This window comes from Trachypithecus francoisi, unplaced genomic scaffold, assembly GCF_009764315.1.
Source record: "Trachypithecus francoisi isolate TF-2019V2 unplaced genomic scaffold, Tfra_2.0 Lachesis_group9, whole genome shotgun sequence".
In the NCBI taxonomy this organism is placed as follows: domain Eukaryota; kingdom Metazoa; phylum Chordata; class Mammalia; order Primates; family Cercopithecidae; genus Trachypithecus; species Trachypithecus francoisi.
In genome coordinates, this window is record NW_022681474.1 from 59,949,830 (window position 1) to 60,021,918 (window position 72,089).

Below are 72,089 nucleotides of genomic sequence, written 5' to 3' on the forward strand. Positions count from 1 at the left end.
ACCTCAAAGGACTATCAAACGTTTCTTTGCAGATACTCTAAAAAGAGTGTTTCCAATCTGGTGAATCAAAAGAAAGATTTAACTCTGTGAAATTAATCCACACCTCACAAAGCAGTTTCACAGACAGTTTCATTCTAGTTTTTATCTGGGGATATTATTTTTTTTTCTCTTAGGCTTCAATCGGCTCTTAATTGTCCCTTTGCAGATTCTACAAAAAGAATGTTTAAAGTCTGCTGAATTAAAGAAAGGTTTAACTCTGTGATAGTAATCCACACATCACAAAGCAGTTTCACAGAAACCTTCTTTCTCATTTTTTATCTGAAGATATTCTGTTATTCCTTATAGGTCTCAATAGACTCCCAAATATTTCTTTGCAGATTCTCCAAAAATAGTTTTTCCAATCTGCTGAATCTAAAGAAAGTTTTACCAACCTGTGATGAATCCAGACATCACAAACAGTTTCACAGATAGCTTTTTTGTAGTTTTTATCTGGGGATACTCAGTTTTTCTTAATAGGCCTCAATTGGCTCCCAAATGTCCCTTTGCAAATTCTACAAAAAGAGTACTTCAAACCTGTTGAATCAAAAGGAAAGTCTAATTCTGTGAGATAAATCCAAACATTATAAAGGAGTTTCACAGATAATTTCTTTCTAGTTTTTATCTGGGGATATTCGATTTTCCCCCATACACCACTAAGGGCCTATGTCCTTTTGCAGATTCTCCAAAAAGAATGTTTCCGACCTGCTGAATCAAAGGAATGTAAGATGAATCCACACTTCACAAAGCGGTTTCACAGAAAGCTTTATTCTACTTTTTATCTGGGGATAATCAGTTATTTTCCTCAGGCTACAATTGGCACGCAAATGTCCCTTTGCGGATTCGACAAAAAGAGTGTTTCTAACCTGCTGAATCAAAAGAAGAGTTTAACTTTGTGAGATAAATCCACACATCTCAAAGCAGTTTTACAGATAGTTTCATCCCAGTTTTTATTTGGGGACATTTGGTTTTTCTTTTGGGCCACTATGGGCTCCCAAATGTCTCTTTGCAGATTCTACAAAACGAGTTTTTCCACCCTGCTAAATCATGGGAAAGTTTTAACTCTGTGAGATGAGCAGTTTCACAGCTAGCGTCTTTCCAGTTTTTTTCTAGGGTTATTCTGTTTTTCCCAAAGGCCTCCATGGGTGTCCAAGTGTTTCTTCACAGATTCTCCATAAAGATTTTTTGCAACCTGCTGAATCAAAAGGAAGGTTTAACTCTGTGAGACAAATAAAAAAATCACAAATCCATTTCACACATAGCTTCCCTGTAGTTTTTATCTGGATATATTAGTTTTTTTTTCCATTGGCTTCAAAGGGTGCCAAAATGTTTCCTCTCAGCTTCTCTAATTAGAGTGTTTCCAATCCGCTGAATTCAAAGAAAGGTGTAACTCTGTGAGATGAATCCACACATCACAAAGCAGTTTCATAGATAGTTTCATTCTAGTTTTCATCTGGGGATATTCAGTTTTTCCCCTTAGGCCAGAATTGGTTTCAGAATTTCTTTTCCCAGATTTTACAAAAAGAGTGTTTCCAAACTGCTGACAAAAGAAAAGTTTTTCTCTGTGAGAAGAATCCAGGCATCACAAAGGAGTTTTGTAGATAGCCTCTTTTTAATTTGGGGATATTCCATTTTTCCTGATAGGCCTCAATGGGCTCCCACATGTCCCTTGGCAGATTTTTTTTAAAGGCATTTTTCCAACCTGCCGAATCAAAAGAACAGTTTAACTCTGTGAGATGAATCCACACATTACAAAGCACTTTCACAGATAACTCCTTTGTACTTTTTATTTGGAGAATTTGATTTTTCCACATAGGCTTTAATGGACTTCAAAATGTCCCTTTATATATCCTACAGAAAGAGTGTTTCCAATCTGCTGAATCAAAAGAAAAATATAACACCGTGAGAAGAATCCATATATTACAAAGCAGTATCACAAATAGCTTTTTTCTAGTTTTTAGTTGAGGATATTCTGTTTTTCACCATATGCCACAGTGGGTGCCAGAATGTACCTTTGCAGATTTCCAAAAAGAGTGTTTCTAACCTGCTGGATCAAAATAAAGGTTTAACTCTGTGAGATAAGCCCAAACATCACAAAGAAATTTCACTGATAGCTTCTTTCTAGTTTTTGTCATGCAGTTTTCAGTTTTTTCCCACAGGCCTTAATGGGCTCCCAAATGTCCTGTTTGCAGATTGTCCAAAAAGATTGTTTCCAACCTAATAAATCACATGAAGTATTTGACTCTGTGAAATGAATCCACACATCACAAAGCAGTTTCACAGATAGATTCTTTCTGGTTTTTATCTTGAGATATTAGTTTTTTCCTATAGGCCTCAATGGGCTCTCAAATGTTCACTCACACATTCTGCAATAAGAGTGTTTCCAGCCTGCTGAATCAAAAGAAAGGTTTATCTCTGTCAGGTGAATCCACATATCACAAAGCAGTTTCACAGATATATTCTTTTTTTTTCTCCTTGGGATGTTCCATTTTTCCTTGCAGGTTACAATGGGCTCCCAAATGTTCTTTTGCAGATTCTCCAAAAAGAATGTTTCTAAACTGCTGAAACAAAAGAAAAGTTTAACTTTGTGAGATGAATCCATACATCACAAAGCAGATTCACAGATAGCTCCTTTGTAGTTTTTATCAGGGAGTATTCACTTTTTCCCTGTAGGCATCAATGGGCACCAAAACGTCCCTTTGAAGATTCTCCTAAAATAGTGTTCCCAACCTGTTGAAGCAAAAGAAAGGTTTAACTCTGTGAGATAAATGCACACATCACAACGTAGTTACACAGATAGTTTCTTTCTACTTTCTATCTAAGGATATTTGGTTTTTCCCCATGGACCACAGTGGTCTCCCAAGCGTCCCTTCACATATTCTACAAAAAGAGGATTTGCAACCTGCTGAATCAAAAGAAAGGTTTAAATCTCTGATATAATCACACATCACAAAGCAGTTTCCCAAATAACTTCTTTCTGTTTTTTTATCTGGGGATGCACGGTTTTTTTCCATAGGCCTCAATGGGCTTCCAAATGTCCCTTCACAGATTTCCTAAAAAAAGTGTTTCCCCGGTTGTTCTCACTCATAGGTGAGAACTGAACAATGAGATCACTTGGACTCGGGAAGGGGAACATCACACACTGGGGCCTATCACGGAGGGGGGGAGGGGAAGGGGGAGGGATTGCATTGGGAGTTACACCTGATGTAAATGACGAGTTGATAGGTGCTGACGAGTTGATGGGTGCAGCACACCAACATGGCACAAGTATACATATGTAACAAACCTGCACGTTATGCACATGTACCCTCGGGCTTAAAGTATAATAAAAACAAGAGTGTTTCCAACCTGCTGAATCAAAAGAAAAGTTGAACTCTGTGAGATGAATCGACACATCACAAAACAGTTCCACAGATACCATTTTTTTTTTTTTTTTTTTTTTAGTTTTTATCTGGGTATATTCCCCATTCCCCTTTTCCCAATTGGCCTCAATGTGATCCCAAAAGAAGTTTCACAGATACCTTCTCTGTAGTCTTCATCTAGAAATATTAGGTTTTACCCCATAGGCAACAAAGGCCACCAATCATTTCTTTGCAGATTCTCCAAAGAAAGTGTTTTCAACCTGCTGAATCAAAAAATGTGTTAACTTTTTGAGATGATCCACGAATCTCAAAGCAGTTCCACAGATAGCTTCTTTCTAATTTTTATCTTGCGATATTCAGTTTTTCCCCTCTGGCCCCAATGGGCTCCCAAATATCCCTACACAGATTCTCTAAAATGGGTGTTTCCAAACTGCTGAATACAAAAATAAAGTTTGACTCTGTGATATGAATCCACACATAAAAAAATAGTTTCACAGATAGCTTCTTTCCAGTTTTTTTTGGGGGGGGGAAGGGAATATTCACTTTTTCCCCTTAGGCCTCAATGGACTTAGAAACGTTACCTCATAGATTCTCCAAAAAGTGTTTCCAACCTGCTGAATCAAAAGAAAGTTTTAACTTTGTGAGATGAATAAACACATCACAAACCTATTTCACAGATAGCTTCGTCCTATTTCTTATTTGACTATATCTGTTTTTTCCCAATAGGCTTCAAGGGTCTTTCAAATGCTCATTCACGGATTCTCCAAAAAGATGTATTTCCAAACTGCTGAATCAAAAGAATGGTTTAACTCTGTGAGATGAATCCAAACATCACAAAGCAGTTACATAGAAAGTTTCCTTCTAGATTTTATCTGGGGATACTCGTGTTTCTCCCATAGGCCTCAAAGAGTTCCAAATTATACCTTCCCAGATTCTCCAAAAAGAATGTTTCCAAATTGCTGAATGAAAAAAACGTTTACCTCTATCAGATTAATCCACATATTACCAAGCAGTTTCAAGGATTGTTTCGTTCCAGTGTTTATTTCGACTATTCAGATTTTCCCCTTAGGCCTCAATGGGCTCCCAAATGTCCCTTCACAGAATTTGTAACAAAAATATTTACAACATGCTGAATCAATAGAAAGATTTAACTCTGTGAGATGAACCCACACATCACAAAGCAGTTTAATGGGTGGTTTATTTCTAGTTTGTATCTGAAGATATTCAGCTTTTCCTATAGGCCCCCATGGGCTCCCAAATGTCCCTTTGCATATTCTCCAAAAAGAGTGTATCCAACCTGTTGAATGAAAAGAAAGTTTAAACTCTGTGGGATGAATCCACACCTCACAAAGCCATTTCTCAGATAGCTTCTTTCTAGTTTTTATCTGGGGATATTCAGTTTTTTCTCATAGGCTTCAAAGGGCTCCCAAATATTCCTTCACAGATTCTCCAAGTAAGTGTTTCCAACTTGCTGAATCAACAGAATTATTTAACTCCATGAGATGAATCCACACATCACATCAGTTTCACACATAACTTCTTTTGAGTTGCTATCTTGGGATATTCAGTTTTCCCCATAGGCCTCAATGGGATCCCAAATGTTCCTTTGCAGATTCTCTAAAAAGAGTGTTTTCAGCCTGCTGAATACAAAGAGTGGTTTACCTCTGTTAGATGAATCCACACATCACAAAGCAGTTTCTGAGGTAGCCTCTTTCTAGTTTTTATCTGGGGTTATTTTTTTCCATAGGCCACAGTGGGCTTCCAAATATCCCTTCACAGAACCTCCAAAAAGGGTTTCCAACCTGCTGAATCAAAAGAATGTTTTAACTCTCTGAGATGTATCCACACATCACAGAATAGTTTCACAGATAGCTTTTTCCAAGTTTTTATCTCGAGATATTCATTTTTTTCCCTTAGACCGCAATGAGCTCCAAAATATCCCTTCACAGATTCTTCAAAAAAAGTTTTTCTAACCTGCTGAATGAAACGAAAGTTTGAACTCTGTGAGCAGAATCCACACATCACAAAGCAGTTTCGCAGATAGCTTCTTTCCAGTTTTTATCTAAGGATATTTGGCTTTTCTTTTTTTTTTTTTTAATACTTTATGTTCTAGGGTGCATGTGCATAAAGTGCAGGTTTGTTACATATGTATACTTGTGCCATGTTGGTGTGCTGCACCCATCAACTCGTCAGCATCCATCAATTCATCATTTATATCATGTATAACTCCCAATGCAATCTCTTCCCCCTCCCCCCCAATGATAGGCCCCAGTGTGTGATGTTCCCCTTCCCGAGTCCAAGTGATCTCATTGTTCAGTTCCCACCTATGAGTGAGAACATGCGGTGTTTGGTTTTCTCTTCTTGTGATAGTTTGCTAAGAATGATGGTTTCCAGCTGCATCCATGTCCCTACAAAGGACGCAAACTCATCCTTTTTATGGCTGCATAGTATTCCATGGTGCATATGTGCCACATTTTCTTAATCCAATCTGTCACAGATGGACATTTGGGTTGATTCCAAGTCTTTGCTATTGTGAATAGTGCCCCAATAAACATACATGTGCATGTGTCTCTATAGCAGCATGATTTATAATCCTTTGGGTATATACCCAGTAGTGGGATGGCTGGGTCATATGGTACATCTAGTTCTAGATCCTTGAGGAATCGCCAAACTGTTTTCCATAATGGTTGAACTAGTTTACAATCCCACCAACAGTGTAAAAGTGTTCCTATTTCTCCACATCCTCTCCAACACCTGTTGTTTCCTGACTTTTTAATGATTGCCATTCTAACTGGTGTGAGATGGTATCTCATTGTGGTTTTGATTTGCATTTCTCTGATGGTGAGTGATGATGAGCATTTTTTCATGTGTCTGTTGGCTGTATGAATGTCTTCTTTTGAGAAATGTCTGTTCATATCCTTTCCCCACTTTTTGATGGGGTTGTTTGTTTTTTTCTTGTATATTTGTTTGAGTTCTTTGTAGGTTCTGGATATTAGCCCTTTGTCAGATGAGTAGATTGCAAAAATTTTCTCCCATTCTGTAGGTTGCCTGTTCACTCGGGTGGTAGTTTCTTTTGCTGTGCAGAAGCTCTTCAGTTTAATTAGATCCCATTTGTCAATTTTGGCTTTTGCTGCCATTGCTTTTGGTGTTTTAGACATGAAGTCCTTGCCCATGCCTATGTCCTGAATGGTACTACCTAGATTTTCTTCTAGGGTTTTTATGGTATTAAGTCTAACATATAAGTCTCTAATCCACCTTGAATTAATCTTTGTATAAGGAGTAAGGAAAGGATCCAGTTTCAGCTTTCTACTTATGGCCAGCCAATTTTCCCAGCACCATGTATTAAATAGGGAATCCTTTCCCCATTTCTTGTTTCCCTCGGGTTTGTCAAAGATCAGATGGCTGTAGCGTCCCCTCCTCTGGTCGCCACCACAGCATCCATGCGTGGGTCCTGAGGGAGCTCTGTTGGGTGCGGGTCAAGGCCGTTGAGTTAGATGTGCCCCTCCCACGTGGGGAAGGGCGCCACCTGGTCCCATGTTCCCCTCTGGCTTTTCTTTATAGGCGTCAATGCACTCACAAATGTCCCTTCACAGATTTTCCAAAAAGAGTGTTTTCAATGTGCTAAATCAAAAGAAAGTTTTAACTCTGTTTGATGAATCCACCTATCCCAAAGCAGTTTCAGACACATTCTTTCTAGTTTTTATCTAGGGATATTCTTTTTTTTTTTCCCTAGGTCTCAATGGGTTAACAAATGTCCATTCACAGATCCTCTGAAAAGAATTTTTCCCAACTGCTGAATCGAAAGAAAGGGTTAACTCTGTGAAATAAATCTGCACTTCACAAAGCAGTTTCACAGATTACTTCTTCCTAGTTTGTAACTGATTATAATGGGTTTTTCCCTATAGACCTCAATGAACTCCCAAATGTTCCTTTGCAGAGTCTTCAAAAAGCCTTTTTCCAACCTGCTGAATAAAAAGAAAGGTTCAACTCTGTGACATGAATCCACACATCACAAACCTGTTTAACAGATAGCTTCTTTCTAGTTTTTATCCAGGTATATTCGGTTTTTCCCGTTAGGCCTCAGTGGACTCCTAAATGTCCCTTCACAGAATCCATAAAGAGAGTGTTTAAAACCTGTTGAATCAAAAGAAATGCTTACCTCTTTGAGATCAATCCACACATCACAAAGCAGTTTCACAGATAGCTTCTTTCTAGTTTTTATCTGGGGATGTTCAGTTTTTCTCCATAAGCTACAATGGGCTTCCAAATGTCTATTTGCAGATTCTCCAAAATCCGTGTTTCCAATCTGCTGAATCAAAAGAAAAATTTGACTCTGCAAGATGAATACACACATCACAATGCAGTTTCACAGACAGGTACAATTTCACAACGCAGTTTCACAGATAGGTAGTTTTGATCACGGGATATTCGGCTTTTTCCCAAGTCCTTTGGCAGACTCTTCTAAAAAAGTGTTTACAACCAGCTAAATTACAACAGAGGTTTAACTCTTTTAAACTGAACCCACACATCACAAAGTAGAAAGTTTTATTTCTGTGGACACTCTGTTTTATCTTATAGACCTCAATTGGCTCCCGAATGTCTCTTTGCAGATTCTCCAAAAATACTGTTTCCAACCTACTGAATCAAAACACAGGTTTAACTCTGAGCTGAATCCATACATCACAAACCAGTTTCACAGAAACTTCCTTCTAGTTTCTGTCTAGGGATATTTGGTATTTCCCTATAGGCCTCAACAGGCTCCCAAATGTCCCTTAGCAGATTCTACACAAAGAGTGTTTCCAATCTGCTGAATAAAAATGTAGGTTTAACTCTGTGACATGAATCCACACATCACAAAGCAGTTTCGCAGATAGCTTCTTTCTAATTTTTACCTAGGGATATTTGATTTATACCCTTAGGCATCAACGGGCTCCCAAATGTCCCTTCACAGATTCTCCAAACAGAGTGTTTCCAACTTGCTTAATCAAAAGAACGGTTTAACTCTTTGAGGTGAACCCACACATTACATCAGTTTCATACCTAGCTTCTTTTGATTTCCTGTTGTGGCATATTTGCTTTTTTTCCATAGGCCCCAATAGACTCCCAAATGTCACTTTGCAGATTCTCTAAAAATATTGTTTTAAACCTGCCAAATCAAAAGACATATTTAATTCTGTGAGATGAATCCACACATTACAAAGCAGTTTCACAGGTGGCTGTTTTTCCAGTTTTTTTTTTTCCTGTGGATATTTGGTTTTCCCTCTTAGTCCTCAATGGACTCCCAAATGTCCCTTCACAGATTCCCCAAAGTGTTTCCAACCTGCTGAATCAAAATAATGCTTTAACTCTCTGAGATGAATCCATATATTACAAAGTAGTTTCACAGATATCTTCTTTCGAGTTTTTATCTAGGGATATTCAGTGTTTTTCCTTAGGCCTCAATGGGCTCCAAAATATCTCTTTACAGATTCTCTGAAAAGAGTGTTTGCAACCTGTTGAATCAAAAGAAAGTTTTATATCTGTGAGATGAATCACAATTCATGAAGGTGTTTGACTGATACCTTCTTTCCAGTATTTATCTGGAGATATTCAACTGTTCCTTGTAGGCCTCAATGGCCCCCAAATGAACCCTGGGGCTTTCTGAATGAGAAGAATGGCTCAACTCTTTGAGGTGAATGCACACATTATATCAGCTTCAACATAATTCCTATCTCATTTCCATCTTGGAATATTCATTTTTCCTGGTAGATATCAATGGGTTTTCAAATGTTTGTTTGCATACTGTCCAAAAAGGGTAATTCCAACCTGCTGAATCAAGAGAAATGTTTAACTCTGTCAGATGAATGAGCACATCACAAAGCAGTTTCACAGATAGTTTCTTTTTAGTTTTTATCTGGGGATATTCTGTTGTTCCTGATAGGCCTCAAAAGGCTCCCAAATGTTCCTTTGCAGATTCTCCAAAAAGAGTGTTTCCATCTGCTGAATCAAGAGAATGGTTAAAATTTGTGAGATGAATTCACAAATCAAAAAGCAGTTTCACAGATAGCTTCTTTCTAGTTTTATCTGGGGATATTGGATTTTTCCCCCTAGGCATCATTGGGCTACCAAATATTTCTTAACAAATTCTCCAAAAAGAGTGGTTCCATCCTGTTGAATCAAAAGAATGTTTTAAATCTGTGAGGTGAAACCACACATCACAAAGCAGTTTCACAAAAAGCTTCTTTTGAGTTCTTATCTGAAGATACTCAGTTTTTCATCCTAGGCCTCAATGACCTACCAAATGCACATTCACAGATTCTCCACAAAGAGTGTTTCCAACCAGCTGAATCAAAAGAGTGTTTTAAATATGTGAGAAGGATCCACACACCACAAAGCAGTTTTACTGTTTTTATCTGGAGATATTTGGTTTTTCCCCAACAGCCTCAATCAGCTCCCATATGCCCTTCAAAGATTTTCCAAAATGAGTGTTTCCAAAGTGCTGAACCAATAGAAAGGTTTAACTCTGTGAGATGAATCCAACAGCACAAGGAAGTTTCACAGATAGCTTCTTTCTTCTTTTTATCTGGGGATATTTGTTTTTTCCCCATAAGCCTCAATAGGTTCCAAATTGTCCTTTGAAAATTCTTCTAAAAGAGTGTTTTCAACCTGCTGAATAAAAATGAAGGTTTAACTCTGTTAGATGAATGCACACATTACAAAGCAGTTTCAGAGGTAGTTTCTTTCTTGTTTTTATCAGGAGATATTCAATTTTTCCATAAAGGCCTCAATGGGCTCCCAAATAACACTTCACAGATTCTCCAAAAAATGTTTTTCCAAATGCTGAATTCAAAGAAAGGTTTACCAATTCGAGATGAATCCACTTATCAAGAATCAGTTTCACAGAGAGTCTCTTTCCTGTTTTTATTTGGGGATACTCGAGTTTTCCCCAAAGGCCTTAATGGACTCTCAATTGACCTTTCACAGATTCTCCAAAAAGAATGTTTCCAACCTGCTGAATCAAAATAAAGTTTTAACTCTATGGGATGACTTGACACATCACAAACCGTTTCACAGATAGCTTCCTTCTAGTTTTCATTTGTGGATATTTGGTTTTTTTCCCTACGCCTCTATGGGCTTCCAAATGTCCCTTTGCAGATTCTCCAGAAGGGTTTTTCCAACCTGCTGAATTAAAAGAAAGGTTTAAGTCTGTGAGATGAATCCACACATTATAACGCATTTTCACAGATAGTTTCTTACTAGTTTTTATCTGTGGGTATTCAACTTTTTGCTATAGGTCTCAATGTACTACCAAACGTCATTTTGCAGATTCTCCAATTAGAGTGTTGCCAACTGCTGAATCAAGAGAAAGGTTTAACTCTGTGAACTTAACCAAACATCACAGGCAGTTTCACAGATAACTTCTTTCTACTTTTTATCCGGGTTTATTTGGTGTTTCTCCATAGGCCTCAGTGGTCTCCCAAATTTCCCTTCACAGATTCTCCAAACTACTTAATCAAAATAAAGTTTTAACTCTGTGAGGTGAATCCACATGTCACAAAGCAGGCTCACAGATAACTTCCTTCTAGTTTTTATCTGAGAATATTCTGTTTTTCCATGGAGGCCTCAATGGGCTCCCAAATATCATTTTGCAGATTCTGCAATTAGAGCATTTCCAAAAAAGCTAAATCAAAAGAAAGGGTTAACTTTGTGAGCTGAATCCACACATCTCAAGGTAGTTTCCAAGTATAACTTCTTTCTAATTTTTCTCTAAAGATATTTGCTATTTCCCCATAGGGGTCGGTGGGCTCCCAATCATCCCTTCAAAGATTCTCCAAAATGAGTGTTTCCAAACTGCTGAATCAAAGGAAAGGTTTAACTCTGTGAGATGAATCCACACGTCACAAAGCAGTTTCACAGATAGCGGCTTTAGAGTTTTTATCTGGGGATATTCAAGTTTTCCACATATGCCTCAATGGAATTTCATATGTCCTTTTGAAGATTCTTCAAAGAGAGTGTTTCTAACCTGCTGAATCAAAACAAACTGAAAAAAACAAATGTCCCTTCTGAACAAAACAAATATCCCTTTGCAGATTCTCCAAACTACTGAATCAAAAGACAATTTTAACTCTATGAGATGAATTTACACATTACATAGCAGTGTCACAGATAGATTCTTTCTAGTTTTTATTGGGGGATAATTGGTTTTGTTCAATATGCCTCAATGGGCTCCCAAATGTCCCATCATAGATGCTTCAAAAACAGTGTTTCAAACCTGCTCAATCAAAAGAAAGATATAACTGTGTGAGATGAATCCACACATCAAAAACAATTTCACAGATACCTTCTTTCTCTTTTTTTAGCTGGAGATGTTAGGTTTTTCCCCAAAGGTTTCAATGGGTTCCAAAATGTTTTCCAGAAATTATCCAAAAAGAGTGTTTCCAACCTGCTCAATCAAAAGAAATGTTTAACCCTTTGAGATGAATCCACACATCACAAAGCAGTTTCACAAATAACTTATTTCTAGTTTTTATCTGGGGATATTTTGTTTCTCCCAATAGGCCTCAATGTGTTGTAAAATGTGCCTTAGCAGATTCTAGAAAAAGAGTGTTTCCAACCTGCTGAATCAAAAGAAAGTTTGAATTACGTAATGTGAATTCACACATCACAAAGCAGTTTCTCAGGTATATTCTTTCTTGTTTTTATTTGGGGATATTCTGTTTTTCCTATAAGGCTACATTGGATTCCCAAATATCCTTTCATAGATGCTCCTACAAGAGTGTTTTCTTCCTGATGAATCAAAAGAAAGGTTTAACTCTGTGAGATGAATACACACATCATAAAGCAGTTTCATATCATTGCTTCTTTCTACTTTATATCTGAAGATATTTAGTTTTACTGCATAGGAAGGTTTTACTCTGTGAGATGAATGCACACATCACAAACCAGTTTCACAGATAGCTTCTTTCTAGGGTTTATATGGGGATAAATTGTTCTTCCCCCTATGCATCAATGGGCTCCCAAGTGTCCCTTCGCAGACGCTACTAAAAATATTTTTCTAGCGTGTTGAATAAAAAAAAAGGTTTAACTCTGTTAAACCTGAATCCTCAAGTTACAAAGCAGTTTTACGGAAATTTTCTCTCTAGTTATTATCTGGCGATATTCAGTTTTTCCCCACAGACCTCAATGGGCTCACTATTGTTTCTTTGCAGATTCTACAAAGAGTGTTTTGAACCTGCTGGATCCAAAGAAAAGTTTACCTCTCTCAGGTAAATCTGCACATCAGAAACAGTTTCACAGAGAGTTTTTTTTATAGATTTTAATTGGGGATATTTTGTTTTTCCCCACAGGCCTCAAAAGGCTACAAAATGTCCCTTTGCAGATTCTCCAAAAAGAGAGTTTCCAACCTGCTGAATCAAAAGAAAAGTTTAACTCTGTGACATGAAGCCACACATCGCAAAGCCGTTTCACAGATAGCTTCTTCCCAGTTTTTATCTGGGTATATTCAGGTTTTCTGCCTTTGCCACATGGGATCCCAAATGTCCCTTTGAAGATTCTTTAAAAAGAGTCTTTCCAACCTGCTGAATCTAAACAAAGGCTTAACTCTGTGAGACAAATCCTAACATCACAGAGCAGTTTCACAGATACCTTCTTTTTTGTTTTAATGTGGGGATCTTCAATTTTTCTCCATACACCTCTATGGGCTCCAAAATGTCCCTTCACAGATTCTCCAAAATAGTATTTCCAACCTGCTATGTCAAAATAAAGTTTTAACTCTGTGAGATCAATCTACACATCAGAAATCAGTGTGACAGATAGTTTATTTCTTGTTTTTATTTGGGTATATATATATTTTTTTAATATGCCTCAATGGGCTGCAAAATGTACCATCATAGATGCTCCAAAAAGAGTGTCTCTAACCTGCTAAATCAAAAGAAAGGTATAACTGTGTGAGATGAATCCAGACATCCAAAATAGTTTCACAGATACATTCTTTATGGTTTTTACGTGGGGATATTCGGTTTTTCCGAAGGTTCCAGTGGGTTTCAAAATGTTTTGTTTTTGTTTTAGATTATCCAAAAAGAGTGTTTCCCACCTGCTGAATCAAATGAAAGATTTATCTCAGTGAGATGAATTCACATATCACAAAGCAGTTTCACAAATAACTTATTTCTAGTTTTTATCTGGGGATATTCTGTTTTTCCCTCATAGGCCTCAATGAGTTTTCAAATGTCCCTTCGCAGATTTAGAAAAAGAGTGTTTCCAATCTGTTGAACCCAAACAAAGGTTGAACTATGTATCATGAATTCACACATCACAAAGCAGTTTCTCAGCTACATTCTTTCTAGTTTTCATTTGGAGATATTGTGTTTTTCCCAAAAGGCTACATTGATCTCCCAAATGTCCCTTCATAGATGCTCCTAAAATAGTGTTTCCATATTGCTGAACCAAAAGAAAAATTTAACTCTGTGAGATGAATACTCACATCACAAAGCAGTTTCACACAGATAGCTTCTTTCAAGTTTATATCTGAAGATATTAGGTTTTATTGCATAGGCCTCAAAGGGCTCCTCTATGTCCACTTGTAGATTGTCCAAAAAGAGCGTTTCCATCTTGCTGATCAAAAGGAAGGTTTTACTCTGTGAGGCGAATGCACACATCACAAAGAAGGTTCACAGATACCTTCTTTCTAGTTTTAATCTGCGGGTATACAGTTTTCTCCTTAAGCTTCAATGGGCTCTCAAATGTCCCTTCACAGATTCTACTATAAAAGGGTTTCTAACCTCCTGAATCAAAAGAAAGTTTAACTCTGCTACCTGAATCCCCACATCACAAAGCAGTTTTATGGATATCTTCTATCTAGTTTTTATCTGGTGATATTCAGTTTTTCCCCACAGACCTCAAAGGGCTCCCAATTATTTCTTCGCAGATTCTACCAAAAGAGTATTTTGAACCTGCAGAAACAAAAGAAAGGTTTAAATCTATGAGATAAATCCACACATCAGAAACAGTTTCACAGATAGCTTATTTGCAGATTTTAACTGGGGGTTTTTGGTTTTTCTCCATAGGCCTCAATGTGCTACAAAGTGTCCCATCATAGATGCTCCAAAAAGAGTGATTCTAACCTGCTGAATCAAAATAAAGACATAACTGCATGAGATGAATCCACACATCAAAAACAGTTTTAGATTCCTTCTTTCTACTTTTTACCTGAGGTTGTTCAGTTTTTCCCCAAAGGTCTCAATGGGTTCCAAAAGATTTCTTTTTTTTGGAGATTATCAAAAAAGAATCTTTCCACCTGCTCAATCAAAAGAAATCTTTAGCCCTGTGAGATGAATCTGCACATCACTAAGCAGTTTCACAAATAACTTCTTTCTAGTTTTTATCTGGGTGTATTCTGTTTTCCACATAGCCTCAATGTGTTTTGAAATGTGCCTTAGTAAATTCTAGAAAAAGCTTGTTTCCAACCTGCTAAATCAAAAGAAAGGTTGAACTATGTAACATGAATTCACACATCATGAAACAGTTTCTCAGATAGATTCTTTCTAGTTTTTATTTAGGGATATTTTGTTTTTTTCCCAAAAGGCTATATTGGGTTGCCAAATATCCCTTCATAGATGCTACTAACAGAGAGAGTTTTCATCCTGTTGAATCAGAATAAAGTTTTAACTCTGTGAGATGAATACACACCTCACAAAGCAGATTCACACAGATAGTTTCTTTCTAGTTTATATCTCAAGATATTAGTGTTTTACTTCACAGGCCTCAAAGGGCTCCCCAATGTCCACTTGTAGATTGTCCAAAAAGAGTGTTTTCATCCTTTTGAATCAAAAGGAAGGTTTTACTCTGAGAGATGAATGCACACATCACAAAGCAGGTTCACAGATACCTTCTTTCTAGTTTTTATCTGGGGATACACTGGTTCCCTCCCCCAAGCTTAAATGGGCTCCCAAATGTCCCTTTGCAGATTCTACTAAAAGCATGTTCCCAACCTGTTGAATGAAAACAAATGTTTAACTCTGACCTGAATCCCCACATCACAAAGCAGTTTTATGGATATCTTCTCTCTAGTTTTTGTCTGGCAATATTCAGTTTTTCTCCACAGACTGCAACGTGCTCCTTATTGTTTCTTCGTAGATTCTACAAAAAGAGTGCTTCGAACCTGCAGAGATAAAAAAAAAAAGTTTAACCCTGTGAGATAAATACACACATCACAAACAGTTTTCCAAATAACATATTTATAGATATTATCTGGTGATATTTGTTTTTCCCCATAGGCCTCAAAGGGTTACTAAATATCCCTTCACAGATACTCCGATAATAGTGTTTCCAACCTGCTGAATCAAAATAAAAGTTTAACTCTGTGAGATGAGTTCACACATCACAAAGCATTTAAACAGATAGTTTCTTCCCAGTTTTTAATCTGGGGATATTCGGGCTTTCTGCATATGCCTCAATGGAATCTGAAATGTTCCTTTGAAGATTCTTCAAGAAGAATCTTTCCAACCTGCTGAATCTAAAAACAGGCTTAACTCTGAGATGAATCAGAGCATTACCAAGCAGTTTCACAGATACCTTCTTTTTAGTTTTAATGTGGGAATCTTCGATTTTTCCCCATACACCTCAATGGGCTGCAAAATGTCCCCTTGCAGATTCTCCAAAATAATGTTTCCAACCTGTTGTATCCAAAAGAAAGTTTTAACTCTGTGAAATGAATTTACACATTAGAAAGCAGTGTCACAGATAGTTTTTCTTGTTTTTATCTGGGGATATTCGGTTTTTCACAATATGCCTCAATGGGCTCAATCAAAAAGAAAGATATAATGTTGCAAGATGAATCCCCACATCACAAAATGGTTTCACAGGTAACCTCCTTCTAGTTTTTATCTGGGGATACGTGTTTTTTCTGCGTAGACTTCAATGTGCTACAAAATGTTCCTTCTCAGTTTCTCCAAAAAGAGTGTTTGAACCTGCTGAACAAAAAAAAAGTTTAACTCTGTGAGAGGAATCCACACAACACAATGTAGTTTCACTGACAGATTCTTTGTAGTTTTATCTGAGGATATTCAAGTTTTCTACACATGCCTCAATGTGATGCCAAATGTCCCTTTGCAGATTAAACAAGAAGAGTGTTTCCAGTCTGCTGAATCAAAATAAAGGTTTGACTCTGTGAGATATATCCACACCTCACAAAGCAGTTATACAGATAGCATTTTGCTAGTTTTTATATGGGGATATTCAGTTTTTTTCATAGGCCTCAATGAGCTCCCAAATGTCCCTTTGCAGATTCTTCAAGAGGAGTGTTTCTAAGCTGCTAAACAAATGAAAACTTTATCTCTGTGAGATGAATTCACACATCACAAAAGAGTTTCACAGATAGCATCTTTTTAGTTTTTACCTGGAGATAATCAGTTTGTTTTAACAGGAGTCACTGGACTTTCAAATATCCCTTTGCAGATTCTCCAAAACAGTGTTTCCAACCTGCTGAACTAAAAAAAGGTTTAACTCTCTGACATGAATCATCAAATCACAAAGCAGTTCAACAGATCGCTTCATTCCACTTTTTAAGTGGTGATATTCAGCTTTGCCCCTTAGGCTTCAAAGAGCTCCCAAATATCCTCTTGCAGAATCTAATAAAAAAGAGTGTTTCCAACCAGCTGAATAAGAAGAAAGTTTAAATCTGTGAGAAATCACATATCACAAAACAGTTTCACACATAGCTTCTTTCAGGTTTTTATCTAGAGATATTTGATTTTTCCCAAGGACTTCTTGGGCTCCCAAATATTCCTTTGCAGGTTCTCCAAAAAGAGTGTTTCCAACATGCAGAATCCCAAAAACCGTTTGCCTCTGTAAGATGAATCCACACATCACAAAATGGTGTCACAGATAGCTTCTTTCTAGTTTTTATCTGGGGATATTTCATTTTTCCACACAGGCCACAATGGGCTCCCAAATGTCACTTTGCAGATTTTCTAAAAAGAGTGTTTCCAACATGCTGAATCACAAAAGTGGTTTGTCTCTGTAAGATAAATCCACACATCACAAACAGTTTCATAAGTAGGATGTACTTTTTTTTTCCAAAATGCCTCAATGAGATCCCAAATAACCCTTTGCAGATTCTCCAAAAAAAAATTTCCCAATCTGGTAGATGAAAAGAAAGGTTTAACTCTATGAGATGAATCCACACATCACAAAGCAGTTTCACAGTTTCACAGATATTTTACAGATGTCTTCTTTTCAGTTTTTATCTGGGGATATTCTATTTTTACTTATAGGCCTCAATGGGCTTCTAAATGTTCCTTCACAGATTCTACAAAAAGATTGTTTTCAACCTGCTACATGAAAAGAAAGGTTTAACTCTGAGATGAATCCACACATCACAAAGCAATTTCACAGATAGCTTCATTCCAGTTTTTAATCTGGTAATATTTGGTCTTAAAACTTAGGCCTCAATGGGCTCCCAAATCTCCCTTCACACATTCTATAAAAAGAGTGTTTCCAACCTACTGAGTAAAAGGAATGGTTTAACGCTGTGAGATGAATCCATACATCACCATGCAGTTTCCCTGATAGCTTCTTTCTAGTTCATATCTGGGAATATTCAGTTTTTTACCATAGGCCACAAAGGGCTCCCAAGAGTCTCGTCACAGAGTTTCTAAAAAGAGTGTTTACAACCTGCTGAATAAAAAGAAAGATTAATTCTGTGAGTTGTATCCACACAATACAAAGCACTTCCACAGTTAGCTTCTTTCTAGTTTTTATCTGGGGATATTCTGTTTTTCCCCATTGGCCTCAGTGGGCTCCCAAATATCATTTTGCAGATTCTCTGAAAAGAGTGACTCCAATCTCTAGGATCAAAAGAAAGGTTTAACTCTGTGAGATGAATCATACATCACAAAGCAGTTTCACAGGTACCTTCTCTCTAGTTTTATCTAGAAATATTAGGTTTTACCAGATAGGCCTAAATGGGTGCCGAAACTTTTCTCTGCAAATTCTCCAAAAAGAGTGTTTTCAACCTGCAGAATTAAAAAAAAAAATTATTTAACTCTGTGAGATGACCCCCAAATCACAAAGCAGTTTCACAGATAGATTCTTTGTAGTTTACATGTTGCAATATTTGGTTTTTCCCCTTTGGCCTAAATGTGCTCCCAAATGTCACTTTGCAGTTTCCCCCAAAAGAGTGTTTTCAATCTGCTGAATCAAAATAGGGTTTAATTCTGTAAGATGAGTCCACATAACACAAAGCAGTTTCACAGGTAGCTTTTTTCTAGTTTTTATCTTGGGATATTCTGTTTTTCCCCATAGGCCTCAATGGGCTCACAAATGTTTCTTGGCAGATTCTCAAAAAAGGGTGTTTTCAAGTTGCCAAATGAAAAGGCGTCTTATCTGTGAGATAAATCCAACCATCACAGGGCAGTTTCACCAATAGAATTTTCTAGTTTTTATCTGGGGATATTCGGTTTTTCCTCATAAGCATCAATGGTTTCCCAAATGTCCTATAGCAGATTATCCAAAAAGACTGTTTACACCATGATGAATCAAAACAAAGGTTTAATTCTGTGAGAAGAATCCACAAATCACAAAGGAGTTTCACAAATAGCTTCTTTCTAGTTTTTAATTGGATTATTAGGATGTTCCTTACATGCCTTAATGGACCACCAAATGTTCTCTCACAGAATCTCCAAAAATAGAGATTCCAACCTGCTGAATCAAAAGAAAGCCTTATCTCTGTGAGATGAATCCACATATCACAAAGCAGTTTGACAGATAGCTTCTTTCTAGTTTTTATCTGAGGATATACATTGTTTTCCTATAGGCCCCAAATGTCCCCTCACAGATTCCAGAAAAACAGTGTTTCCAAACTGCTGAATCAGAAGAAAGGTTTAACTTTGTGAGATGAATTGACAATTCACAAAACAGTTTGACAGATATGTTTTTTGTAGTTTTTATCTGGGGATATTCGTTTTTTCCCCATAGGTCTCAATGGGCTCCCAAAAGTCTTTTCGCAAACTTTCCAAAAAGCTTGTTTGCAACTTGCTGAATAAAAAAAGGTTTAACTCTTGACATGAATCCACATATCACAAAGCATTTTCACAAATAGTTTCTTTCTCCTTTTTTTCTGGAGATATTCAGTTTTTCCCCATAGACCTCAGTGGGCTCCCAAATATCCCTTCGCATATTCTTAGGAAACAGAGTTTGCACCCTGTTGAATCAAAAGAAAGGTTTAACGCTCTGAGATTAATCCACACGACACAAAGAAGTTTCACAGTTACATTTTTCCTAGTTTTATTTGGGGATTTTTGGTTTTTCTTCATAGGCCTCAATGGGCTTCCAAGTGTCCACTCACAGATTTTCCAAAAATAGTGTTTCCAACCTGTTGAATCAAAAGAAAGTTTTAATCCGTGGTGAGGAATTTACAAATCAAAAAGTAGTTTCACAAATGCCTTCTTTCTAGTTTTTATCTTGGAATATACAATTTTTTTCCATAGGCCTCAATGGGCTCCCAAATGTTCCTTCACAGATACTCTAAAAGGAGTGTTTCCAACCTCCTGAATTAAAAGAAAGGTTTGACTCTGTGAGATGAATCCACACATCACAAAGAAGTGTCACAGATAGCTTTTTTCTACTTTTTATCCAGGGATATTCGTTTTTTTCTCCTAACGTCAAAGTGGGCTCCCAAATGTCCTTTTGCCAATTCTCCAAAGAGATTGTTCCCATGCTGGAAAACAAAAGAAAATTTTATATCTATGATATGAATGTACACATCACAAAGCAGTTTCAGAACTAATATCTTTTTAGTTTTTATCTCGGGATAATTGATATTTTTCAATAAGAGTCAATGGACTTTCAGATGTTCCTTCACAGATTCTCCAAAAAAAGTTTTTTCCAACCTGCTGAATTAAATGAAGGGTTTAATTCTGTGACATGAATCCACAAATCACAAAGCAGTTTCACAGATTCATAGATAGCTTCATTCTAGTTTATAAGTGGGGATATTCTGTTTTTCTCCTTAGACTTCAATGGGCTCCCAAATATCCCTTTGCAGAATCTAAGTAAAAGAATGTTTCCAACCTGCTGAATCAGAAGAAAGGTTTAACTCTGTGAGAAGAATCCACACATCACAAAACAGTTCCACAGATAGCGTCTTTTTAGTTTTTTTCTAGAGATATTCGATTTTTCCCCATAGACCTCTTGGGCTCCAAAATCCCTATGCAGATTCTCTAAAGAGTGTTTCCAACATGCTTAATAACAAAAAAGGTTTATCTCTGTGAGATGAATCCACACACTGCAGAACAGTTTCACAGATATGTTCTTTCTAGTTTTTATCTGGGGCATATTCAGTTATTTCACAAAGGGCTTAATGAGGTCCTAAATATCACTTCACAGATTCTCCAAAAAAGTGTTTCCAACCTGCTGTATCAAAAGAAACGTTTAAATCTGTGAGATGAATCCACTCATCACAAAGCAGTTTCACAGGTAGCCCCCTTCCAGTTTTCATCTGAGGATATTTGGTTTTTACTTATAGGTCTCAATGGGCTTCAAAACGTAGATTATACAGAAAGAATGTTTCCAACTTTCTGCATAACGAGAAAGATTTAATTCTGTGAGATGAATCCCCACTTTGCAAAGAAGTTTCACAAGTAGCTTCTTTCTACTTTTTATCTGGGGATATTTTGTTTTTCCACACTGGCCTAAAAAGGCTCCCAAAATTTCTCACAGATTCTCCAAAAAGAGTGTTTTTAAACTGACAGATTAAAAGGAAGGCTTAACTCTTTGTGTTGAATCCACACAACACAAAGCAGTTTCACAGATAGATTCTTTCTAGTATTCATCTGGGGATTTTCCCTTTTTCCCTATAGGCCTCAATGGCTTCCAAATGTCCCTTCACAGATTCTCGAAAATAAGTGTTTCCACCCTGCTGAATCAAAACAAAGGGTTGACTCCATGAGATTGATTCAGTCATCACAAAGTAGTTTCATAGATAACTTCTTTCTAGTTTTAATCTGGAGATATTCAAGTTTTCCCAATAGGCCTAAATAGGTTCTTGAATGTCTTTTCACAGGTCCTCCAAATAGAGTGTCTCCAACCTGCTACATCAAAAGAAATTTTTACCTTTGTGAGATGAATCCACACATCACCAAGCAGTTTCACAGAGAGTTTCAATCTACTTTTTATCTGGGGATATTCGGTTTTTCCTGTTAGGTTCAATGGGCTCCCCAATTTCCCTTTGCAGATTCTACAAAATGAGTATTTCCAACCTGCTGAATCAAAAGAAATCTTTAACTCTGTGAGAATAACCCACACATTGAAAGGCAGATTCACAGATAGCTTCTTTCTAGTTTATATCTGAAGATATTTGTTTTTTCCCCATAGGTTTCTTTGAGTACCCAAATGTTCCTTGCAGATTCACCAAAAGGAATGTTACTAACTTGCTGAATCAAAAAAATGCTTTGCCTCTGTAAGATGAATCCAAACATCACAAACCAGTTTCAAATATAGCTTCTTTCTAGTTTTTATCTGGGGATATTCTGTTTTTACTTATATACCTAAATGGGCTCCCAAATATCACTTCACAGATTCTATAAAAAAAAAAAAAAAAGTGTTTCCAACCTGCTGGATCAAACAACAACAACAAAAAAGGTTTAACCCTGTGAGGTGAATCTACACATCATGAAGAAGTTTCACAGATAGATTCATTCTACTTTTCATCTGGGGATATTCACTTTTTCCCCATAGGCCTAAATGTCTCCAAAATGTCCCTTAACAGATACTCCAAAAGAAGTGTTTCCAATCTGCTTAATTGAAAAAAGGGTTAAATCTATGAGTTGAATCCACTCATCACAAAGGAGTTTCACAGATAGCTTCTTTCTAGTTTTTATCTGAGAATATTTGTTTTTTCCCCATAGGCCTCAATGGACTCCCAAATGTTATTTTGCAGTCGGCAATTAAAGTGTTTCCAACCTGCTGAATCAAAAGAAAAGTTTAATTCTGTGGATGAAAACACACATTATGAAGCAGTTTCTCAGAAAGCTTCTTTCTAGTTTTTTATCAGGGGATATTTTGTTTTTTTCCCATAGGCCTCAATGGGCTGGCTCCCTAATGTCCCATGGCAGATTCTATAAAAAGAGTGGTTCCAAATCTCTGAATCAAAATAAAGGTTTAACTATGGGTGATAAATCCACACCTCACAAAGCCGTTTCACAGGTAACTTCTTTTTAGTTTTTATCTGAGACATTCTGTATTCCCCATAGGACTCAATGGGTTTTCAAATGTCTTTTCACAGATTCTCCAAAGAGAGTGTTTCCAACCTGCTGGATAAAAAGAAATGTTTAACTATGTAAGATAAATCCACACATCACAAAGCAGTTTCCCAGATAGCTTCTTTTTAGTTTTTATCTGGGCATATTCACTTTTTCCTCATAGGCCCCAATGGACTCTCAAATGTCCCTTTGCATATTCTTCAAAGAAAGTGTTTCTACCTCGTGATCAAAAAAAAGTTTTAACTTTGGGAGATGAATCCACACCTCACACAGCAGCTTCTCAGATACCTACCTTTCAGTTTTGGCTGGGGATATTCAGTTTCCTCCCATAGGCCCTAATGGGCTCCCAAATATCCATTCGCAGATTTAACAAAAAGAGTGTTTACAACATACTTAATCAAAGGAAAAGTTTAACCCTGTGAGCTGAATCCATACATCTCAAAGCAGTTCACAGATAGCTTCCTTACAGTTTTTATCTGGGGTTATTCAGTTTTTCCTCATAGGACTCAATGGGTTCCCAAATGTCCCTTGACAAATTCTACAAAGAGAGTGTTTCCAACCTGTTATATCAAAAGAAACAATTAACTCTGAGAGATAAATCCACAAATCACAAAGTCATTTCACAGATAACATTTTTGAGTTTTAATCTGGAAATATTAGATTTTTCCCAATAGGCCTCAGTGGGCTCCCAAATGTCCTTATGCAGGTCCTGCAAAAAATTGTTTCCAACATTCTGAACCAAAAGAAAGGCTACACTTTGTGAGGTGAATCCACACATCACAAGGCAGTTTCACGTATATATTCTTTCCAGATTTTGTCTGGGGATATTTGTTTCTTTTCATATGCCTCAATAGGCTCCCAAGTGTCTTTTCACAGAATCTCCAAAAAGAGTGTTTCCAACAAGCTGAATCAAAAGAAAGGTTCAACTCTGTGAGATGAATCCACACATCACAAATCAGTTTCATAGAGAGCTTCTTTGTAGTATTTATCGGGAGATATTTGATTTTTCCCCATAGGCATCAAAGGGCTCTCAAGTGTCCCTTCACAGATTCTGCAAAAAGAATGTTTCCAATTTGATAAATTAAAAGAAAGGCTTAACTTTCTGAGATAAATCCACACATCATAAAGCAGTTTGACACATGTCTTCTTTCTTGTTTTTATTTGGATATATTCGTTTTTTTCCAAGAGGCCTCAATGGACTCCCCAATGTCCCTTTGCAGATTGTCCAAAAAGAGTGTTTGCAATCTGCTGAATCAAAAGAAAGCCTTAACTCTGTGAGGAGAATACACACATCACAAAGCAGTTCACAGATCGCTTCTTATAGCTGTTGAGTATATACGATTTTTTCCCCATAGGCCTCATTGGGCCCCCTAATGTCCCTTCGCAGATTATCCAAAAAGAGTTTTTCCAACTTGCTTTATCAAAATAATGGTTTAACTCTGTGAGACAAATCCACCCATCAAAAAGCATTTCCACTGAATATTCCTTCTAGTTTTTATCTTGGAATATTCTGTTTTTCCCCATAGGCCTCAATGGGCTCCAAATATCCCTTTGGAGATTTTTCAAAAAGAGAATTTCCAACCTGCTGAATTAAAAGAAAAGTTTAACTCTGTGAGATGAATCCACACCTTACAAAGCTGTTTCACAGATAGCATCTTTCTAGATTTTTTCTATTGATATTGTTTTTACCAACAAGCATCAATGGCCTCCAAAATGTTTCTTCACAGATTCTCCAAAAAGAGTGTTTGCAACATGTTGAACCATAGAAGGATATTTTTCTGGGAGATGAATCTACACATCAGAAAGCAATTACACAGATAGCTTCTTTCTAATTTTTATCTGGAATATTCTTTTTTTTTTTTTCGTGGGCCTTAATGGGGTGGCTCCCAAATGTCTTTTCTCAGTTTCAACAACTAGAGTGTTTCCAACCTGTGAATCAGAAGACAGTTTTAACTCTTTGAGATAAATTAACACAACATGAAATAGTTTTAAGATGCCTTCTTTCTAGTTTTTATTTAGGGATATTCAGTTTTTTCCATAGGCCTCATTGACTCCCAATATCCCTTCACAGATTCTACAAAAAAAAGTTTCCAATCTGCTAAATCAAAAAAGTCTTTACCTCAATGAGACGAATCCATTCATCACAAAACCATTTCAAAGATAACTTCTTTCTAGTTTTTTTTTTTTTTTTTTTTTCCTGGGATATTCCATTATTTCTCATAGGCCTCAATGGGCTTCCATATGTACCTTGACAGATTCTCTAAAAAGAGTGTTTCTAAACTAATTAATCAAAAGAAATATTTAAATCTGTGAAATGAATCCAAACAACACAAAGCAGTTTCACAGATAGCTTCTTTCTAGTTTTTATATCAGATTATCTGTTTTTATTATAGACCTCAATTGGCTCCCAAATGTCACTATGCAGTTTCTACAAAAAAAAGCATTTCCAGTCTGCTGGATTGAAAGAAAGGTTTAACTCTGTGAGATAAATCCACACATCCCAAAGTTTCACAGATAGCTTCTTTCTAGTTTTCATCTGGAGATATTCGGTTTTTCCCAGGCAGGCCTCAATGACTCTCAAATGTCCCTTCACAGATTCTCCGTATAAGTGTTTCCAATCTGCTGATTAGAAGAAGGGGTTAATTCTGTGAGATGAGTCCACACATCACAAATTAGTTTCTTCTGGTTTTTATCTTGGGATATTCAGTTTTTCCCCTTAGTCCTCAATGGGCTCCCAAATGTCCTTTTGCAGAATCTCCAAAAAGAGGGTTTTCAACCTGCTGAATGAAAAAGAAAGGTTTAACTCACTGAGATGAATCCACACAACATAATGCAGTTTCACAGATATGTTTTTTGTATAATTTAACTGGGGATATCCGGGTTTTTTCTCACAAGCCTCAAAGCGCTCTCAAATGTCCCTTCACAGATTCTACAAATAGAGTGCTTCCAACCTGTTGAATCAATAGAAAGGTTTAACACAGTGCAAAGAATCCATACATGACAAGGCACTTTCAAAGATAGCTTCTTTCTAGTTTTTATTAGGGATATTCAGTTTTTTCCATAGGCCTCATTGACTCCCAATATCCCTTCACAGATTCTACAAAAAAAAGTTTCCAATCTGCTAAATCAAAAAAGTCTTTACCTCAATGAGACGAATCCATTCATCACAAAACCATTTCAAAGATAACTTCTTTCTAGTTTTTTTTTTTTTTTTTTTTCCTGGGATATTCCATTATTTCTCATAGGCCTCAATGGGCTTCCATATGTACCTTGACAGATTCTCTAAAAAGAGTGTTTCTAAACTAATTAATCAAAAGAAATATTTAAATCTGTGAAATGAATCCAAACAACACAAAGCAGTTTCACAGATAGCTTCTTTCTAGTTTTTATATCAGATTATCTGTTTTTATTATAGACCTCAATTGGCTCCCAAATGTCACTATGCAGTTTCTACAAAAAAAAGCATTTCCAGTCTGCTGGATTGAAAGAAAGGTTTAACTCTGTGAGATAAATCCACACATCCCAAAGTTTCACAGATAGCTTCTTTCTAGTTTTCATCTGGAGATATTCGGTTTTTCCCAGGCAGGCCTCATGACTCTCAAATGTCCCTTCACAGATTCTCCGTAATAAGTGTTTCCAATCTGCTGAATTAGAAGAAGGGGTTAATTCTGTGAGATGAGTCCACACATCACAAATTAGTTTCTTTCTGGTTTTTATCTTGGGATATTCAGTTTTTCCCCTTAGTCCTCAATGGGCTCCCAAATGTCCTTTTGCAGAATCTCCAAAAAGAGGGTTTTCAACCTGCTGAATGAAAAAGAAAGGTTTAACTCACTGAGATGAATCCACACAACATAATGCAGTTTCACAGATATGTTTTTTGTATAATTTAACTGGGGATATCCGGTTTTTTTTCTCACAAGCCTCAAAGCGCTCTCAAATGTCCCTTCACAGATTCTAAAATAGAGTGCTTCCAACCTGTTGAATCAATAGAAAGGTTTAACACAGTGCAAAGAATCCATACATGACAAGGCACTTTCAAAGATAGCTTCTTTCTAGTTTTTATTAGGGATATTCTGTTTTTCCTCATGGGCACCAATGGGCTCCCAAATGTTGCTTTCCAGATTGGTCAAAATAAGTGTTTCCAATCTGATGAATCAAAAGAAAGGTATAACTCTGTGAGGTGAATCCACACATCACCAAGCAGTTTCACAGATATCTTCTTTTTTTTAAATCTGGGGATATTTGATTTTATTTTCCCTTTGGCCTCAATAGGCTTCCAAACGTCCCTTCACAGATTCTCCAATAAGAGTGTTTCTAACCTACTGAATCAAAACAAAGATTTTACTCTGTGAGATGAATCCACACATTAGAAAGCAGTTTCATAGTAAACTTCTTTCAAGTTTTTATCTTGGGATATTCTGTTTTTACTTACAGGCCCCAGTGGATTCCCAAAAGTTAATTTGCAGATTTTACAAAATGAATGTTTTCAACCTGCTGGATCAAAAGTAAGGCTTAAATCTGTGAGATGAATCCACACATCCTGAAGCAATTTCAGAGAGAGTTATTTATACTTTTTACCTGTGGATGTTCAGTATTTTTCTATAGGCCTCAATGGGTTTCCAAATGTCCTTTCCCGGTTTCTCCAAAAAGAGTTTTTCCATCCTGTTGTATCAAAAGAAAGATTTAACTCCATGAGATAAATCCACACATCACAAAGCAGTTTCACAGATATCTTCATTCTAGTTTTTATCTGGGGATAACTGGTTTTTACTTACAGGCCTCAATTGGCTCCCAAATGTCACTTTGCAGATTCTCAAAAGAGTGTTTCCATCCCCTGAATCAAAAGAATGATTTAACTCTGTGAGCTGAATCCACACATCAGAAAGTAGTTTCAAGATAGCTTCTTTCTAGTTTTCTTTCTGAGTATATTCAGTTTTGCCCCATAGGCCTCAATTGGCTCCCAAATGTCCCTTCACAGATTCTATAAAAAGCATGTTTCCATCCTTGTAAATTAAAAGAAAAGTTAACTCTTGAGATGAATCCAAACATAACGAAGCAGTTACTCAGATTCTTTCTGTTTCTTTCTTTTCTGAGGGGAGGGGGATATTAAATATTTACATAGGCCTTAATGGGCTCTCAAATATCCCTTCACAGATTGTCCAAAAACAGTGTTTCGAACCTGATGAATTAGAAGAAAGGTTTAAGTCTCTAAGAAGAAGCCACACGTCACCAAGCAGTTTCACAGATAGCTTCTTTCTAGTTTTTACCTGGCAATATTGTGTTTTACTCCATTGGCCTCAATAGGCACCCAAACGTCTCTTCACAGATTCTCCAAAAAAGAGTCTCCAACCTACTGAATCAAAAAAGTGGTTTACCTCTGTGAGATGTTCCACACATCACAAAGCAGTTTCACAGATAGCTTCTTTGTATTTTTTTTTTTATCTTGGGACATTCTCTTTTTTCCCTTTGGCCTCAATTGGCTCCTAAATGTCTCTTCACAGATTCTCCAAAAAGAGTGTTCCAACCTGCTAAATCAAAAGAAAGGTCTAACCTGTGAGATGGATGCACACATCACAAAGCAGTCTCACAGACAGTCCCTTTCTAGTTTTACATGGAGATATTCTGTTTTTCACATAAGCCTCAATGGGCTCCCAATTGTCCCTTCACAGATTCTCCAAAAAGAATGCTTCCAACCTGCCAAATCAAAGAAAGGCTTAGCTCTGTGAGGTAAATCCACACATCACAAATTAGTTTCACAGATAGCTTCTTTCTAGTTTTTATTTGGAAATAACCAATTTTTCCCCATAGTCCTCAAACAGTTCCCAAATGTCTCTTTGCATGTTCTACAAAAAGGTTATTTTCAACCTGCTGAATCAAAAGAAGTGTTTAACTTTGTGAGATAAATCCACACATCACAAAGCAGTTTAACAGATAGTTTTTTTCTAGTTTTATCTGGGGATATTCAGTCTTTACCCATAGGCCCGAATGGGCTCTAAATTGTCCCTTCACAGATTCTTCAATTAGAGTGTTTCCAGCCTGCTAAATACAAAGAAAGGCTTAACTCTGTAAGATGGATCCACACATCACAAAGCAGTGTTGCAGATAGTTTCTTTCTACTTTTTATCTGGGGGTATATGGCTTTTTCCCATAGGTCTAAATAAGCACTAAATGTCCCTTCATATATTCTAGAAAAATAATGTTTCCAACTCGATGAATCAAAACAAAGGTTTAATTCTATGAGATGAAGTTACACATCACAAAGCAGTTTCACAAATAGCTCCTTGCTAGTTTTTATCTGTGGATATTCAGTATTTCCCTATAGGATTAAATGGGCTCCCAAATGTCCTTTCACAGATTCTCCAATTAGAGTGTTGACAACCTGTTGAATCAAAAGAAAGTTGTAACATCACGAGATGAATCAACACATCGCAAAAAAGTTTGACAGGTACCTTCTTTGTAGCTTTTTCTTCTGGGAATATTCCGTTTTTCCCCATAGGCCTCAATGGGCTCCAAAATGTCATTTTGCAGATTTTCCAAGAAGAGTGTTCTCAACCTGCTGAGTAAAAGAAAGGTTTATCTGAATGAAATGAATCCACACATTACAAAGCAGTTTCACAGATAGTTCCTTTCTACTTTTTATCTGGGAATATTCAGTTTTTACCCATAGGTCTAAATAGTCTCCCAAATGTCCGTTTGCATATTGTACAAAAAGAGGGTTTGCAATCTGCTGAATTAAAAGGAAGGTTTAACTCTCTGTGATGAATCCACACATCCCGAAGCAGTTTCACAGATTGCTTTTTTCTAGTTTTTATCATGTGATATTCTGTTTTTCCCCATAGGCCACAATGGGCTCCCAAGTTTCTCTGCAGATTCTCCAAAAAGAGTGTTTCTAATCTTTTGAATTGAAAGAAAGGTTTAACTTTGTGAGTTGAATGCACACATCAAATAGCATATTCACAAATACATTGTATCTACTTTTAATCTGGAGATATTCTTTTTTTTTTTTTTTTTTTTTTTTTTTTTTTTTACCTTAGACCTCAATGGGCTCCCAAACATTTTTTTGCAAATTCTCTAAAAAGAGTGTTTTCAACCTGGTAAGTCAAAAGAAAGTTTTGGCTCAGTGAGATATATCCACATATCACAAAGCAGTTCCACAGGTATCTTCTTTCTAGTTTTTATCTGGTGATATTTGGTTTTTCCTCATTGGCCTCAATCAGCGCAAAAAAAAAAAATGTAGCTTCACAGACTCTTCAAAAACAATGTTTCCAACCTGGTGAATGAAAAGAAAGGTTTAACTCTGTGAGATGAATCCACACATCGTGAGGCAGTTTCACAGATAGCTTCTTCTAGTTTTTATCTGGAGATATTCTCTTTTTCTCTATAGGCCTCAATTAGTTCACAAATGTCCCTTTGCTGATTCTACAGAAAAAGAGTTTTTTTAACCTGCTGAATAAAAGGAAAGTTTGAACTCTGCAAGATGAATCCACACAACACAAACCAATTTCACAGATAGCTTATTTGTGGTTTCAATGTGGGGATATTCAATTTTTCCCCATAGGCCTCAATGGACTCCAAAATATCCTTTTGCAGATTCTACAAGAAGAGTGTTTTCAACTGGTTGAATTGAAAGTAAGGTTTACCTCTGTGGGAAGAATCCACACACTACAAAGTAGTTTCACAGATAACTTTATTCTAGTTTTAATTGGGGATATTCTGTTTTCCCCTTAGGCCTCAATGGGCTTCCAAATGTCTGTTCAGAGATTCTCCAAAATAGTGTTTCCAACCTGCTAAATAAAAAGAAAAATTTACATTTGTGGGATGAATACACACATCACAAGGTAGATTCCTAGATAACTTCATTCTAGTTTTCATCTGGAGATATTCTGTTTTTCCACCTAGGCCTCAATGGGCCCCTGAATGTCCCTTCACAGATTCTCCAAAAAAAAAAAAAAAAAAGTGTTTCCAACCTGCTGAATCAAAAGATGGCTCCTTTGTAGTTTTTATCTGAAGATATTTGGTTTTTCCCCACAGGCCTCAATGGGTGTCAAAATGTCCCTTCACAGGTTCCTCAAAAAGAGTGTTTCCAACCTGTTGAATCATAAGAAAGTTTTTACTCTGTTAGATAAATCCACGCGTCATAAAGCCATTTCACAGATAGCTTCTTCTACTTTTTATCAGGGGATATTCGAATTTTCCCCACAAGTGTCAAAGGTCTCCCAAATGTCCCTTTGCACATTCTCCAAAAAGAGTCCTTCAACCTACTTAATAAAAAGAAAAGTTTAACTTTGTGGGTTGAATCCAACATCAAAAACAATTTCACAAATAGATTATTTCTAATTTTTGTCTGGGGATATTCAGTTTTTCCTCATAGGCTTCAGTGGTCTCCCAAATGACCCTTCACAGATTCTACAAAAAGAGTATTTCCAACTGACTCATTCAAAAGAAAGCTTTAACTCTGTGAGAAGAAACTATACATTAAAAAGCAGTTTCACAGATAGATTCTTTCTAATTGATATCTTAAGATATTGAATTTTTTTCCCATAACTTTCTTTGAGTGCCCAAAAGTCCCTCAGCAGATTCTTCAAAAAGAGTGTTTCTAACCTGCTGAATCAAAAGAAAGATTTCACTCTGTGAGATGAGTCCACACATCACAAACCAGTTTCACTGTAGCTTATTTCTGGTTGTTATCCAGGGATATTCTATTTTTTCCATAGTTCTCAACAGGCTCCCAAATGTCCCTTCACAGTTACTCAAAAAGAGTTTTTCCATCCTTCTTAATCAAAGAATGGTTTAACTCTGCCACATGAATCCACACATTACAAAGCAGTTTCACAGATAAATTCTTTCTAGTTTTTCTCTGAGGATATTCGGTTTTTCACCTAGGCTCCAAAGGGCTCCCAAATATCTCTTCACTGATTATCCAAAAAGAGTGTTTCCAACTTGCTGAATCAAAAGAAATAATTAAATTTTTGAGCTGAATGCAGAAATCACAAAATAGTTTCACAGATAGCTTCTTTTTAGTTCTTATCTGGGGATATTCAGTTTTTCCCCTTAGGCCACACTGGGCTCCAAAATGCCCCTTCACAAATTCTCCAAAAAGAGTGCTTCCAAGCTGCTGAACAAAAGAAACGTTTAACTCTATGAGACGAATCAAAACATCACAAAGCAGTTTCACAGGTAGATTCTTTTTAGTTTTTATCTGGAGATATTCCTTTTGTTTTGTTTTGTTTTTTCAATAAACCGCAATGGACTTTCAAATGTACCTTGGCAGCTTTTCCAAAAAGAGTGTTTTCAACTTTTGAATTAAAAGAAAGCTTCATCTTGGTGAGATGAATCCACAAATCACAAAGCAGTTTCACAGATAGCTTCATTCTAGTTTTATGTGGAGATATTCAGTTTTTCCTTTAGGCTTCAAGGGGCTCCCAATGTCTCCTCACGGATTCTATAAAAAGACTGTTCAGAGCTTGCTGCATCATATGAAAGGTTTAACTCTGTGAGAAGAATCCATACATCATGAAGCAGTTTCAAGGATAGGGTTCTTCTAGTTTTTATCTGGAGATACTCAATTTTTCCCAAGTGACCTCTATGGGCTCCCAAGTGTCCATTCACAGATTTTACAAAAAGAGTGTTTCCAACGTGCTGAATAAAAATAAAAGTTTACCTCTTTGACTTGAATCCACAAATCACAAAGTAGTTTCACAGATGGCTTCTTTGTAGTTTTGATCTGGGGATAACTTTTTTTTTTTACATAGGTCATAATAGGCTTTCAAATGTCCCTTGGTAGATTCTCGAAAAAGACTGTTTCCAACCTGCTCAATTAGAAAAAGTTTTAACTCTGTGAGATGAATCCGGGCATTACAAATTAGATTCACACACAGTTCTTTCTAGTTTTTATCTGGGGATATTCTGTTTTTCCCCATAGACCTCAATGGGCTCTTGAAAGTCCCTTCATAGATTCTCCAAAAAGAGTATTTCTGACTTGCTGAATCCAAAAATAATTTTACTTCTGTGAGATGAATACATACATCACAAAGCAGTTTCACAGACAGTTTCTTTCTAGTTTTTATCTGGAGATAATCAATTTATCCTCATAGATTTCTGTTGGCTTCCAAATGTCCCTTCACAGATTTTAATACAAAAGTGTTTCCAACCTATTGAAGGTAAAACTCTGTGAGGAGAATCCACACGTGAAAAAGTAGTTTCAAAGATAGCTTCTCTCTAGTTTATATGTGTGGATATTTGGTGTTTCATCACAGGTTTCATTGAATGCCCAAATGTCCCTGCACAGATTCTCCATAGAAAGGATTTCCAACCTGCTGAATCAAAAGAATCATTTCACCTTGTGAGATGAATCCACACATCACACAGTAGTTTCACAGATGGCTTCTTTTTAGTATTTTTTCTGGAGATATGCTGCTTTTCCCCGTAGACCCCCAAAGACTCCAAAATGTCCTTTTGTACATTTTCCAAAGAGAGTGTTTGAACATGTTGAATAAAAAGAAAAGTTTAACTTTATGAGTTGAATCCACACATCAAAAAGCATATTCAAAAATAGTTTCTTTCTAGTTTTTATCTGGGATATTTGGATTTTACCCATACACCTCAATGGAATCCCAAATTTTCCTTCACACATTCTCCAAAAAGAGTGTTTCCAACCTGCTGAATCAAAAGAAAAGTTTAGCTCTGTTAGATGAATCCACACATCACAAAGCAGTTTCAGAGATTGCTTCTATTTTGCTTTTTCTGGGGATATTCAAATTTTCCCCATGATTACATGTGGCTCCCATATGTCCCTTCACAGATTCTCCAAAAATAGTGTTTCAAAACTGCTGAATGAAAATAAAAGTTTACCTCTGTGGGAGTTTTCCTCACATCATGAAGCAGTTTCACTGAGAGATTCTATCTTTTTTTTTAATCTAGGTAGATTCTATTCTTCCCTATAGGCCTCAGTGGATGTCAAAATGTTTCTTCCCAGATTTTCCAGTTGGGGTATCCAATCTGCTGAATTCAAAGAAAGTTTTAATTCTGTGAGATGAATCCACACATCACAAAGGAGTTTCACAGATAGCTTCATTCTAGTTTTTATCTGTGGATATTCATTTTTCCTTTTATTCAAGAATTGACTGCCAAGTTTCTTTCCGTGGGTTCTAGAAAAAGAGTGTATCCAAACTGCTGAATCAAAAGAAGGCTTTTTCTCTGTGAAAAGAATTTACATATCACAAAGTTTCATAGGTTACTTCTTTCTAGTTTTATTTAGGGATATTCAGTTTTTCTCCATAGACCTCAATAAACTCCAAAGTCTCCCTTCACAGTTCATCCAAAAACAGTGTTTCCAATCTGCTGAATCAAAAGAAAGGTTAAACTCGGTGAGATGAATCCACACATCACAAAGCAGTTTCACAGCTTCTTTCTAGTTTTTATCCTGGTGTATTCACTTTTTTCTTATAGGCTTCAATTGGCTCCAAAATGTCCCTTTTCAGATCCTACAAAAAGGGTGTTTCCAACTTGCTGAATACAAAGAAAAATGTAACATTATGAGAGAAATCCACACATCACAAAGCAGTTTCACAGATTTTTTTTTTTTTGCTTTTTTTTTTTTCTGTTGTTGTTTTTAGCTGGGGATATTCTGTTCTTCCCCATAGGCTAAAATGGACACCCAAATGTCCCTTTGCAGATTTTCCAAAAAGTGTGTTTCCAAATTGATAATTCAAAAGAAAGCTTTAACACTGTGAGATGAGCACAAACATAACAAACCAGTTTCACAGATAGCTTATTTCTAGTTTTTATATGAGATAAATCAACACATCACAAAGCTGTTTCACAGATAGGTTATCTCTACATTTTGGGGGGGAATATTCATTTTTTTCCCCTTAGGCATCAATGTGCTCTGAAATGACCCTTTGAAGATTCTCCAAAAAGTGTGTTTCCAACCTGCTGAATCAGAAGAACAGTTTAAATCTGTGACATAAATCCACACATCAAAAATAAGTTTCACACAAAGCTTCTTTGTAGCTTTTATCTGGAAATAAACTGTTTTTCACCATTGGCTTCAATGGGCTCCAATATACCCCTTCACAAAGTCTCAAAAAAGAGTGTCTCCAACCTGCTGAAGCAAAAGAAATGTTTGACTCTATGACATGTGTCTACACTTCACAAAGTAGCTTCACAGGTGGCTCCTTTCTAGTTTTTATCTGAGGATATTCATTTTTTCCCAATAGACCGCTCCAGCCTGGATGACAGAGTGAGACTCCATCTCGAAAAAAAAAAAAAAAAGAAAGAAAGTTTATTCTCTGTGAGATGAATCCGCACATCAAAAAGCCACTTCACAGATAGGTTCTTTGTAGCTTTTATCTGGAGATTTTTTATTTTTCCCCTAGGCCTCTTTGAACATCAAAATGTTCCTTTGCATATTCTTCAAAAAAAAAGTGTTTCCAACCTGCTGAATGAAAGGAAAGGTTTAAACTGTGACATAAATCCACACATCACAAAGCTGTTTCACAGATACCTTCTTTGTAGTTTTTATCTGGGGATATTCTGTTTTTCCCCATAGGCCTCAATGAGCTCTGAAATGTTCGTTTGCAAATTTCACCAAAAAAGTGTTTTCAACCTGCTGAATTAAAGGACAAACGTAACTCTGTCACATTAATCCACACATCACAAATCAGTTTCCCAGATAGTTCTTTCTAGTTTTCATCTGGGGGTATTCGGTGTGTCCCCATAGCCCTCAAAGGTCTCCCAAATGTTTCTTAACAGATTCTCTAAAAAAAAAATGTTTCCAACCTACTGAATAAAAAGACAGGTTTAAATCTAAGTTGAATCCACACATAAGAATGCAGGCACACAGATAGATTTTTTTTTTCTGGGGATATTCGTTTTCTTCCCCCCCCAAAAAAACCTCAGTAGGCTCCCACATGTCCCTTTGCAGATTCTAGAGAAAGGGTCTTTCCAACGTGCTGAATCGAAAGAATAGTTTAAGTCTCTGAGATTAATCCATACATCACAGAGCAGTTTCACAGATAGTTTCTTTCTAGTTTTTATTTGGGTATACTTGGATTTTCCCCTTATGCCTCAATGGGCTTCTGAATGTCCCATTGCAGATTTTACCAAAAGAGTGATTCCAACATGCTGAATCAAAAGGAAGTTTTACCTCTGTGAGATGAATCCAGTCATCATGTACTAGTTTCCCAAATGACTTAATTCTAGTTTTTACCTGGGAATATTCAGTTTTTGTTGTTAGGTCTCAATGGACACTTTAATGAACCTTCACAGACTCTTCAAAAGGAAAGCTTCCAATCTGCCGAATCAAAAAAAAAATGTTTAACTCTGTGAGATGAATCCACATATCACAAAGCAGTTTCACAGATTGCTTCTTTCTAATTTTTTTGTTGGCATATTCAGTTTTTCTTCGTAGGCCTCAATGAGCTCTCAAAAGACCCTTCACAGATTCTCCAAAAACAGTTTTTTCATCTTTCTGAATCAAAAGAAAGGTTTATGTCTTTGAAATTAATGCACACACTACAAAGTGGTTTCACATATAGCTTCTTTCTAGTTTTTATCTGAGAATATTCAATATTTCCCCGTGTTCCTCAGTGGGCTCTCAAATGTCCCCCTGCAGATCCTCCAACAAAAGTGTTGCCAATCTGCTGAATCAAAAGAAAGGTTTAACACTTAGGGATGAATCCACAGTTTACAAATCAGTTTCACAGATATCTTCTTTAGATTTTTTTTATTTTTTTTTCAGGGGATATTCTGTTTTACCCAATAGGTTACAATAGGTTCCTAAATGTCCCTCGCAGAATCTGCAAAAAACTGTTTCCAGTCTGCTGAAACAAAAGAAAGTTTAACTCTGTAAGATGAATACAGACATTACAAAGTGGTTTCATAGGTAGCTTCTTTTTAATTTTTATCGTCGGATATTCGGTGTTCCCCCCATAGACCTCAGTGGGCTCCCAAATGTTTCTTTGCAGATTCCAACATGCTGAATTAAAAAAGAAAATTTTAACTCTCTGATATGAATCCACACATTAAAAAGCAGTTTCACAGAGGGCTTTTTTCTATTTTTTGTCTGGGGATATTCAGTTTATCCCAATTGGCCTCAATGGACTTTCAAATATTCCTTCACAGATTCTTCAAAAAGGGTGTTTCCAAACTGCTAAATATAAAGAAATGTTTATCACTGTGAGGTGAATCCACACATCACAAAGCAGTTTCACAGACAGATTTTTTCTAGTTTTTTATCTGGGAATATTCCATTTTTCCATGCTGGTGTCAATAGGCTACGAAATGCTCCATCATACATTGCCGAAAAATAGGGTTAATAACCTGCTGAATCAAAATAAATGTTTAAATCTTTTGGATGAATGCACTCATCACAAAGCCATTTCCAGATAGCTTCTTTCCAATTTTTATCTGGGGATACTCAGTTTTACTACATATGCCTATTTGGGCTCCCAAATGTCCGTTCACATATTCTCCAAAAGGAGTGTTTCCAACCTTCTCAATCAAATGACAGTTTTAACTCCATGGGATGAATCCACACATTACAAAGAAGTTTAACAGAAAGATTCTTTCAAGTTTTTATATGGAAATACTGTTTTTTTCCCCTTAGTGCTCAATAGACTTCAAATTGTCCCTTCGCATATTCTCCAAAGAGTGTTTCCAACCCACTGAATAAAAATAAAGGTTTGATTCCTTGAGATGAATCCACATATAAAAAAGCAGTTTCACAGATAACCTCTTTCTAGCTTTCATCTGAGGATATTCCATCTTTCCATATGTGCCTCAATGGACTCCCAAATGTCCCTTCACAGATTCTCCAAACAGTGTTTCCGACCTGCTAAATCAAAAGAAAGTTTTAACTCTTCAAGCTGAATCTACACATCACAAAACAGTTTCATGAATAGCTTCTTTCTAGTTTTTATATAAGGATATTCAGTTTTGCCCCATAGGCCTCAGTGGGCACCCAAATATCTCTTTGCAGATTCTCCAAATAGTGTTTCCAATTTTCTGAATCAAAAGAAAGGTTTAGCTCAGTCAGACAAATCCAAACATCAAAAAACAATTACACAGATAGCTTCTTTCTAGTTTTTATTTGGGGATATTTTGTCTTCCCACATAGGCCTCAATGGGTTCAAAAATGTCCTTTCGCAGATTGTTCAAAAAAAAGTTTCCAACCTGCTGGGATAAAAGAAAGACTTAACTTTGTGAGATGAATCCACATATCACAAAGCAGTTTCACAGACAGCTTCTTTGTAGCTTATTTGGGATTATTTTGTTTTCCTCCATATGCCTGAATGGGCTTCCAATGTACTTTAGCAGATTCTCCAGAAAGAGTGTTTCCAAGCTATGGAATCAAAAGAAAGGTTTACCTTCCTAAGATGTATCCACACATCAGAAAGCAGTTTCACAGATAGATACTTTCTAGATTTTTCTGAGGATAGATGGTTGCTCTCCATAGACCTCAATGGGCTCCAAATTTTTTTTTTGAAGATTCTCCAAAAAGAATGTTTCCAGCCTGCTGAGTAAATAGAAAGGTTTAACTGTGTGAGATGAATACACACATCACAAAGCAGTTTCACAGATAGCTTCTTTCTAGGTTTTTTTCTGAAGATATTCTGTTTTTCTTCCTAAACCTCAATGGGATATGAATTTTTTTTTTTTTTTGCAGATTCTCCAAAAAGAGTATTTCCAACCTGCTGAATGAAAAGAAAGATTTAACTCTGTGAAATGAATCCACATATCCAAAAGCAGTTTCACTGCTACCTTATTTCTAGTTTTGATATGGGGATACTCAGTTTTGCCCCATAGGCCTCATTGGGCTCCAAAATGTCCTTTTGCAGATTCTCCAAAAAGAGTGTTACCAGTCTGCTATATCAAAAGAAATGTTTCACTCTGTAAGATGAATCCACACATCACAAAGCAGTTTCACAGTTAGCTTCCTTTTAGTTTTTGACTGGGGATATCCCATTTTGCCCCATAGGTCTTAATGGACTCCCAAATGTCTGTTCTCACATTCTTTAAAAAGAGTGTCTCCAACCTGCTGAATCAAAAGAAAGTTTTAACTCTGTGAGATGAATCCACACATCCCAAAGAAGTTTCACCGATAGCTTCTTTCTCATTTTTATGTAGGGATATTCTGTTTTAATCCATAATCCTAGTGGGCTCCAAAATGTCGCTTCACAGATTCTCCAAAAAGAGTGTGTACAGCTGGTGTATCAAGAGAAAGATTTAACACTGTGAGATGAATCCACACATCACAAAGTAGTTTCACAGATTACTTATTTCTAGTTTTGTCTGAGATATTCGGTTTTATGCCACAGGATGCAGCGGGCTTCAAAATGTCCTTTCACAGATTCCCCAAAAAGATTCCCCAACCTGCTTAATCTACAAATCACAAAGCAGTTTCAAAGACAGATTCTTTCATATTTGCTTCTAGGAATATTCTTTTTACCCATAGGGTTTAATGGACTCCAAAATGTCCTTTCGCAAATTCTTCAAAAAACGTGTTTCCTACCTGCTCAATCAAAATAAATGTTTTACTATGAAAGATGAATCCACACAATGCAAAGCAGTTCCACAGAAAGATCCTTTCAAATTTGTTTCTAGGAATATTTGGTTTTTCCGATAGATGTCAATGGGCTCCCAAATGTCCCTTTACAGATCCTCCAAAAAGAGTATTTCCATCCTGTTCAGTGAAAAGAAAGGTTTAACTCTGTGAGATAAATCCACATATCACAAAGCAGTTTCACAGAGGGTTTCTTTCTAGTTATTACCAGGAGACATTCTGTTTCTCTTCACTGGCCTCAATGGGCTCCCAACTGTCCCTTCACAGATTTTTCAAAAATTGTGTTTCCAACCTGCTGAAGCAAAAGATGAGTTTAAATCTGTGAGATGAATCCACACATCACCAAGCAGTTTCAGAGACAGTTTCTTTCTAGTTTTTATCTGGGGATCTTCTGTGTTTCCCTATAGTCCTCACTGGGCTCCCAAATGTCCCTTCACAGATACTTCAAATAGAAGCTTGCCAACCTGCTGAACCAAAAGAAAGCTTTAACTGTGTGAGATGAATCCACACATCACAAAGTTGTTTCACAGATAGATTCTTTCTAGTTCTCATCCTGGGATATTCTTTTTACCCATAGGTTTCAATGGTCTCCCAAATGTCCCTTCACAGATTCTACAAAACAAGTGTTTCCAATCTGCTCAATCAAGAGAAAGGTTTAACTCTGTGAGATAAACCCACGCTTACAGAGCAGTTACACAGATAGCTTCTTTGTACTTTTTTTTTTTTTTTTTTAAATAGGGGAAAGCGCGAACGCAGTCCCCCACTACCACAAATTATGCAGTCGAGTTTCCCACATTTGGGGAAATCGCAGGGGTCAGCACTTCCGGAGTGCAATGGATAAGCCTCGCCCTGGGAAAACCACCTTCGTGATCATGGTATCTCCCCTGCCAGGTAAGTATTTCTTTGTACTTTTATCTGGGGATATTTGGTTTTCCCCCATATGCCCCAATGGGCTACAAAATGTCCCTTAGAAGATTCTACAAATAGAGTGTGTGCAACCTGTTGAATCAAGGGAAATGTTTACCTCTATGAGATGAATCTACACATCACAAAGCAGCTTCACAAACAACTTATTTCTAGCTTTTATTTGGGGATATTTGGTTTTGCTCCATAGGCCTCAATGGGCACCCAAATGTCTTTTCACAGATTCTACGAAAACTGTTTGCAACCTGCTGAATCAAAATAAAGTTTTAACTCAGTGGGATGAATCAATGCAATAAAAATGGATAGCCTCTTTCTAGTTTTATCTGACATATTAATTTTTTTTTCAATAGGCCCCATTAGACTTAAAAAAGGCCTTTTGGAGATACAACAAAAGAGTTGTTTCAACCTGCTGAAAAAAAAAGCAAGGTTTAACTATTAAATGAAAGCAGTTTCTCCGATAGCTTTTTTCTAGTTTTTACCTTGGTATATTTGGTTTTGTTCCATAGGCCTTAATGATCTTTTAAATGTCCTCTCAGAGATTCTAAAAGAGTGTTTCCAACCTGCTGAATCAAAAGAAACTTTTAACTCCATGAGATAAATTCACACATCATAAAGCAGTTTCACGGATAGTTTCTTTAAAGTTTTTATAATGTGATATTCTTTTTTTCCCCATAGACCTCAATAGACTCACAAAGAAAGGATTAACCCTGACATAAATCCACACATCACAAAGCGGTTTCACTGATAGCTTTTTTCTAGTTTTTAATCTACAAATATTTGGGTTTTTGCCATAGGCCTCAATGGCTCCCAAATATCCCTTCATAGATTCTATAAAAAGAGTGCTTCCAATCTGCTGAATGAAAGGAAAGGTTTAACTCTGTGAGAAAAATCAACAAATCAAAAAGCAGTTTCACAGATAGCTTCTTTCTAGTTTTTATACTGGGATGTTCTGCTACTCCCCTAGGACTAAAAGGACTCCTTAATGTCCCTTTGCAGATTCTTTAAAAAGAGTGCTTCTAACCTCTTTAATTTTTAAAAAGTTTTAACTCTGTGAGATTAATCCACACATCACAAAGCAGGTTCACAGATAGCTTCTTTCTAGTTTCTATCTGGGGATACTCTGTTTTTTCCCATAGGCCACAAAGGTCTTCCAAATGTCCCTTCGCAGGTTCTCCAAAAAGAGTGTATCCAACCTGCTGAATCAAAAGAAAGGACTAACTGTGAGATGAATCCAAACATCATAAAGCAGTTTCTCCAATAGCTTTTTTTCTAATTATTATCTGGGAATATTCTGTTTTTCCCCCATATTCCTCAAAAGGCACCAAAATATACAATTGCAGATACCCCAGAAAGAGTGCTTCCAGCCTGCTGAATCAAAAAAAAAGGTTAACTCTGTGTCATGAATCCACATATCAGAAATCAGTTTCACAGCTACCTTCTTTCTTGTTGTTGTCAGGAAATATTCCATTTCTCCCCATAGTCAATAAAGGGTTCTTATTTCCCTGTTGAGATTATTCAGAGTGTTTCCAGCCTGCTGAATTAAAAGAAAGTTTCAACTCTGTGAGATGAATCCACACATCTCAAAGGCATTAACAGATAGTTTCTTTATAGTTTTTATATGGAAATATTCAGTTTTTCCCTATAGGCCTGGGCTTCCAAAGTCCCTTCGCAGATTCTACAAAAAGAGTGTTTCCAACCTGCTGAATCAATGGAAAGGTCTATCTCTGTGAGAAAAATCCACACATAAAAAGCAGTTTCATAGATAGCTTCTTTCTAGTTTTTATTGGGGTATATACAAATTTTCCCTTTGGATTAAATGGGCTCCTTAATGTTTGTTTGTAGATTCTCCAAAATATTGTTTCCAAGCTGCTGTTTTAAAAGAAAGGCTTAATTCTGTGAGATGAATCTGCACATGACAAATTGTTTTCATAGATATCTTCTTTCTAGTTTTTATCTGGAGATATTCGTTTTCCCCCCATAGAACACAATGTTTTCCCTTTGCAGATTGTCCAATAAAAGTGTTTCCAAAACATCACATCACAAAGCAGTTTCACAGATACCTTCTTTCCAGTTTTCATCAGGGGATAATTGGTTTTTCCATTTAGACATCAATGAGCTCTTAATGTTCTTTCACAGATTCTCCAAAGAGAGTGTTTCCAACCTGTTGAATCAAAAGAATGGTGTAACTTTGTGAATTGAATCCACACATCACAAAGCAGTTTCACAGAGACCTTCTTCCTAGTTTTTATCGGGGATATTTGATTTTTCCCTATTGGCCTTAATGGGCTTTAAAATATCCCTTTGAAGATTCTCCAAAAACAATGTTTCCAACCTGCTGAATAAAAATAATGGTTTAACTTTGTGAGATGTATCCACCCATCACTAACCAGCTTCACAGATAGATTCTTTTGAGTTTTTATCTGGGGATATTTGGCTTTTCTACATAGGCATCAGTGGGTCCCAATTGTCCCTTCTCATATTTTCCAATGTCTAGAAACTGCTGAATCAAAAGAAAGGTTTAACTCTGTCACATGGATCCACATATCACAAAGCAGTTTCACAGATAGATTCTTTCTAGTTTTATTTGGAGATATTCCTTTTTTTGCATAGGCCTCAATGGGCTCCCAAATGTCCATTTACTGATTTGACAGAAAGAGTGTTTCCAACCTGGTGAATCAAAATTAACATTAACTCTGTGAGATGAAATCACGCATCACAAAGAAGTCTCACAGATAGTTCTTTCTAGTTTTTAACTAGGGATGTTTGATTTGTTTCCATAGGCCTCAATGTGCTCCAAAATGGCCCTTCACAGATCCTCCAAAAACAGTGATTCAAACCTTATGAAGCAACAGAAAGTTTTAATTCTGTGAAATGAATCTAAATATCACCAAGCTGTTTCACAGACAGCTTTTTTATAAGTTTTATCTGCAGACATTCTGTTTTTCCTCATAGACCTTAATAGGCTCTGAAATGTCCCTTCCATGATTCTCCAAAAATACCTGTTTCCATCCTGCTTAATCAAAGGAAAGATTTATTTCTGTGAGATGAATCCACAGATAACAAAGCAATTTCACTGACAGCTTCTTTCTAGTTTTTACCTGGACATATTCAATTTTTCCCCATAGGCCTCAAAGGGCTCAAAAATTTCCCTTTGCAGATTCTCCAAAAAGAATGTTTCCAACCTGCTGAATTAAAAGAAAGGTTTAACTCTCTGAGATGAATCCACATATCACTAAGCAGTTTCACAGAAAGATTCGTTCTACTTTTTGTCTGGGGATATTCTGTTTTCCCTATAGGCCACAAAGGTCTTCCAAATGTCCCTTGCAGATTCTCCAAAAAGAGTGTTTTCAACCTGCTTAGTCAAAAGAGAGGTTTAACTCTGTGAGATGAATTTAAGCATCACAAATTCACAGATAGTTTCTTTCTAGTTTTTATCTGGGGATATTCCATTTTATTCCTATAGACCTAAAGGGACTCAAAAATGTCCCTTCACAGATTCTCTAAAAGAATGCTTCTCACCTGCCGAATCAAAAGAAAGGTTTAACTCTGTGACATGAATCCACACATCACAAAGCAGTGTCTCCGATAGTTTCTTTCTAGTTTTTTTCTGGGGATATTGGTTTTTTTCCTTGTAGGCCTCAATTGACCCTCAAACGTACTATCCAAGATCCTACAAAAAGAGTGTTTCCTACCTGCAGAATCAAAATAAAGGTTTAAGTCTGTGAAGTGAATCCACACATCACAAAAATTTTACAGACAGCTGCTTTCTAGTTTTAATATGGGGTTATTTGTTCTTCCCCCATAGGTCTCAGTGGGCTCAAAAATGTACCTTTGCAAATCCTAGAGAAAGAGTTTCCAACTTGCTGAGTCAAAAGAATGGTTAAACTTTGTGAGATGAATCAACACATCACAAAGCATTTTCTCAGAAAGCTTCTTGCAAGTTTTTACATGGGGATATTTGGTTAATCCCCATAGGCTTCAATGGGTTTCCAAATGACCCTTCACAGATTCTACAAAAAGAGTGTTTCCAATTTATTGAATTAAAAGATAGGTTTAACTCTGTCAGATGAAACCACACATCACAAAGCAGTGTCTCCGATAGTTTCTTTCTAGTTTTTACCTTTGGGTGTTCTGTTTTCCCCATAGGCTTGAATGGGCTCTCAAAAGTCCTTTCCCAGATATTTCAAAAAGAGTGTTTCCTACCTGCAGAATCAAATAAAGGTTTAAGTCTGTGAAGTGAATCCACACATCACAAAGCAGTTTCACAGATTAATTCTTTCTAGTTTTTACCTTTGGGTGTTCTGTTTTCCCCATAGGCTTGAATGGGCTCTCAAAAGTCCTTTCCCAGATATTTCAAAAAGAGTGTTTCCAACCTACTGAATTAAAAGAAAAGTTTAAATCTGTGAGATGAATCCACACATCACAAAGTAGTTTCACAAATAATTTCTGGCTAGTTTTTATCTGGGTACGTTTGATTTTTTTCTGTAGGCCTCAATGGGCTCCCAATTATTCCTTCACAGATTCTACAAAAAAAGTGCTGAACATCTACTGAATTAAAAGGAAAGTTTAACTCACTGAGATGAATCCACACATCACAAAGGAGTTTCACAGATAGATAGTTTCTAGTTTTTACCTGGGAATATTTCATCTAGTTTTTACCTGGGAATATTTCATCTTTTCCCATAGGCCTCAATGAACCCTGTGAAGGCCCAAATGACCCTTCACAGATTCTACAAAAAGAGTGTTTCAAGACGAGGCATGATGTCTCAAGCCTGTAATCCCAGCACTTTGAGAGGCCAAGACAGGTGGATCATGAGGTGAGGAGATCAAGACCATCCTGGTTAACACAGTGAAAACCTATCTCTACTAATAATACAAAAAATTAGCCAGGAGTGATGGCAGGCACCTGTAGTCCCAGCTACTTGTGAGGCTGAGGCAGAAGAATGGCATGGACCCGGGAGGTGGGGCTTGCAGTGAGCCGAGATTGCATCACTGAGAAATAAGTGTTTCCAACCTGCAGTTTCATAGATAGCTTCTTTTTAGATTTTTTCTGGGGATATTCAATTTTTTTTTCCCATAGACCTCTATGGGCTCCAAAACGTTTTTTCACATATTCTCCAAAAAGAGTGTTTCAAACATGCTGAATCAAAACAAAGGTTTAACTCTGTGAGATGAATCCACACATCACAAAGCAGTTTCAAAAATAGCTCTATCCTGTTTTTATCTAAGGATATTCAGTTTTTCAGTATAGTTCACAATGGGCTCCCAAAAGTCCCTTCACAGATTCTACAAAAAGAGTGTTTCCAACCTGTTGAATCAAAAGAAAGGTTTAACTCTGTGAGATGAATCCATACATCACATAGTGGTTTCATAGAAAACTTCTTCCTAGTTTTTATATTTGGATATTCTTTTTTTTTTTTTTTTTGCATAGGTCACAATCGGCTCCCAAATGGTCCTTCCCAGATTCCACACAGTGTTTCCAACCTGCTGAATCAAAAGAAAGGCTTATCTTTGTGAAGTGAATCCACACATCACAAAGTAGGTTCACTGATTCCTTCTTAAAAGTTTTTATCTGGGGATATTTGGTTTTTCCCCAAAGGCCTCAATGATTTCCCAAAATGCCCTTCACTGATTCTACAAAAAGAGTGTTTCTACCCTAGTGAAGAAAAAGAAAGTTTTAACTCTGTGAAATGAATTCACATATCACAAAGCAGTTTCAGAAATAGATTCTTTCTAGGTTTTTATACGTGGATATTCAGTTTTTCCTTATAGGCCTCAATGGGCTCCAAAATATCCCATCGCAACTTCCACAAAAAAGTGTTTCTCACCTGCTCAATCAAAAAATGTTTTAACTCTGTGAGATGAATCTGCATATCACAAATAGCTTCTTTCTAGTTATTATCTGGGAATATTCACCTTTCCCCCTTAGGCCTCAAAGGACTTTGAAATTTTCTTCGTGGATTCTCCAAAAGGGTGTTTCCAATTTGCTGAATCAAAAGAAAGGTTTATCTCTGTGAGATGAATCCACACATCACAAAGCAGTTTCACAGATACCTTCCTTCTAGTTTTTATCTCGGAATATTTTATTTTTCCCCATAGGCATCAATGGGCTCCCAAATGTACCATTGCAGATTCCACAAGAAAAGTGTGTCAATCTGTTGAATCAAAAGAAAGTTTTAACTCTGTGAGATGAATCCACATATCACAAAGCACTTTGACAGACAGCTTTTTTTCTAGTTTTTATCTGGAGATATTAGTTTTATCCCTATAGATTACCATGGCTCCAAAATATCCCTCCACAGATTCCACAAAAAGAGTGTTTAAAACCTGTTGAATCAAAAGTAAGGTTAACACTGTGAGGTGAATCCACACATCACAAAGCAGTTTTACAGATAGATATTTTCTGGTTTTTATCTGGGGATATACTGTTTTCCCCATATCCCTCAATGGGCTCTCAAATGCCCCTTCACAGATCCTCCAGAAAGAGTGTTTCCAACCTGCTGAATAAATAGACAGGCTTGACTATGTGAGATGAATCCACCCATCACAAAGCAGTTTCACAGGTAACTTATTTCTTGTGTTTATATGGGGATATTTTGTTGTTCCCTATAGGTACCTATGGCCTCTCAAATATTCCTTCACCGATTCTACAAAAAAAGAGTATTTCCAACTTTCTGAATCAAAAGAAAGGTCTAAATCGGTGAGCTGAAACCACTCATTACAAAGCGGTTGCACAGATAGCTTCTTTCCAGATTTTATCTGTGGATATTTTGTTTTTCCCCCATAAATCTCAATGAGATTCAAAATAGACCTTTGCAAATTCAACAAAAAGAGAGTTTTCAACCTGCTGAATGAAAAGAAAGTTTTAACTCCATGAGATGAATACCTATATCCCAAAGCACTTTCACAGTTGGTTTCTTTCTAGTTTTCATCTGCACATATTCAGTTTTATCCTCATAGACTCCCATAGGCTCGCAAATGTCCCTTCACAGATTCACCACAAAGAGTGTTTCCAACCTGTTCAATCAAAGGAAAGGTTTAACTCTTTGAAATGAATCCACACATCAAGAAGCAGTTTCACAGATGATTTCTTTCTAGTTTTTATCTGGGAATATTTCATTTTTTTGAATAGACCTCAAAGGACTCCCAAACGTCCCTTCCCACATTCTACATAAAGAGTGTTTCCAACATGTGGAATCAAAGAAAGCTTTAATGATGTTAGACGAATCCACACATCACAAAGCAGTTTCACAGACAGCTTCATTCTATTTTTTAATTTGAAATATTTTGCTTTACCTTATAGTCTTCTTTGGGCTCTCAAATGTCCCATTGCAGATTCTACAAAAAGAGTGTTTTCAACCTGTTGCATCAAAATAAAGGTTTAACTCCGTGAAATGAATCACACATAACACAGCAGTTTTACAGATAGCTCCTTTCTAGTTTTTATCTGAGGAAATGCCATTTTTCTCCTTAGATCTCAATGAGCTCCCCAATGTCCCTTCACAAGTTCTCCAAATAGAGTGATTCCAACATGCTGAATCAAAGAAAAGGTTTAACTCAGTGAGTTCACACCATACATCATAAAGCAGTTTCTTGGATAGCTTCTTTACAGTTTTTATCAGGAATGTTTAGATTTTTTTATTGGCCTAAGTGGGCTTCCAAATACCTCTTCACAGTTTCTATGAAAAGAGTGATTACAACCTGCTGAATTCAAAGAAAGGTTTAACTCTGTGAGATGATTCCACACATCACAAAGCAGTTTCACAGATAGCTTCCTTCTAATTTTTATCTGCAGATATTTGGTTTTCCTTTAAAGGCCTTAATGGATTCCCAAATGTTTTTTCACAGATTCCTCAAAATGAGTGTCTCCAATTGGCTAAATAAAAGAAAGATTTAACACTGTACCTTCCCTGATGCTCCAGAAAGAGAGTTTCCAACCTGCTGAATAAATAGAAAGGTTTAACTATGTGAGATTAATCCACACATCACAAAGCAGTTTCACACATAGCTTTTTCTAGCTTTTATATAGAAATATTCGGTTGTACTCCATAGGTCCCTATGGCCTCCCAAATGTTGCTTCACCAATTCTACAAAAACAGTGTTCCCAAGCTGCCGAATCAAAACAAAGGTTTAAGTCGGTCAGATGAATCCAAACATCACAAAGCAGTTTCACAGACAGCTTCTTTCCAGTTTTTATCTGTGGATATTCAGTTTTTCCCCATAAACCTCAATGGGCTCCAAAATGTCCCTTTCTAGATTCAGTAAAAAGTGTTTCTAACGTGCTGAATCAAAGCAAAGTTTCAACTTTGTGAGATGAATACATACATTCAAGCAATTTCATAGACACCTTCTTTCTCGTTTTTTATGAGAATATTTGGCTTATCCCTGTGGGACCCAATGGGCTGTCATATGTGCCTTCACACAATCTCCAAAAGAATGTTTCCAATCTAGAGAATTAATAGAAAGGTTTAACTCTGTGAGATAAATCCACACATCATAAAACAGTTTCACAGATAGCTTCTTTCTAGTTCTTATCAGGGGATATTCGTTTTTGTTTTTTTTTTTCCCCATAGGCCACAATGGGCTCTGAAATGCCTCTTCACAGATTAACTGAAAAGAGTGTTTCTACCCTACAGAATAAAAAGAAAGGTTTAACACTATAAAATGAATCCAAACATCACAAAACACTTTCACAGATAGCTATTTTCTAGTTTTCATCTGGAGATATTTGTTTTTTCTCTATAGGCCTCAATGGGCTCCCAAATGTCCCTTCATAGATTCTACAAAAAGTGTGTTTCCAATCTGCTCAATCAAAAGAAAGGTTTAACATTTCGAGATGAATCCCCCCCATGACAAAGCAGTTTCACAGATACATTCTTTGTAGTTTTTATCTGGGGATATTCGATTTTTCCTCACAGGCCTGAAAGGACTCCCAAAAGTCTTTTCAGAGATTCTACCAAAAGAGTATTTTCAACCTGCAGAGTCAACAAAAACGTTGAAATTTGTGAGATGCATCCACGCATCACAAAGCAGTTTAACAGATATGTTCTTTCTACTTTTAACCTGGAAATATTTCGGGTTTTCTTTCTTTTTTTTTTTTTTAGTATTACTGTTTATATATTTATTTATATACTATACTTTAAGTTCTAGGGTACATGTGCATAATGTAGAGGTTTGTTACATATGTATACTTGCGCCATGTTGGTGTGCTGCACCCATCAACTCATCAGAACCCATCAATTCATCATTTATATCAGGTATAACTCCCAATTCAATCCCTCCTCCCTTCCCCCTCCCCATGATAGGCCCCAATGTGTGATGTTCCCCTTCCTGAGTCCAAGTGATCTCATTGCTCAGTTCTCACCTATGAGTGAGAACATATGGTGTTTGGTTTTCTGTTCTTGTGATAGTTTGCTAAGAATGATGGTTTCCAGCTGTATCCATGTCCCCACAAAGGACTCAAATTCATCCTTTTTTAGGGCTGCATAATATTCCATGGTGTATATGTGCCACATTTTCTTAATCCAATCTGTCACAGATGGACATTTGGGTTGATTCCAAGTCTTTGCTATTGTGAATAGTGCCCCAATAAACATACACATGCATGTGTCTTTATAGAAGCATGATTTATAATCCTTTGGGTATATACCCAGTAGTGGGATGACTGGGTCGTATGGTACATCTAGTTCTAGATCCTTAAGGAATCGCCATACTGTTTTCCATAATGGTTGAACTAGTTTACAATCCCACCAACAGTGTAAAAGTGTTCCTATTTCTCCACATCCTCTCCAGCACCTGTTGTTTCCTGACTTTTTAATGATTGCCATTCTAACTGGTGTGAGATGGTATCTCATTGTGGTTTTGATTTGGATTTCTCTGATGGCTGGTGATGATGAGTATTTTTTCTTGTGTCTATTGGCTGTATGAATGTCTTCTTTTGAGAAATGTCTGCTCATATCCTTTGCCCACTTTTTGATGGGGTTGTTTGTTTTTTTCTTGTAAATTTGTTTGAGTTCTTTGTAGTTTCTGGATATTAGCCCTTTGTCAGATGAGTAGATTGCAAAAACTTTCTCCCATTCTGTAGATTGCCTGTTCACTCTGATGGTAGTTTCTTTTGCTGTGCAGAAGCTCTTCAGTTTAATTAGATCCCATTTGTCAATTTTGGCTTTTGTTGCCATTGCTTTTGGTGTTTTAGACATGAAGTCCTTGCCCATGCCTATGTCCTGAATGATACTACCTAGGTTTTCTTCTAGGGTTTTTATGGTATTAGGTCTAACATTTAAGTCTCTAATCCATCTTGAATTAATTTTCGTATAAGGAGTAAGGAAAGGATCCAGTTTCAGCTTTCTACTTATGGCTAACCAATTTTCCCAGCACCATTTATTAAATAGGGAATCCTTTCCCATTTCTTGTTTCTCTCAGGTTTGTTAAAGATCAGATGTCTGTAGATGTGTGGTATTATTTCTGGGACTCTGTTCTGTTCCATTGGTCTATATCTCTGTTTTGGTCCCAGTACCATGCTGTTTTGGTTACTGTAGCCTTGTAGTATAGTTTGAAGTCAGGTAGCAGATACCTCCAGCTTTGTTCTTTAGACTTAGGATTGTCTTGGCAATACAGGCTCTTTTTTGATTCCATATGAACTTTAAAGCAGTTTTTTCCAATTCTGTGAAGAAACTCATTGGTAGCTTGATGGCGATGGCATTGAATCTATAAATAACCTTGGGTAATATGGCCATTTTCATGATATTGATTCTTCCTATCCATGAGCATGGTATGTTCTTCCATTTGTTTGTGTCCTCTTTTATTTCACTGAGCAGTGGTTTGTAGTTCTCCTTGAAGAGATCCTTTACATCCCTTGTAAGTTGGATTCCTAGGTATTTGATTCTCTTTGAAGCAATTGTGAATGGAAGTTGATTCATGATTTGGCTCTCTGTTTGTCTGTTACTGGTGTATAAGAATGCTTGTGATTTTTGCACATTAATTTTGTATCCTGAGACTTTGCTGAAGTTTCTTATCAGCTTAAGGAGATTTTGGGCTGAGACGATGGGGTTTTCTAAATACACAATCATGTCATCTGCAAACAGGGACAATTTGACTTCTTCTTTTCCTAACTGGATACTCTTTATTTCTTTTTTTTTGTTGTTGAGACAGAGTCTCGCTCGTCGCCCAGGCTGGAGTGCAGTGGCCGGATCTCAGCTCACTGCAAGCTCCGCCACCCCGGTTTATGCCATTCTCCTGCCTCAGCCTCCTGAGTAGCTGGGACTACAGGCGCCCGCCACCTCGGCCGGTTAGTTTTTTGTTTTTTTTAGTAGAGACGGGGTTTCACCGTGTTAGGCAGGATGGTCTCAATCTCCTGACCTCGTGATCTCCCGTCTTGGCCTCCCAATGTGCTGGGATTACAGGCTTGAACCACCACGCCCTGCCAATACCCTTTATTTCTTTCTCTTGCCTGATTGCCCTAGCCAGAACTTCCAACACTATGTTGAATAGGAGTGGTGAGAGAGGGAATCCCTGTCTTGTGCCAGTTTTCAAGGGGAATTTTTCCAGTTTTTACTGTGGGTTTATCATAAATAGCTCTTATTATTTTGAGGTAAGTGCCATCTATACCGAATTTCTTGACCATTTTTAGCATGAAGGGTTGTTGAATTTTTTCAAAAGCCTTTTCTGCATCTATTGAGATAATCTTGTTGTTCTTGTCTTTGGTTCTGTTTATATGCTGGATTACGTTTATTGATTTGCATATGTTGAACCAGCCTTGCATTCCAGGGATGAAGCCCACTTGATCATGGTGGATAAGCTTTTTGATGTGCTGCTGAATCCGGTTTGCCAATATTTTATTGAGGATTATTGCATTGATGTTCATCAGGGATATTGGTCTAAAATTTTCTTTTTTTGTTGTGTCTCTGCCAGGCTTGGGTATCAGGATGACTTTGGCCTCATAAAATGAGTTCGGGAGGATTCCCTCTTTTTCTATTGATTGGAATAGCTTCAGAAGGAATGGTACCAGCTCCTCCTTGTACCTCTGGTAGAATTCAGCTGTGAATCCATCCGTTCCTGGACTTTTTTTGGTTGGTAGGCTATTAATTATTGCCTCAATTTCAGAGCCTGCTATTGGTCTATTCAGGGATTCAACTTCTTCCTGGTTTAGTCTTGGAAGAGTGTAAGAGTACAGGAAATTATCCATTTCTTCTAGATTTCCTAGTTGATTTGCATAGAGGTGTTTATAGTATTCTCTGATGGTAGTTTGTATTTCTGTGCGGTTGGTGGTGATATCCCCTTCATCATTTTTTATTGCGTCTATTTGATTCTTCTCCCTTTTCTTCTTTATTAGTCTTGCTAGTGGTCTATCAATTTTGTTGATTTTTTCAAAAAACCAACTCCTGGATTCATTGATTTTTTGGAGGGTTTTCTGTGTCTCTATCTCCTTCAGTTCTGCTCTGATCTTAGTTATTTCTTGCCTTCTGCTAGCTTTTGAATGTGTTTGCTCTTGCTTCTCCAGTTCTTTTAATTGTGATGTTAGAGTGTCCATTTTAGATCTTTCCAGCTTTCTCTTGTGGGCATTTAGTGCTATAAATTTCCCTCTACACACTGCTTTAAATGTGTCCCAGAGATTCTGGTATGTTGTATCTTTGTTCTCATTGGTTTCAAAGAACATCTTGATTTCTGCCTTCATTTCGTTATGTACCCAGTAGTCATTCAGGAGCAGGTTGTTCACTTTCCATGTAGTTGAGCGGTTTTGATTTTGTTTCTTAGTCCTGAGGTCTAGTTTGATTGCACTGTGGTCTGAGAGACAGTTTGTTATAATTTTTATTCTTTTGCATTTGCTAAGGAGTGCTTACTTCCAATTGTGTGGTCAATTTTGGAATAAGTGTGATGTGGTGCTGAGAAGAATGTATATTCTGTTGATTTGGGATGGAGAGTTCTATAGATGTCTATTAGGTCCGCTTGGTGCAGAGATGAGTTCAATTCCTGGATATCCCTGTTGACTTTCTGTCTCGTTGATCTGTCTAATATTGACAGTTGAGTGTTGAAGTCTCCCATTATTATTGTATGGGAGTCTAAGTGTCTAAGTGTCTTTGTAAGTCTCTAAGGACTTGCTTTATGAATTTGGGTGCTCCTGTATTGGGTGCATATATATTTAGGAGAGTTAGCTCTTCCTGTTGAATTGATCCCTTTACCATTATGTAATGGCCTTCTTTGTCTCTTTTGATCTTTGATGGCTTAAAGTCTATTTTATCAGAGACTAGGATTGCAACTCCTGCTTTTTTTTGTTCTCCATTTGCTTGGTAGATTTTCCTCCATCCCTTTATTTTGAGCCTATGTATGTCTCTGCATGTGAGATGGGTCTCCGGAATACAGCAGACTGATGGGTCTTGACTCTTTATCCAGTTTGCCAGTCTGTGTCTTTTCATTGGAGCATTTAGTCCATTAACATTTAAGGTTAATATTGTTATGTGTGAACTTGATCCTGCCATTATGATACTAACTGGTCATTTTGCTAGTTAGTTGATGCAGTTTCTTCCTAGCCTCGATGGTCTTTACATTTTGGCATGTTTTTGCAAAGGCTGGTACCGGTTGTCCCTTTCCATGTTTAGGGCTTCCTTCAGGCTCTCTTGTAAGGCAGGCCTGGTGGTGACAAAATCTCTAAGCACTTGCTTATCTGTAAAGGATTTTATTTCTCCTTCACTTATGAAACTTAGTTTGGCTGGATATGATATTCTGGGTTTAAAATTCTTTTATTTAAGAATGTTGAATATTGGCCCCCACTCTCTTCTTGTTTGTAGAGTTTCTGCCGAGAGGTCTCCTGTTAATCTGATGGGCTTCCCTTTGTGGGTAACCCGACCTTTCTCTCTGGCTGTCCTTAAGATTTTTTCCTTCATTTCAACTTTGGTGAATCTGGCAATTATGTGTCTGGGAGTTGCTCTTCTCGAGGAGTATCTTTGTGGTGTTCTCTGTATTTCCTGAATTTGAATGTTGGCCTGCCCTACTAGGTTGGGGAAGTTCTCCTGGATGATATCCTGAAGAGTGTTTTCCAACTTGGTTCCATTTTCCCCCTCACTTTCAGGCACCCCAAGTAGATGTAGATTTGGTCTTTTTACATAATACCATACTTCTTGCGGGCTTTGTTCATTTGTTTTTCTTTTTTCTTTTGGTTTCTCTTCTCGCTTCATTTCATTCATTTGATCCTCAATCGCTGATACTCTTTCTTCCAGTTAATCGAATGAGTTACTGAAGCTTGTGGATTTGTCACGTATTTTTCGTGTCATGGTTTTCAGCTCTGTCATTTTGTTTATGACCTTCTCTGCATTAATTATTCTAGCTATCAATTCTTCCACTCTTTTTTCAAGATTTTTAGTTTCTTTGCACTGGATTAGTAATTCCTCCTTTAGCTCTGAGAAGTTTGATGGACTGAAGCCTTCTTCTCTCATCTCGTCAAAGTCATTCTCTGACCAGCTTTGATCCATTGCTGGCAATGAGCTGCGCTCCTTTGCAGGGGGTGATGTGCTCTTATTTTTTGAATTTCCAGCTTTTCTGCCCTGCTTCTTCCCCATCTTTGTGGTTTTATCTGCCTCTGGTCTTTGATGATGGTGACGTAGTGATGGGATTTTGGTACAGGTGTTCTTCCTGTTTGATAGTTTTCCTTCTAATAGTCAGGACCTTCAGCTGTAGGTCTGTTGGAGATTGCTTGAAGTCCACTCCAGACCCTGTTTGCCTGGGTATCAGCAGCAGAGGCTGCAGAAGATAGAATACTGCTGAACAGTGAGTGTACCTGCTTGATTCTTACTTTGGGAGCTTCCTCTCAGTGGTGTACTCCACCCTGTGAGGTGTGGGGTGTCAGACTGCCCCTAGTGGGGGATGTCTCCTAGTTAGGCTACTCAGGCCTCTGGCTGCCCTTAAAAATTTTTTTAGGCCACTTGAAGCAGCAGTCTGTCCTTTCTCAGATCTCAACCTCCCTTTTGGGAGATCCACTGCTCTCTTCAAAGCTGTCAGACAGAGCCGTTTGCACCTGGGCAGGTTTCTGCTTCTTTTGTTGTTGTTGTTGTTTAGATGTGCCCTGTCCCCAGAGGTGGAGTCTACAGAGACAGGCAGGTTTCCTTGAGCTGCTGTGAGCTCCACCCAGTTCGAGCTTCCCAGCGGCTTTGTTTACCTACTTAAGCCTCAGCAATGGCGGGCACCCCTCCCCCAGCCTCGGTGCTGCCTTGTGGTTAGATCGCAGACTGCTGTGCTAGCAATGAGGGAGGCTCCGTGGCTGTGTGACCCTCCCGACCAGGGGTGGGTATAATCTCCTGGTGTGCCCGTTTGCTTAAAGACTGTATTGGGGTGGGAGTTACCTGATTTTCCAGGTGTTGTGTGTCTCAGTTCCCCTGGCTTGGAAAAGGGATTCCCTTCCCCCTTATGCTTCCCAGATGAGGAGATGCCTCGCCCTGCTTCAGCTCTTGCTGGTCGGGCTGCAGCAGCTGACCAGCACCGATTGTCTCACACTCCCTAGTGAGATCACCCCAGTACCTCAGTTGAAAATGCAGAAATCACCAGTCTTCTGAAGTATTTCGTTTTACTCCTAGACAGCAATGTTCTCTAAAATGTCTCTTCACACATTCTACATAAAGAATGTTTCCAACCTGCTAAATCAAAAGAAAATTTTACCTCTGTGAGATTAATCCACACATCACAAACCAGTTTCACTGATAACTTCTTTCTAGTTTTTATCTGGGCATATTCCGTTTTTCTCCACAGGCTTCAATGGGCTTCCAAATGTCCCTTCACACATTCTACAAAAAGAGTGATCAAACTCACTGAATCTAAAAGAACATTTTAATTCTGTAAGATGAATCTGTGGATTCACAAGACAGTTACTTCACAAGGCAGTTTCACAGATATCTTCTTTTTAGTTGTTATCTAGGGATATTCAGGGTTTTTTTCCCTAGGCCTCAATTGACTTGAAAATGTCTCTTCACACCATAGACCTCAGTGACCACAAAATGTCCATTCTCAGAATAGACAAAAATAGTGTTTTCAGACTGCTGAATTCAAAATTTTTTAAAACTATTTGAGATGAATTTACCCATCACAAAGCAGTTTCTCAGAAAGCTTACTTCTAGTTTTTATCTGAGGATGTTTCCTTTGTCACCATAGGCCTCAAAGCACTCCCAATATCTCTTTGCAGATTCTATATGGACAGTGTTTCCAAACTGCTGAATGAAAGGAAAACTTTAACTTTGTGAGGTGAATGCATACATCACAAAGTAGTTTCTCAGAGAGCTTCCTTCTAGTTTTTATTTTGAGATATTCACTTTTTCGCCATTGGCCTCAATGAGCTCCCAAACGTCCATTTGCAGAATGGACGAAAACAGTGTCTTGAAACTGCTGAATCCAAAGAAATATTTAAGTCCAGGAGATGAATGCACACATCAAAAAGCAATTTCTCATAATGCTTCTTTGTACTTTGTATCTGAAGATGTTTCTTTTCTCACCATAGGCCTTAAGGTGCTCCCAAATATCCCTTTGCAAATACTACAAAAATAGTGTTTCCAAACTGCTGAATGAAAAGAAAAGTTTAACTCTGTGAGGTGAATGCACACATCACAAAGCTGTTTGTCAGATAGCATCCTTCTAGTTTTTATCCTGGGATATTCACTTTTTCTCCTGTAGCCTCAATGAGCTCCCAAATATTCATTCACAGAATGGACACAAACAGTGTTTCCAAACTATGGAATCCAAAGGAATGTTTAACTCTGTGAGATGAATGCACACTTCACAAAGTAGTTTCTCAGAAAGCTTCTTTCTTGTTTTTATTTGAAGATATTTCCTTTTTTAACACAGGTCTCAATCCATTCCCAAATTTCGCTTCTCAGATTCTATAAAAACAGTGTTTCCAAACTGCTGAACAAAAATAAATATTTGGCTCTGTGGGATGAACGTATACATCACCAAGCAGATTCTCAGATAGTTTCCTTCTAGTGTTTATCCTGTGATATTCGCTTTTTTGCCATTGGCCTCAGTGAGTTCCAAAATGTCCATTCACAGAATGGACAAAAGCAGTGTTTCCAAACTGCTGAATACAAAGAAAGGTTTAACTCTGTGAGATGAATTCACACACCACAAAGCAGTTTCTCAGATGCAACTTTCTAGTCTTTATGTGAAGATCTTTCCTTTTTCACCATAGGCCTCAATGTGCTCACAAATATCCCTTCGCAGCTTCTACAATAAAAGTGTATCCAAAGGGCTGAATGAGAAGAAAACTTTAAATCCACTAGATGATTGCACACATCACTAAACTGTTTCTCAGATAGCTTCCTTCTAGTTTTTATCCTGAGATATTCGCTTTTTCTCCATTGACCTCAAAGAGCTCCCAAATGTGTATTTGCAGAATGGACAAAAAAAAGGGGGGGGGGGCTCCAACCTGATGAATCCAAATAAAAGTTTACCTCTGTGAAATGAATGCACTCATCAACAAAGCAGTTTCTCAGAAAGCTGTTTTCTAGTTTTTATTTGAAAATATTTCCTTTGTCACCATTGATCTCAATGCACTGCCAAATTTCCCTTCATAAAATATATAAAAACCGTACTTCCTAACTACTAAATGAAAAGAAAGGTTTAACTCTTGGAGATGAATGCACACATCACAAAGCAGTTTCTCAGATAGCTTCCTTCTAATTTTTGTCTTTTGTCTATGGATATTGGCTTTTTCATCATAGGCCTCAGTGTACTCCCAGAAGTCCATACATAGAATGGACAAAAGCAGGATTTCCAATCTGCTAAACCCAAAGAAAGGTTTAACTCTGTGAGATAAAGGCATACATCACAAAGCAGTTTCTCAGAAAGCTTCTTTCTAGTTTTTAATTGAACATATTTCCTTTTTCACCTTAGGCCTCAGTCTTCTCCCAAAGATATCATTGCAGATTCTACAAAAACAGTATTTCCAAACTTCCCAATGATCAGAAAGGTTTAACTCTGCTTGATGAATGCACACATTTGAAAGCAGTTTCTGAGAAAACTTCTTTCTAGTTTTTATCTAAGCATGTTTACTTTGTCACCACAGGCCTCAATGCACTCCAAATATCACTTCACCGATTCTACATACACAGTGTTTCCAAACTGCTGAATGATAAGAAAGGTTTATCTCTGTGAGATGAATACAAACATCACAAAGAAGTATCTCAGATAGCTTCCTTCTAGTTTTTATCCTGGGATATTCGCTTTTCTGCCATTGGCCTCAATGAACTCTCAAATGTCCATTCACAGAAAGAACAAAAACAATATTTCTTAACATTTGAATCCAAGGACAGTTTTAACACTCTGAGATGAAAGCACACATCACAAGGCAGTATCTCAGAAAGCTTCTTTCTAGTTTTTATCTGAAGATGTTTCCTTTGTCACTATAGGCATCAATGCACTCCCAAATATCCCTTTGCAGATTCTGCAAAAACAGTGTTTCCAAACTCCTTAATTCAGACAGTTTTAACTCTGTGAGATGAAAGCATACACCACAAAGTGGTTTCTCATAAAGTTTCTACTTTTTATGTGAAGATGATTCCTTTTTCACCATTGGCCTCAATGCATTCTAAAATATCCCTTCACAGATTCTAGAAAAGCCGTGTTTCCATTCTGGTGAATGAGAAGAATGGATTAACTCTGTGAGATGTATGCACACACATTACAAATGGTTTCTCAGATAGATTCCTTCTGGTTCTTATCCTGGGATATTCACTTTTTCACCACTGGCATCAATGAGCTCCCAAATATCCATTCGCAGAATAGACAAAAACAGGGTTTCCAAACTGCTGAATTCAAAGAAAGTTATAACTCTGTGTGATGAATGCACACATCACAAAGCAGTTTCTCAGAAATCTTCTGTCTTGTTTTCATCTGTAGATGTTTTCTTTTTCACCGTAAGTCTCAAAGTGCTACCAAATATCCCTTTGCAGATTCTACAAAAACTGTGTTTCCACACTACTAAATGAAAAGAATGGTTTACCTCTCTGAGAGGAATGAACACATCACAAAACGGGTTCTCAGATAGCTTTCTTCTACTGTTTATCCTGGGATGTTCACTTTTATGCCTATGGCCACAATGAGCTCCCAAATGTCCATTCACAGAATGGACAAAAGCAGTTTTTCCAAACTGCTGAATCCAAAGAAATATTTAAGTCCAGGAGATGAATGCACACATCACAAAGCAGTTTCTCAGAAAGCTTCGTTCTACATTTAACTGAAGATGTTTTATTTTCACCATAGTCCCCAATGCATTCCCAAATAATCCTTCACAGATTTTATGAAATCAGTCATTTCAAACCACTGAATGAAAAGAAAGGTTAAACTCTGTGATGTTAATTCACAAACCACAAAGTAGTTTCTCAGATAGTTTCCTTCTAGTTTTTATCCTGGGATATTTGCTTTTTCGCCATTGGCCTCAATAAGCTACGAACTATCTATTTGTAGAATGAAGAAAAACAGTGTTTACACACTGCTTAATCCAATGAAAAATTTAACTCTATGAGACGAATGCACCCATCAAAAAGCAGCATCCCAGAAAGCTTCTTTCTAGTTTTTAACTCAAGAGGTTTCCTTCTTCATGACAGGCCCCAAAGGGCTCCCAAAAATCCCATTGCAAATTCTACAAAAATACCATTTCCAAACTGCGGAATGAAAAGTAAGGTTTAAGTCTGCTAGATGAATGCACACATCCCAAAGTGGTTTCTCAGATAGCGTCTTTCTGGTTTTTTTCCTGAGATATTAGTTTTTTCGACACTGGACTCCTTGGGTTCCCAATATCCATTTGCACAATGGACAAAAACAGTTTTTTCTAAAACCATAATGCAAAGAAAGGTTTAACCTTGTGACATAAATGTACACATCACAAAGCTTTCTCAGAAAGCAAAGAAGCTTTTAGGGAAGCTAGTTTTTATCTGAAGATGTTTGCTTTTCCACAAAAGGCCTCAATATGATTCCAAATATCCCTTTGCCTATTCTATAAAAATAGTGTTTGCATACTGCTGAATGTAAGAAAGTGTTAACTCTGTGAGGTGAATGCACACATCACAAAGCAGTGTCTCAGAAAGCTTCTTCTAGTTTTTATCTGAAGATGTTTCTTTTTTCTCCATTGGCCTCATTGTGCTCCAAAATATCCCTATGCAGATACTACAAAAACAGTGTTTCCAAATTGCTAAATGAAAACAGAGGTTTAAGACTCTGAGATGAATGCTCACATTACAAAGAGTTTTCTGAGATAGCTTTTTTTCTGGTGTTCATTTTTTGGATATTCACTTTTTCACCATTGGCCTCAATGAGTTCCCAAATGTTCATTCACAGAATGGACAAAGACAGTGTTTCCAAGCTACTGAATTAAAAGAAAGGTTTAACTCTGGGAGATGAAGGCCTGCATCACAAAGCAGATTTTGAGAATGTTTCTTTCTACGTTTATCCAAAGATGTTTTCTTTTTTACCATATACCCCAATACACTCCCAAACTACCCCTTGCAGATTGCACAAAAATAGTGTTTCCAAACTGCTGAAGGGAAAGAAAGTTTTAACTCTGTGAGATTAATTCTCAAACCACAACACAGTCTCTCAGATAGCTTCCTTCCAGTTTTTATCCTGGGATATTTGCTTTTCTGCCATTGGCTTTAATAAGTCTCCAAATGTCCATTCACAGAACGAACACAAACTGTGTTTGCAAACTGCAAAATCCAAAGAAATGTTTAAATCTGTGAGATAAATGCACACATCAAAAGGCAGTTTCACAGAAAGTTTCTTTCTAGTTTTCATCTGAAGATATTTCCTTTTTCACCTTAGACCTCAACGTTCTTTCAAATACCCCTCGCAGATTCTACAAAAACAGTGTTTCCAAATTGCTGAATGAAAAGAAAGTTTTAACTCTGTGAGATGAATGCACACATCACAAAGTGGTTTCTCAGGCTACTTCCTTCTAGTTTTTATACTGGGATATTCACTTTTTTACTATTTTTCTCAATGAGCTCCCAATTGACCCCTAATGGACAAAACCAGTGTTTGCAGAGTGCTGAATCCAAAGAAAGGTTTAACCCTGTGAGATGAATGCACACATAACACAGCAGTTTCTCAGAAAGCTTCTTTGTAGTTTTTATCTGAAGGTGTTTCCTTTTTCACCCTAAGCATCAATGCACTCCTGAATATCACTTTAGAGATATACAAAAACAGTGTATCCAAACGGCTGAATGATTAAAAAAAAAAAGTGTTTAACTCTGTGAAGTGAATTCATTATCACAAAGCTGTTTCTCAGATATCTTCCTTTGACTTTTTATCCTGGGATATTTGTTTTTTTTGCCATTGGCCTTCATGAAATGAATGAACAAAAACAGTGATTCCAAACTGCTGAATGAAAAGAAAGATGTAACTCTATGAGATGAATGCTGACATCACAATGTGTTTTCTCAGAGAACTTCCTTCTAGTTTCTATCCTGGAATATTTGTTTTTGCACCATTTGCTTCATTGAGCTCCAAAATGTCCATTGGAAGAATGAACAAAAACAGTGTTTCCAAACTAGAATACAAAGAAAGGTTTAACTCTGTGAGATGAATGCACCCATCACAAAGCAGTTTCTCACAAAGCCTATTTCTAGTTTTTAATTGAAGATGTTTCCTTTTTCACCTTGGGCCTCAATGCACTCCCAAAAATCCCTTTGCAAATTCTACACAAACATTTTTTCCAAACTACTGAATGAAAAGAAAGGTTTAAGTCTGTGAGATGAATGCACACATCCCAAAGCAGTATCTCAGATAGCGTCATTCTAGTTTTTATCCTGGAATATCGACTTTTTCACAATTGGCCTCAATGAATTCCAAAGTGTCCATTTGCAGAATGGAAAAAAAAGACTGTTTTCAAACTTTTGTACCCAAAGAAATGTTTAATTTCCAGATTTTGAGTTGAATCCACACATCACAAATAAGTTTCTCAAAAAGCTTCTTTCTAGTTTTTATTTGAAGATGTTTCTTTTTTCACCATAGTCCTCAATGCACTCCCAAATATCCCCTCACAGATTCTACAAAACAGATTTTCCAACCTGCTGAACGAAAAGAAAGGTTTAACTCTGTGAGATAAATGCACACATCACAAAGTGGTTTCTCAGATAGCTTCCTTACGGTTCTTTCCTGGGATATTTGCTTTATCTCCACTCACTACTATGAGCTCTGAAATGTCCTTTTGCAGAATGGACATAAACAATGTTTCCAAACTACTGAATCCAAAGAAAGATATAAATTCCTGAGTTGAATGCACACATCACAAAAAAAAGTTGCTCAGAAACTTTCTTTCTAGTTTTTATCTGAAGTTGTTTCTATTTTCACCACGGGCCTCAATGAGTTCCCAAATATCCCATCACAGATTGTACTAGAACAGTTTTTCCAAACTGCTGAATGAAAACGAAGATTTATGTCTGTGAGATTAATGCACACATCACAAAACAGTTTCTCAGGGAGACTCCTTATAGTTTCTATCCTGAGATATTTGCTTTTTTTGCCATTGACCTCAACAAGGTACAAACTGTCTATTTGCAGAATGGACAAAAGCAGTATTTCCAAACTGCTGAATCCAAAGGAAGGTTTAGCTCAGTGAGGTGAATGCACACATCAAAAAGCAGTTTCTCAGAAAGCTTGTTTCTAGTTTTTATCTGAATTTATTTCCTTTTTCTCCATAGGCTTAAATGTGATAATATCCCTTCCCAGATTCCACAAAAACATTATTTCCAAACTACTAAATGAAAAGAATGGTTTATCACTTTGAGATGAATGCACATGTCGCAAAGCAGCTTCTCAGAGAGCTTCCTTGTAGTTTTCAATATGCGATATTCCCTTTTTTGCCATTGGACCCAACGAGCTTCGAAATATCCATTCCCAGAATGGACAAAAAGTGTGTTTCTAACTGCTGAATCCAAAGAATGATTTAACTCTGTGAGATGAATGCATACATCACAAACAGGTTCCCTAAAAGATTCTTTCTCGTTTTTGTATGAAGATGTTTCCATTTCACCGTAGGCATAAATGAGTTCCAAATATCCCTTCACAGATTCTACAAAAACAGTCTTTCCAAACTGCTGAATTAAAAGAATGATTTACCTCTGTGAGATGAATTCACAGATCACAAAACGGTTTCCAGATAGCTTCCTTCTAGTTTTATCCTGGGATAATTGCTTTTTCAATATTGGCCTTGATGAGCTCCCAAATGTCCATTCGCAGAATGGACAAGAACAGTGTTTTGAAAGTTCTGACTCCAAATAAAGGTTTAAATCTGTAAGATAAATGCACACATCGCAAAGCAGTTTCTCAGAAAGCTTCTTTCTATTTTTTTACCTGAATATATTACCATTTTCACCATAGGCCTCAATGCACTTCCAAATATGCCTTTGCAGATTCTGAAAAACATTGTTCCCAAACTGCTGAAGGAAAAGAAACGTTTAACTCTGTGAGATGAATTCACACATCACAAAGCAGTTTCTCAGACACATTCCTTCTAATTATGCTCCTGGGATATTCCCTTCTCCACCGTTGGCCACAATGAGCTCCCAAATGTCCATTCTCACAATGGACAAAAAGAGTGTTTCCAATCTACTGGATAAATAGAAAGGTTTAACTCTGTGAGATGAATGCACACATCACAAAGTGGTTTCTCAGATGGATTCTTTCATGTTTTTATCCTGGGATATTAGCTTTTTTGCCTTTGTCTCAATGAACCCCAAATGTCCATTCACAAAATAGGCAAAAACAGTGTTTCCAAACTGCAGAATCCAAGAGAGGTTTCACTCTATGAGATGAATGCACACTTCACAAAGCAGTTTCTCAGAAAGCTTCTTTCTAGTTTTTATCTGAAGTAGTTTTCTTTTTCACCCTAGGCTTCCATGAGCACACAAATATCCCTTTGCAGATTCTACAAAAGCAGTGTTTCCAAATTGCTAAATGAAAATAAAGGTTTAACTCTGCCAAGTGAATGTACACATCACAAAGTGGTTTTTCAGATAGCTTCCTTCCAGTTTTTATCCTGAGTTATTCGCTTTATCACCATTGGCCTCAATGAGCACCAAATTGTCCATTCACAGAATTAACAAAAACAATGTTTGCAAACTGCTGAATCGAAAGGAAGGTTTAATCTGCGAGATGAATGCACACATCACCAAGTAGTTTATCAGGTAGTGTCCTGGTTTTTATCCTGGCATATTGGCTCTTTCACCATTGGCCTTATCGAGCTCCCCAATGTCCATTTGCAATGGACACAAACAGTGCTTACAAACTGCTGAATCCAAAGAATGGATTAAGTCTGCGAGGTGAATGCTCACATCACAAAGCAGTTTCTCAGAAAGTTTCTTTGTAGTTTTTGTCTGAAGTTGTTTCTTTTTCACCATAGGTCTCAATGCGGTCCCAAATAAGCCTTCGCAGTTTTTACGAAAACAGTGTTTTCAAACTACTGAATGAAAAGAAAGGTTTACCTCTCTAAGGTGAATGCATGCAACATGTACCGGTTTCTCAGAGAGGTTTCTTCTAGTTTTCATCCTGGAATATTCTTTGTCGCCATAGCCTCAAAGAGCTCCAAAATGTCCATTGGTAGAATGGACGAAAAGAGTGTTTCCAAACTGCTGAATCCAAATAAAGCTTTAACTCTCTGAGATGAATGCACACATACAAAGCAGTTTTCTCAGAATGCTTCTTTCTAGTTTTTATCTGAGGGCGTTTACTTTTTCATCATAGACCTCAATGGGATCCCAAATACCCCTTCACAGATTCTACAAAACTGTTTTTCAAACTGCTGAATAAAAAAAAAGATTTAAGTCTGTGAGATGAATGCACACATAGCAAAGACGTTTCTCAGATAGCTTCCTTCTAGTTTTATCCTGGGATATTCGCTTTTTCACCATTGACCTCATTGAGTTACCAAATGTGCATTTGCAGAATGCACAAAAACAGTGTTTCCAAACTGTTGAATCTGAAGAAAGTCTTCCTCTATGAGAAGAATGCACACATCACAAACCAGTTTCTCAGAAACTTTCTTTCTCATTCTTATCTGAAGATGTTTCCTCATTCACCATAGGACTCCATGAGCTCCAAAATATCCCTTCACAACTTCTTAAAAAAATGGTTTCCCAACTGCTGAATGAAAAGAAAGGTTTAACTCTGTGAGATGAATGCATACATCACAAATCAGTTTCTCAGATAGCTTCCTTCTTGTTTTTACCCTAGGATATTCGATTTTTCACCCTTGGCCTCAATGACAAACCAAATTTCCATTCACAGAATGGACAAAAACAATGTTTCCAAACTGCTGAATTCTAAGAAAGGTTTAATTCTGAGAGATGAATTCACACATCTCAAATAAGTTTCTCAGAAAGCCTCTTTCTAGTTTTTATCTGAAGATGTTTCCTTTTCCACTGTAGGCCTCAATGCACTCCCAAACATCCATTTGTAGATCCTTCAAAACCATTCTTTACAAACTGCTAAATTAAAATAAAAGTTTTACTCTGTGAGATAAACGCACACATCACAAAGTGGTTTCTCAGAGAGCTTCCTTCTAGTTTTTATCATGGGATGTTCACTTTTTCACAATTGGGCTCAATGAGCTCCAAAATGTCCATTTGCAGAATGGACAAAAACAGCATTTCCTAACTGCTGAATATGAAGATTGGTTTATCACTGTGAGATGAAAGAATACCTCTCAAAGCAGTTTCTCAGAAAGCTTTCTAGTAATTATATGAAGATGTTTCCTTTTTCACACTATGCCTCAATTCACTCTAAAATATTCCTTCACAGTTTCTACAAAAACAGTGTTTCCAAACTGCTGAATGAAAAGAAAGTTTTAACTCTGCGAGATTCATGCACACATCACATAGTGGTTTCCCAGCTAGTTTTCTTCCAGTTTTTATCCTGGGATATTCGCTTTATCGCCATAGGCCTCAATGAGCTCTGAAATGTCCATTCGCAACATGGACGAAAACAGTGCTTCCAAACTGCTGAATCCAAAGAAAGGTTTAATTCTGTGACATGAATGTCCACATCACAAAGCTGTTTCTCAGAACGTTTCTTTCTAGCTTTTATCTGAAGACGTTTCCTTTTGCACCATAGTCCTCAATGTGCTCCCAAATATCCCTTTGCAGATTCTACAAAAACAGTGTTTACAAACAGCTGAATGAAAATAAGGGTTTTCCTCTTTGATATGAATGCACACATCACAGTGCAGTTTCTCAGATAGCTTCCTTATAGTTTTTATAATGGGATATTCACTTTTTTACCATTGGCCTCAATGAGCTCCAGAATGTCCATTTTCAGAAGGGACAAAAACAGTGTTTCCAAAGTGCTAAATCCAAGGATAGTTTTAACACTGTGAGTTGAATGTACACATCACATAGCAGATTCTCACAAAGCTTCTTTCTACTTTTTATCTGAAGCTGTTTCCTTTCTCACAGTAGGTCTCATTGCGACCTCAAATAAGCCTTCGCAGTTTTTACAAAAACAGTGTTTACAAACTGCTGAATAAAAAGAACAGTTTAACTCTGCAATGTGAATGCACACATCACAAAGCAGTTTCTCAGACAGCTTCCTTCTAGTTTTTATCAAGGATACTCACTTTTTCATCACTGGCCTCAATGAGATCCAAAATGTCTATTCACAGAATGGACAAAAATTGTGTTTCCAAACTGCTGAATCCCAGGAAAGGTTAAACTCTGTGAGATAAATGCACCAATCACAAAGCATTTTCTCAGAAAACTTCTTCCTTGTTTTTCATCAGAAGGTTTTTCCTTTTTCACAATAGGTCTCAACGAGCAACCAAATAAGCCTTTGCGATTTCGAGAAAAACCGTGTTTCCCAACTACAGAATGAAAAGAAAGTTTTATCTCTGCAAGATGAATGCACACATTACAAAGCAGTTACTCAAATAGTTTCCTTCTAGTTTTTCCTTCTAGTTTTTATCCTGGGATATTTGCTTTTTCACTATTGACATCAATGAGTTCCCAAATGTCCTTTTACAGAATTGACAAAACCAGTGTTTCCAAACCACTGAAATGAAAGAAAGTTTTAGCCCTGTGAGATGAATGCACACATCATAAAAACGTTTCTCAGAAAGCTTCTTTCTAGTTTTTATCTGAAGATGTTTCCTTTTTCACCATAGGTCTCAATGTGCTCTCAGACATCCCTTTGCAGATTATAAAAAACCGATTTGTCCAAGTTTCTCAGTCAAAACAACTGTTTAACACTGTGAGATGAATGCACACATCACAAAGCAGTCATGCTGAGAAATCATCTTTCTGCTTTTTATCTGAAGATATTTGCTTTTTCACTTTAGGCCTCAAGCTTTCCCAAATATGCCTTCACAGTTTCTACAAAAACAGTGTTTCCCAAGTGCACTGTCTAAAGAAAGGTTTAACTCTGTGAGATGAATGCACACATCACAAACGAGCTTCTCAGAAAAATTTTCTAATTTTTATCATAGGACATTTCCTTTTTCACCATAGTCCTCAATATGCTCCCAAATATTACTTTGCAGATTCTACAAAACAGTGTTTCCAATCAGCTGAATGAAAAGAAATATTTCATGCTGTGAGGTGAATGCACACATCACAGAGCTGTTTCTTAGACAGCTTCCTTCTAGTTTTATACTGGGATATTACCTTTCCTGCAACTGGCCTCAATGAGCTCAGAAATGTCCATTCACAGAATGGACAAAATCAGTGTTTTGAAATTGCTGAATCCAAAAAAAGGTTTAACTTTGTGAGATGAATGCACACAACACAAAACAGTTTCTCAGAAAGCTTCTTTCTAGTTTTTATCTGAAGATGCTTCCTTTTCACCATAAGCCTCAATGGACTCTGAAATATCCCTTCACAGTTTCTACAAAAACAGTGTTTCCAAACTGCTGAATGAAAGAAAGGTTTACCTCCACAAGGTGAATGCCCACATCACAAAGCAGTTTCTCAGAAAGCTTTCTAGTTTTTATCTGAAGATATTTCGTTTTTCAAAATAGGCCTCAATGAGCTCCCAAATATCCCTTCACAGATTCTACAGAAACAGTTTTTCCAAGCTGTTCAGTCAAAAGAACAGTTTATATCTGTGATATGAATGCACACATCACAAAGCAGTTTCTCAGAAATCTTCTTTATAGCTTTTATCTGAAGATATTTCCTTTTTCACCAAAGGCCTCAATATTTTTCCAAATATGACTTCGATGATTCTACAATAACAGTCTTTCCAAAGTGCACTATCTGAGGGAAGCTTTAACTCTGTGAGAAGAATGCACACATTGCAAAACAGTTTCTCAAAAAACTTCTTACCAGTTTTTATCTTAAGATGTTTCCTAGGCCGGGCGCGGTGGCTCAAGCCTGTAATCCCAGCACTTTGGGAGGCCGAGACGGGCGGATCACGAGGTCAGGAGATCGAGACCATCCTGGCTAACACGGTGAAACCCCGTCTCTACTAAAAAAATACAAAAAAACTAGCCGGGCGAGGTGGCGGGCGCCTGTAGTCCCAGCTACTCGGGAGGCTGAGGCAGGAGAATGGTGGGAACCCGGGAGGCGGAGCTTGCAGTGAGCTGAGATCCGGCCACTGCACTCCAGCCTGGGAGACAGAGCGAAACTCTGCCTCAAAAAAAAAAAAAAAAAAAAAAAAAAAAAAAAAAAAAAAGATGTTTCCTTTTTCAACATAGGCCTCAATGTGCTCCCAAATATCCGTTTGCGTATTCTTAAAAAACACTATTTCCAAACTGCGAATTGAAAAAGAAAAGGTAAATTCTGTGAGAATGCACACATCACAAAACGTTTTCACAGATTGTTTCCTTCTAGTATTTATCCTGGCAAATTGACGTTTTCACCTTTGTCATCAATGAGCTCCAGAATTTCTATTTGCACAATGGACAAAAACATTGTTTCCAAACCACTGAATACAAAGAAAGGTAAACTCTGTGAGGTTAGTACCCCAATCACAAAGCAATTTCTCAGGAAAATTCTTTCTAGTTTTTGTCTGAAGATGTTTCCTTTTTCACCATAGGCCTCAATGCGATCCAAAATATCCCTTTGCCTATTCTACAAAAACAGTGTTTCCAAACTTCTGAATGTAAAGAAAGTTTTAACTCTGCAAGATGAATGTATACATCACAAAGCAGTGTCTCAGAAAACTTCCTTTTAGTTTTTAGCTGAAGATGTTTCCTTCTTCAACATAGGCCTCAATGCTCTCCCAAATATCCCTTTGAAGATTCTACCAAAACAGTCATTCCAGACTGCTGAATGAAAAGAAGTTTAACTCTGCGAGGTGAAAGCAAATATCACAAAACAATTTCTCAAATAGATTTCTTCTAGTTTTTATCTTGTGATATTTGCTTATTAGTCTTTGGCCTCAATGAGCTCCAAAGTGTCCACTTGCAGAATGGTCACAAACAGTGTTTCCAAACTGTTGAATCAAAAGAAAGTTTTAACTCTGTGAGATGAATGTAAGCATCACAAAGCAGTTTCTCAGAAAGCTCCCGTCTATTTTTTATCTGAAGACGTTTCCTTTTTCAACATAGGCCTCAATGAGCTCCCAATATCCCTTTGTAGATTCCACAAAAACAGTGTTTCCAAACTGCTGGAAAAAGAAAGGTTTAACACTGAATGATGAATCACATATCTGAAAATGGTTTCTTACATAGATTCCTTCTAGTTTTTATCCTGGGATATTCACTTTTTCTCCATTGCCTCAATGAGCTCAGAAATGTCAATTCACATAATGGACAAAATCAGTGTTTTGAAACTACTGAATCCAAAAAAAGTTTTAACTCTATGAGATGAATCCACACATCACAAAGCAGTCTCTCAGAAAGTTTCTGTCTAATATTTATCTGAAGATGTTTTGATTTTCAACATAGATGTCAAAGCATTCCCAAATAAACCTTCACAGTTTCCACAAAATAGTGTTTCCAAACTGCTTAATGAAAGAAATGTTTTAACTCTGTGAGGTGCATGCACACATCAAAAAGCAGTTTCTGAGATAGCTTCCTTTTAGTTTTTATCGTAGGTTATTCTCTTTTTCTCCATTGGCCTCAATGAGCTCCCAAATGTCATTTTGCAGTATGGACAAAAACAGTGTTTCCAAATTGCTGAATCTGAAGAAAGGATTAACTATGTGAGGTGAATGCACACATGAGAAAGCAGTTTCTCAGATAGCTTCTTTCTAGTTTTTATCTGAAGGTGCTTCATTTTTGAAAATAGGCCTCAAGTGCTTGCAAATATCCTTACTCAGATTCTAAAAAAACTGTTTTTCCAAGGGGCTTGATGAAAGGAATGGTTTAATTATGTGAGATGAATGCACGCATCACAAAGAAATTTCTCAGAATTCTTCTTTCTAATTTGTATCTGAATAATTTTCCTCTATCACCATAGGTTTCAAAGCTTTCCCAAGTGTGCCTTTGCAGATTCTACAGAAACAGTGTTTCCAAACTGCTGAATCAAAAGAAAGGTTTAACTCTGTGAGATGAATGTACACATCACAGAGCAGTTTCTCAGAAAATGTTTTTATTTTAGACATTTGCTTTTTCACTGTAGGCCTCAGTGCACTCCCAAATATCCCTTCTTAGATTCTTCAAAAACAGAGTTTCCAAAACTGCTCAATGAAAAGTAAGCTTTAACTCTGCAAGGCGAATCCACACCATACAAAGCATTTTTGGTGATCGCTTCCTTCTCATTTTATTTCTGGAATATACACGTTTTCACCTTTGGCTTCAATGAGCTCCCAATATCCCTTTGTAGATTCCACAAAAACAGTGTTTCCAAACTGCTGGAAAAAGAAAGGTTTAACACTGAATGATGAATCACATATCTGAAAATGGTTTCTTACATAGATTCCTTCTAGTTTTTATCCTGGGATATTCACTTTTTCTCCATTGCCTCAATGAGCTCAGAAATGTCAATTCACATAATGGACAAAATCAGTGTTTTGAAACTACTGAATCCAAAAAAAGTTTTAACTCTATGAGATGAATCCACACATCACAAAGCAGTCTCTCAGAAAGTTTCTGTCTAATATTTATCTGAAGATGTTTTGATTTTCAACATAGATGTCAAAGCATTCCCAAATAAACCTTCACAGTTTCCACAAAATAGTGTTTCCAAACTGCTTAATGAAAGAAATGTTTTAACTCTGTGAGGTGCATGCACACATCAAAAAGCAGTTTCTGAGATAGCTTCCTTTTAGTTTTTATCGTAGGTTATTCTCTTTTTCTCCATTGGCCTCAATGAGCTCCCAAATGTCATTTTGCAGTATGGACAAAAACAGTGTTTCCAAATTGCTGAATCTGAAGAAAGGATTAACTATGTGAGGTGAATGCACACATGAGAAAGCAGTTTCTCAGATAGCTTCTTTCTAGTTTTTATCTGAAGGTGCTTCATTTTTGAAAATAGGCCTCAAGTGCTTGCAAATATCCTTACTCAGATTCTAAAAAAACTGTTTTTCCAAGGGGCTTGATGAAAGGAATGGTTTAATTATGTGAGATGAATGCACGCATCACAAAGAAATTTCTCAGAATTCTTCTTTCTAATTTGTATCTGAATAATTTTCCTCTATCACCATAGGTTTCAAAGCTTTCCCAAGTGTGCCTTTGCAGATTCTACAGAAACAGTGTTTCCAAACTGCTGAATCAAAAGAAAGGTTTAACTCTGTGAGATGAATGTACACATCACAGAGCAGTTTCTCAGAAAATGTTTTTATTTTAGACATTTGCTTTTTCACTGTAGGCCTCAGTGCACTCCCAAATATCCCTTCTTAGATTCTTCAAAAACAGAGTTTCCAAAACTGCTCAATGAAAAGTAAGCTTTAACTCTGCAAGGCGAATCCACACCATACAAAGCATTTTTGGTGATCGCTTCCTTCTCATTTTATTTCTGGAATATACACGTTTTCACCTTTGGCTTCAATGAGCTCCCAAATGTCCATTCGCAAAATGTAAAAAACAGTGATTCCAAATGGCTGAATTGAAAGAAAGAT

The 72,089-nt window shown here is 37.1% G+C and overlaps 1 non-coding gene across 1 annotated transcript; it reads right to left on the reverse strand.

Annotated features, from left to right (window-relative positions):
• Nucleotides 1–39,935: 39,935 nt before the first annotated feature.
• Nucleotides 39,936–40,099, reverse strand: LOC117082925. Its single transcript, XR_004436847.1, has one exon. It is a non-coding gene; the product is annotated as a U1 spliceosomal RNA (small nuclear RNA).
• Between the last annotated feature and the right edge of the window lie 31,990 nt (nt 40,100–72,089).